The sequence below is a fragment of the Lytechinus pictus genome, chromosome 3 (assembly GCF_037042905.1).
Source record: "Lytechinus pictus isolate F3 Inbred chromosome 3, Lp3.0, whole genome shotgun sequence".
NCBI lineage: Eukaryota > Metazoa > Echinodermata > Echinoidea > Temnopleuroida > Toxopneustidae > Lytechinus > Lytechinus pictus.
Window position 1 is genome coordinate 69,623,732 of NC_087247.1, and position 72,089 is coordinate 69,695,820.

At 36.2% G+C, this 72,089-nt stretch overlaps 2 protein-coding genes and 1 long non-coding RNA gene across 3 annotated transcripts in view; 1 reads left to right on the plus strand and 2 right to left on the minus strand.

The window, feature by feature from the left end:
- LOC129255373 (complex I assembly factor TIMMDC1, mitochondrial-like) overlaps positions 1 to 2,760 on the plus strand; it is a 19,581-nt gene extending 16,821 nt beyond the window's left edge. Inside the window, exon 5 of the mRNA XM_064097647.1 lies at positions 1 to 2,760. This exon is cut by the window's left edge and continues 733 nt beyond it. The gene's annotated coding sequence lies outside the window, so the exon portion shown is untranslated.
- A 3,408-nt stretch (positions 2,761 to 6,168) lies between these two features.
- LOC129255372 (twinfilin-1-like) lies at positions 6,169 to 47,513 on the minus strand. Its single transcript, XM_054893732.2, has 9 exons — positions 47,293 to 47,513; positions 34,293 to 34,376; positions 29,697 to 29,747; positions 25,795 to 25,922; positions 24,960 to 25,058; positions 22,746 to 22,976; positions 19,845 to 19,995; positions 16,864 to 16,982; positions 6,169 to 8,538 (listed from the first exon to the last, which is right to left on the minus strand). The coding sequence occupies exons 1-9, from the start codon at positions 47,432 to 47,434 to the stop codon at positions 8,389 to 8,391; spliced, it is 1,155 nt and encodes a 384-aa protein (XP_054749707.2). The 5' UTR covers positions 47,435 to 47,513; the 3' UTR covers positions 6,169 to 8,388.
- Positions 47,514 to 54,778: 7,265 nt separating this feature from the next.
- LOC129260212 (uncharacterized) lies at positions 54,779 to 59,055 on the minus strand. Its single transcript, XR_010293163.1, has 5 exons — positions 58,875 to 59,055; positions 58,123 to 58,305; positions 57,350 to 57,467; positions 56,820 to 56,934; positions 54,779 to 55,130 (listed from the first exon to the last, which is right to left on the minus strand). It is a non-coding gene; the product is annotated as an uncharacterized LOC129260212 (long non-coding RNA).
- Positions 59,056 to 72,089: the final 13,034 nt, after the last annotated feature.

The window sequence follows — 72,089 nt, forward strand, 5'->3', positions numbered from 1 at the left end:
CATAGCTTAGCCGGGGGGGGGGGGGGATGGGGGGAGGCACTCACATATACCGGTATTGGTGGTACGGGGATGTGCCGCTTTGATGACTCCCTTTTTCAGACCTAATTTTCAGTTCTCTTGATACTCTGAATGACAAAAGTTCCTTTCAGAAGCCACCTTGTCCCGCTCGCAAGACCCCCTTTATGAAACATTTCAATTCCATGGCCCTGCCAAAATTGTCCATCGTGGGCACCGCATGCGAGAACTGCACACACGGCTTCACGACTTCCTCCGAAAGCAGCTCCTTGCACCGCTAGGGCCCACACATACATGCACAGTGCTAGCGTGCACCGTACCGCGATCCTGTTTTTCACACCACCTGGTATATATTTAGTTCCCAAGACCCTGTATTTTACCCTTGTGATCAGTTCTTTAGACCCTCATTTCAGGGTTTCGTGAGGCACATCCCCATCAAAATATAATTTGAGTGCCCCTCCCCCCCCCCCCCTCTCCCCGGGAGCTTAGCACCATCATGGGGTACAGGCAACCTTGTAAACCAATATGATGGCGTACAGTGACAGGGAATGATATGGTAACATTTTAGGCCAATGGATTAAAGACGGAGCAACAAATCTTGCTCTCAAATCGTTTATTTCTAATAGTTCAATTATGTTTATTGAAAGTTACAAATTAAAGGGGAATCAAGCCTTGGTAATAAATTGTTGTATTGGAAAGGAGAAAAATAAATAAAACAAAATGGTGAAAGTTTGAAAGAAATCGGACAAGCAATAAGAAAGTTATGGCTGCTTTAAAATTGAGATCCCAAAGACTATGTACATGTAGATTTCAGATTGGCAACTGAGTAAGTATATTATGATAAGAGGCAAGGACACCTTTCCATAGGCTTAATTATCAGGGATTTGTGGTTTCCTCCCAAGTACCCATTCCTCTGGGGCAGTAATCTAGATATAACACGGGTATTATATTTTTGTGTGTCCTCATAAAAGAAAAAAATAATTTAAGTAAAACTTAAAAAAAATTACATTTCAGCCATTTTATGTATTGGAGTACATGGAAGAGTAGTCCTTGCCCAAAGAGATATATACTAATAACGCTAGAGGGCATACTTCGTCAAATCTCTGTGATTACGCGGAGACCGGCCGCCATTACTCGATAGGTCTTCGCAGCCTGCCATGCACGTACAGTACCTATGGGGCATGTACAGTGATAGCACAGAAACGGAACAAAATGATGACATATGAGCTCGAAAGCAAATGGAAAAGCAAAATTGTAAATCGCACTCGATTAAAGTTCAAATTAACAAAGAATCTATCAAAACTGAGGACAAAACTGCCTATAATAGACTTATCTATAGGGCATAATATACTTATGAGTCCAACGATATACATCGATCCCAATCGTTTTTGCTTTGGTCATAACATTTCGATGTATCATAATGACTTCTATTTTCTGATGATTTGGAAGGGATGAATATTAAAACTAACATGCAGGCCTAGGCATATCGTTCTAGGTCCTGCAAATTTAACATGATCTGGTGTTCAAGTTGACCTTAGAAATTTCATAGGCCCTTTCACAGTGTCTGATGCATCCGAGACACAATTAAGGTATCGAAAAAAACACGATTGCATTTTTTTTTCAAGTATATATTTTCTTAATTACTATGATGCTGATTGCTGATGATTCATTTCTTTACTTTTGATAATTTTTTAAATTTATTTTACATATAGATCTACACATAGAAATCATATATTGAATAGGGCCTAACTCCTTTCCCCATGGTTTTAAACGTCGATGTAACCAACATCACAATAACTCGTGAGTCATAAAATGACTTTTATTGATAATATTTGAAAATGATTTATGCATTGGTCCAGTTAATTGATATGTTTATGATTTAAATTTTCCAATGCTGTCAACCATCCGGTCATATTGATTACTTAATATATACGTGCGAGCAATTTAGAAATGTTTGTTGACAGCAAAATTTGCATATCAAATGCGCGCATGCAGTAGTACAATTTTGCAATGTACAGGAGGCCATGGGGTAAAGTGTAGGATGTATACAGTGTATTATTGACTTGCAAACATTTCAATATTTCGGAGAGTAAACAAATTACAATGCGTGTTTAACGCAACATAGAACAATTTCACTTTGATTTTCTGAAAAGTCTAAACTTGATTCACTCCGGCTGAAATACTATGCAGATCGGCAAACCGGCTGAAATATTCTGTTGATATAATTATGGCCGGCGTTTGTGATCCTATAATGATTAGACCAATATTATGTGAACAAATCAAGGATAGAATAATAAGAAGGAGAGGAATAAGGAGGAGAAGAGAAGAAAAAGGGCGGGAAGACTGAGGATATTTGTATTATACTACAAAGATTATTATTACTAAAACTGAGTGTATAAAACCAGTTGATAACAATATCATGAAAGAGATTCATAAATGCAAACTTAATAAACTTATCATATAAAAACGGTTGCAAAATTGTGAGTACTGAAACCAAACATATTGCAAAACTGAAAATACTTGGAATAAGATGTTGTACAAATTGTCAGCTGTTGAGTAATCATCAAAATTACTTGTCTTGAAATTGTGTTAATTAAGTGTGTCTGTGTTAACTTTATGGCAAAGATTTCCAAACACTGGCACCGGCCTATGTCATAAACCGGTAAACACGCGTTTTGCATATTCAGTTTTGTTTGTCATTTTAAAAGTATAACTAATTTGATCTTCTAATTTTCTTCTTTTAATTTCATTGGCTAGCCTATGGACCTGAGTTTGATTATTCAGGTTTGTTTTATAATAAGGTTTTCACGGATGAACAAAATTATCATATCATTTACATACGGGGCTGCAGAATGATTTTGAAACAGGGGGTGCATAAAATCACAATCATTTATTATGTCATGTTCATTTTCACTTTAGGGAGGGATCCATGCAGTCGCGCCCCTTGTATTTTATTTTGATCATGCAGTGTCAAAGTAACTTTGATTGGGTGCGTATGACATTTTAATTACACCCACCCCTTAAAAAGCGAATAAAAAATTGATTCTAACTTAAAGTGAAGGGAATTAAAAAGCAAATAGTTATTGGGAAAAGTCATTCTCTACATTTTTTAATCCATATTTCATTTTCGGTGCCATATAGGCCTGCAGATTTCGGGAATTTATTATGTTCCTATGAGAAAAAAAATCAACACGTACACTCTGAATTCCATGGATTTAAAATAAAACCAGATCGGCTGTGAATCAGTAACCAGCCAATTTTTAAAATATTTTTCTGAGTCTGTAGGATTAACTTTTAAATCTCAAATGATTTAAATTCAAATCTTTTAAATTTATATGTTTAAATCCTATATGGTTTAAATCTTAATCTAATATTCGGCTGGTCACTATTCACAGCCGATCTGGATTTATTGTAAAACCTCGGAATTTAGAATGTACACTGGTGTAACGCCGAGAACAGTAATGAGATACCCTTTATACTACTTGCTATTATAATAGCGCATAATCAAAGATCAAAACACTAACTTATACAAATTATTGTTAATGATATATTTTTTACAAATTAAAGCAAGTTACATATAGTAGGCCTATATAGAAATTAAAATATTGTATCCAACAGAAACAAATTGGTCATGAGAACATGAGTCAGGACGTGAATGAAGGAAATAAAGGACGATGCAGTTAAAGGTAGGGATATCCAGCGGAGAAGATGGGCTAATTCACTGTCTTTTGAATTAATTGTCAATCTTTCCATTAATGTACGTTGTATATTTTTATTTTTATCTGATATAATAAATATTGTTATCTATTATTATCTAAAATAGGCCTATAAACAGAGAGGTAAATGCAAAGATTATATAAGAGAATTTCATCCCGAGAAGTCAAGTATCAATGCCAAATTCACAGCATAATCCCCATGTAATCACACTAATAGTTTATCGAGATGCGATTTGTCATTAATATTTTTGATTTATGAGGTTGGATTCTTTTCTTCAAGAAAAAAAGGCCGGAGACGGCATCCCTTTTTCACAGCGTTACAACGTACGAGCTACGTGTACATCTGGGTACTTCTGCAAATCAAGACCTATCGAGCAATGGCCGACCACGCTCCGCGCAATCACAGACGTTAAGTACGCGCGCCTATGGCGACTCCGCACTCTAGCGTAATTAGTATACATCTGTATGTCCTTGCCTTACATCACTATGACATCACATGTGTGGCCAATTTTAAGTCTCCATGGGTATAGTGATTACCAATATTTACAACTTTTAAAAATTCATAACTTTTGTGTGGTCTGTCCAATATTTTTCAAACTTTCTCTTATCCACTTGTCTGAGTTTTAGCTCATCCAACCTGAAGGGCCAGATGAGCTTATGTCGTGGTGTGGCATGGCGTCCGTCCACTATTTCAAAATGCTTCTTCTTCGCCATTTCAAGTCCGATTTCAATTCTGTTTGCTTTATATGATAGCACTACGTGGAGGATTCAAAACTTCTACACAGAATTTTAAAACTCATTAAATATGCTAATTTATGCTCATTTTTCAAAATTCACAAAAAGTCTTCTTCTTGAATTGACTGATTTTGATTTTATTTCTTCATCTGGTAGAACTTCACGAGGTTCACCAAACTTCTACACAGAATTTTGAAATTTTCAGTAGAAAATGATTTATGATATTTGTTGACTGATTTTGAATTTTTTCCTTCCATCTGGTAGAGTTTCATGAGGGTCACCAAACTCCACAGAATTTTGAAATTATGCTAATTTATGCAAAATTCATAAATCACAGAAAATGCCTCTTTATTTGTTGACTGAATTTCAAAATGTTTCTTCTTCGTCATTTCAAGTCTGATTTCAATTCTGTTTGCTTTACAAGATAGCCTTAGGTGGGGGATTCAAAACTTGTACATAGAATTTTGAAACTCATTAAATATGCTAATTTATCCGTATTTTTAAAAATTCACATAAAATGTTTCTTCTTTAATTGTTGACTGATTTTGATTTTTTTCTTCCATCTGGTAGAACTTCATGAGGTTCATCAAACTTCTACACAGAATTTTGAATTTTTCAGTAGAAAATTATTTATGCTAATTTATGCAAAATTTATTCATAAATCACAGAAAATGCCTCTTCATTTGTTGACCGATTTTGATTTTGTTTTCTTCCATCTGGTGGAGCTGCTTGAGGTTCACCAAACTTGTACACAAAATTTTGAAATTTTGTCTAGAAAATTCTTTATGCTAATTTATTCATAAATCACAAAAAATGTTTTTTCTGCTTCATTTGTTGATCAATTTCAATTTTGTTTGCTTTATATAATAGCTCAAGGTGGTGATACAAAATTTCAACACAGAATTTTTAAACTCATTAAATATGCTAATTTATTCATATATTTTCAAAACTCACAAAAAATACATGTATTTATTTGTTGATTGATTTTGATTATTTTATTCCATCTGAGAGCTACATGAGGTTCACCAAGGTTCTACACAGAGTTTAGAAATTTTGACTAGAAAATTATTTATGCTTAATTTATATGAAATATGTTCATAGATCACAAAAAAATGCTTCTACATGTATGTCATTTCTTCATCAATTTCAATTCTATATCCTCAATTTATGTCACCAATATAATTAACTAGTGTCGACTGGGCTGAAATTAAAATTGTGTTAAATTTTGTTGCGAGATGCCGGATGAGCTCAACATAATTGATGTGCTAGTTCTCTTTCCTCTAAAAACAAGTTCTTATTTGGGTTGGATTACCCTTTAAATACCAATTAAAATTTTACAAGTAATGACATTAATTGGATCTAAATTAGACTAGTTTTTTTTTTAGATTGATGCATATTACAGCTACCATTATTTGGTCTGGTGACTGTACTTGGTTAACTACCTTTGATGTTTTATGCATACTATTTTCCTCAATGGTTCTCAATGAGATATTTAATTTTTCCCCAAACAAAACAAAATGATTGATCATGGCAATAATCAAATCGTTGGTGTAGATCAGATTGTATATCAAATGAATGACTGAGATGGTAATCCAGTTTTAGACCAATTAAATGGTAAAATTGAAATCTGAGAATGGCTGGTCTATTTGCAGTGGTGGTTGTGACATGCACAATTAAATGAATAAAAAAAAGTAAATTAAAGTTGTTTTCTGTGCTTTTATTCATTGTTAACAATAATCATAATAAAAGTTATACAAAAATGCTGTATTATAAACCTTCTCTTGAATATTTATTGACTTTTTTCAAAAAGAATCTGAAGACAAATCTTCATGTCATACATTTACATCGCTTTTCAATTCAGTCTCACCCCCCCCCCCCCCCCTCATGCTCAGGAGGTATGTGTTCTTGAAATCAATGATGTACCATAAAAGCCCATTACATTTATTAGCACTTTTTGAGTAAGGCATTCATTGCCTTCAAATTAATTATCTGTGGAACAACCATCCTGGCACTAGTGTAGGGAATGGGAGAATGGACAAAAAAGAAGAAAAGAGGGAGCAGAGAAGGGGGGGGGGGGTGTGATCAAAAGAAAGAAGGAAGAAAGTGAATGAGGGATTGAGAAAGATTTGGAGAGATAGTCAAAATTTTATATATATTTTTGCTTTGGGTACATTTTCTACAAAGAAATAGATCAGATTTCCAATTTTCTTTGACATCCTCCATTTTCAATGTTTACATAATTAGTGGCTGCACATATCATGTAAAATATCTAATGGAAGTCTAGAGGGCCTGTCTCCTTGCACTGCATAATCGGGTGGCAGTTCAAGTCTCTAATGGTTACTGAAGATCTCCCTATGTCTAGCTCCTGGACATCAACATTTTTGTCTGGCAAGTTGACAGATCCAATAAACTTCCTTTATTTTGATCGACTAAGAAGCACATATAAATCTTATTATGGTAACTTAAATATTACACACAAGACATTTCATGAAATGCTATTCTGAAGAGTCACAAGTGATGGGTCATGAAAGCCACATGGTGATCTGTCAGCCAGAAGACAAGCCCTTGAGAAAACAATTACATTTACAAATTACAGACATAGATATATCTTGATATTGTATTTTCAATGGGAACATAGATTTGATTGGATGCAGAATTACCACTAATTCTAAGTATGAAACAGGGCCCAAGTATCTAATTGTAACAATTTAACTAATAAAAGATGCAAGATACATGCATTTACCAATATTCAGTTTCAACTATTTAAAGTGCAATACAACTATAAAACCAATGATCTCTACTCTAAGATAGAGCTGCAAAATTAGAGTTGACCTGTTGCCAAGCTTTTCTCTCATGTGTTGTAATTTTCTCAAATTAAATAGCATTTGGTTTTATTCCCATTTGCCCACTATACAAATAAATTGAATATACACATAGATGGATTACCCTTCAAACATGAATTATAGCATCTTATTTAACAGTCCTTGCATTCAAGCTCCTTCATAAACATCAATTTTGTATCATATCTTTTCTTTCTTTGATATTCACTAATATCACCTCCAAAATGGTTAATGTATATCAGAGATTTTTTTTCAAAGGTGAGAACACATGTACAGTTTACCATGTACTATCCTGTCAAATTGCTAGGATGTCAACCAGCCATATTATAATTATATTATATTATAATTCATGTTAGACTGTATAAAATTGTTTTAAATTGATTACCCGACTGCTTTAATTGCTTGAAAGTAATCAACCAATGGACAGACATCTTCTCCAAGGGATGTGGTAATGAATATTCATTTTATCACAGGACACAAGCACATCAACTGGTTTTAAATTAATAGACTGGATTATAAGACTACCACTCAACCAACTAAGTTTTTGCAATCCTTCAATTTATGTAGTATTGATACCGAAAAATATATTGTTTGAACTACAAATAAGCGGATCTCCTAACCCACAACGTATTAACAAATTTGAATTTTTTAGTAACATGCCCAATGACATGTGTGATATTATTTTTTTCTAAGGTTACTTTTTACACTGGCAATGGAACAGATTCTGAGATATGCCTCAAGGAAGTGTACTTTGACTACATGTATAACAATAAAGGATTTCTACAAATGAATTATTCACAGACATAACATAGTGAAATGAGAATATGAAGGACTAGATTCTTTAAGGCAATTTCACGAACATATAATATAAAGATGTAAATTAATGGTTGGGAAGAAAGATTTATAGACATGATTCAATCTCTTTTGGAACAGAGAGGTCATGGGGGATTGTTATACGATATAAGGATAAAATGAGCTATGGTTGACCTCTAGTTTCTATTTTCAATATATATATTAATCCCAATCACTTTCCTATTCTTAGCTCAATATTCTATGCATTAAAAAAATTCTCCATAGCTTATTTATTTTTTAGTATTTGTGACCCTTGATTGACCTCTCCTTCCTGCCGGTCCCTGAGGTTTGCTGAACTTTGGCTTATGAACAATTCTTATAGGATGAATTTCACTCATGAGGAAGTCTTCCGTCAGTTCCTTGCGGTCTTCAATTTCAATCTGCATAAACAAGTAATATAATATTTTAGACATGAATAAATAATAAATATACTACACTGGCTTTTTTATTTGTCATGTTTTCATTCGTTCCCTTCCAAATGTGAATAAAATTTATTAAAATCTACAACTCTGCAGTCAGAGCCCTATTGGGCAAATATTTTGTTATCAAATATCCAGAAAGCAAAGAACAAACACAACTTGAATTTCAACCAATCAGAAGCGTACAGTTTGGTTTGCATTTGAGTTCCACTCTATTGGTAACGAGACCTGTGACTCGTGGTTTCATGAATGAAATGATGCAACCATATGAATATGAGCCAAATAATGCCCTTATAACTAGACTCCAGATACTAAATACTAGCTGCTTCATGATATCATTACAGCAACCAGCTTAAAAGGATGTTTAATTATGCTTATGGTGCTTAGTTATAGATTTGGAACATCGATACATTAAAATATAACAATCTAGAAAAGGAAAACAGTGGTGCCAAAAGTGTTTTAGAAGACAAGAAATATGGGGGGGGGGGTGAGGCCAAAATTTTAACCATTGCTTGCCCTTCCAATCAAATGTCTGCTCAAATCTTTCAAGGGGGTGTTCCACTAAGATTTAAGTGTGATTTAGAGTCGCACTTCAATTTCACTTGCGTGCAGTATATCATGTATTGCTGTACTGGTCAGATCATGCACACGGGGTGCGCACATCTGCATGTCCATCAATGAGATTATGAGTTGAATAATATACACATAATGGTGTTTAAACATGACTCTAAGTCATGTTTAACTCTAAGTCACACTTAACTCTTATGAAACACCCCCTAAATGTCACTGGAAAGAAAAGAGCTGTGATCTAGAAAACAATTTGGTATAAAGTACAATCCAAGTCCATATCTAGGATAAAGTGATTTAAAATATGTTAATACTTGCTTACACACAAGCCTATCTGTGTTTAAGTTACATGTATATCCTAAAATTCCACCTACATGTATGACTACCCAAAATGAATGAAAACCGACCAAAATCCTGGACTATTATAAATCAAGAATAGTTTTCTTTTTCTTGATTCACTCAAGGTGAATTATCATGCACTTAGGTCAGTCTCATATTCATATGTATATATACTCAATTATGTATGGTGGCTCTGAAGAAAAATAGATCACAAACGACTTCAGTCGTGAAGTTCATGGTTTTCGTTGCAAACTTTGCAGTTTTTGTTAAAAAGTTTTGAAATTGTTGGTTGTGAAGTTTATAATTTTCGTTCCAAACTGCAATTTCAGTCATGAAGTTTGCGACTTTGGTTGCAAAGTTTGCAATAATAGTTGAGAAGTTTGCGATTTTCATTGCAAACTTTGAAATTTTAGTTGTGAAGTTCGCGACTAACAATTTTAAACCTTACAATGAAAATCGCAAACTTCACGATTAAATTTGCAAGGTTTCCAACAATAAATTTCGAACTTCACAACTGAAGTCGTGTCTCATGTGTGTGACCAACCGTACTTCAGAGCCACCCAAAGACCTTATAATATATTACTAGACCGAAAGCTGCGTGCGCGTTCAGCACAAAACAAATGAGATTAGGCTCCGCCTACCGCGATCATTTGAAGACAAAAATAAGCCCTCATTGACATTCATGAGCATGAAGATATTCATAATCCGGCCTTTTCATTGGCTAAGAGCGTCATTAATACGCGATTTCCCCGATTCTTTGTCATCGATACTAGTGGTATCGTCACTATCGTGTTACAGAATTAATTATTCATTTGACCTCATTACGTCATCTAATTTATTCATTCTGAAACTTTTCTTTCCACACACAAAATGGACCTACGAACACTCCGGTGAGTACGTATAAATTGATATAACCACATGAATTCAGTGGACTATTTACACATTTCACACTGTATTTTGTGATCTTAGGTTATTTCTTTAACAAATTAGAGAGTTTGCTATCATTCTTCTGTTAAAGGAAAGCAGAATTTGGTCTTTGAAATTGAAGTTAGATTGTCATCGTCGCCCAGTGCAGCCTGTAATATGTTGCTTGCAGTGTTGTGGTTATGCCGTTATGCCGCTGTGTTAACCACATGTATTTTGTACGGGCTCCTATAGCTGGCTGGGAATCGAGAGATAATCGGGCTGGTTTGGTTCACCTCCAACAAGGACCAACCCACGATTGATTAAAACAAGAAGAATGAGGCTTCTTTTTGTACACTATAACGTTAGATCTAGAGGGAGATCTGCATCTATCTTCAGTAGATCGAGACTCAGTCAGGAATAAACTGTGAAGCGGAGTGTGAATGAAGATATGCCTGTCATTGACAGTCCTCACTTTGTTTCACATATCAAATTTATTTTGCATAACTTCAGGCTTCTGCATTTAGCTCCCACCCATTTTAACTCTTAATATTGTTATTTATAAAGATAGTTAGACTCGGTCTTAGAAATAACATGCTGCTCTGCATGTTTGTCTTATTATCAATAGATCTAGGACCTAGATCTTCTTAATCCTAGGCCTTACTTATTATACTTAGATCTAGGCTACTTTACTTTTATTTATTCATCGATGCTATCAAGAGCTAGGCCTACCTAATTCAAATCTAGTCTAACTTATACTTTCCCAACCCTCGACACTTACCCCCAGGGCTTATGATCTAGGTCTGTAATTTAGGCCTAGATCTAGGTCTGGGCCTAAACGACTCCATTTACATGTACGAGTATGACTGTCAGTGGACCAAGGACTAGATCTAGATCTACTCTCGGTCAATAATGGCAATGAAGTCTTAGCCAGGAATAAAAGTCAGAGTCAGACATCAAAAATTTCTAAACCGATATAGGGTCTAGATCTCAGTTTAGAACCGAAGCTTTACTTTCTAGGTCTAGATAGATCGAGAGTCCATCTTTAGTCTAGATCTATACCTAATTTAGATACATGAATGCTGTCACACAGCACTGAGTCTCGTTGGACTAGATCTAGACCTAGTGCATGAGATTAGGAAATTATGTTAAAATCAAATGAAATAAGATTCAGAAATAAAAAGATCCAGATTTTTTTTTTTTTTTTTTTTTTTGGGGGGGGGGCAGACATGTGAAAAAATTTAGAGAAACCTAAAATTCAGAAAGCGAGGGCCAGAAGCGACAAATATAACCTAGGGCCGTTTTGTGCATTTTCTAAAGTAAAATTGAAGGATGTCATGCAATTCTCTTTTTGATGAAGGTTTTCACATTTCAGCTCTTACCCAAACCCCTCCCCCTATACATACGGCCATGAAAAAGATCACTTCTTATTATTGTTCACATGCATTGAATGTTAACCATGTTTACATTAAATAAAAATAATCCGAGCCACAAAGAGGTAGGATCTGTAATGAATATACACTTCTTAAATATACAGGCTCTCGAGTCTAAAATAGAACCAATGCCAAACCAATGCCTTGGGCAAATTTATAAAATAAGGTAATGTCCTTGATCTACTAGTAATTAAATCGCCTTTTTATTTCCTATTTGTTTATAAACAAAGCAATATTTATTTTTCATATTTTAAAAAATTCATTTTATTCATTCTTTAGTGAAATATTCATATTTCATATTTGTAGATTTACGATTTTTTTTAATCTTGTTATTTTACATTTTGTCCAATAGGATGATGCAGTTTTACAATTTCTATGGAGGTGATTGATGATGATAAATAATTGGTGAAGTAGGCCTAATAGAACAGTGACTGGACCACAAAGAGAAATACAACCTACAGCAGTTATATGAGTGAGTTAATTAGTGAATATTTTTAATAATGGAGGCTGTTCACATTTTTTAAAGCAAAAAATAGACCTGCCTTTGAAAAACCCATTTCAATTTTGTTTTTAGATTATAGTTAGTGTCGTTTTTAATCACAGATCAAAATATTCTGTGCAACAAAACATCAACTTTAATTCTGACTATTTATATAATTTACATATGTTGATTCATATATTCATATTTATGAGAAATCTCTGACATTTTTTCATAGAGTACATGTAGTTATAATGGAGAGTGGTATGTAAACTGCATAGAACAGGTTTAAGTGATATGCTTTATAAAAGTTTATAATTAGTAGAAGTAAGATTTCCTGTTATGTGTTGAAGAAACATATATATGTATAGTCTCACTTTTCTTAAAACATTTATGTTTAATAAATCACGACAATTTTAATTTCAATTCATTGATTTTCTTTCTCTATTTTTTCAATCTGCAGGACTGGTGTAACAAATGTTTTCATTCAAGAAATCCAACAATTCAACATTGAAGAGTCTGACTTAGGAACCACTTGATGAAGATGGAAAAGGTTTTTTTTTCCAAGTCCAATTTTTCAACCAAAAAAAAAATTATTATCACAACCCCAAATTCATGACGTATGAAATTTCTTGTTGATTTTCATTAAAACTGGTTGCAATAGGAGAAGCTATAAACATACAAATAGGAGCGGCAAAGTAAAGTTGAAAGTGGGTGGGGGTGGGCATAGGGAAAATGCTGTATTACGTGAAATTTTTAAGAAGTTGCGAGCGAGCAAAATTTTGACATTTTTAAAAAGAAAATCAAAAATATTCAGAATGATATATTTCACCCTTTTCTTTCCTTTTCTCTTTTTTTTTCTTGGTCCTGATTTTTTTTTTTTTTTTTTTTGGGGGGGGCAAGAGTCCTTCAAGCCCCCCCCCCTCCATCTGTACGAAACTGCTTATATACCCCCACTCATGAATTATTAAACTGAATGCACAAAGGATTTCCTTCATAAGTATATTATCGAAATGAGAATATTGTTTTCTTGTTTCAAAGGGCAATCGTCATGGTGACCATAAAACGGGTCCTTCTCAGGTGAAAGGGGCACAGAACAAGTTCTTTAGGAGCACTTTTCTTGGGTAAAAGTGATTCGAGAAAGGGCACTTACAAGAAGGCGAGGGGGCACTCTTTAACACATGAAACGGGCCCTCAGATGAAAGGGCACAGAACACGTTCCGGGGGGGGGGGGGGGCATTTTTGGGTAAAAAATTGCATACAAGGAAGAGCACTTGGTAACACCCAAAACAGGTTCTCGTCAGGTGAAAGGGACACACTACACGTTCGTGAGGGGGCATTTTTCTTGCATAAAAAGGCACTTTTCAGTGCTTCAAGTAGGGGGAACTGTGCCCCCCCCCCCCTCCCCAGGATCGCTGCCCCAGCATACAAAAAAATTATTTTGGTTCAAAGTATTTACATACACTTAAGAAAAAGGTCAAGCTTAATCCTCTGATAATGTGATATTTTTTTATGGCTAATTAATAAAATTCACCACTAACCAGAAAATTCCTTTATGTCTTTCATTTGTGTTCATATAGTATTTGTACAGAGCTAAAATGAAAGGGATTTGGAATTGGCAAAATTCAAAATGAGATGAAGATCGAGAGAGGGAAAGAGTGATGAGAAGTGGGTTGAAAAGAGATGAGAAAGAAATGGAGGGGCACATATGAAGAGATAATTTAGAGGGGGGTGGTAAGAGAGCTAGAATGTGGGAAGTAGGAACAAAAGGGGTGGAAGAGAAATAAGACGAGATTTATGGAAACCAGGAGACAGATAACAAGTGGGAAAAGAAGAAGGAAATATATGAAGAGTTTAGCTGCAAAAGGGGTTAGGGCCGAGAAAAACCATGTTTTTATTCTCACTTATTGCAATATTCTTATGAGAAACTAAATTGTCATGATGTACTACTCTATCATGTGAACATAAAATTGGGTATAAAAGAAATCTACCTGTCTTCAATTTTTTGCTATATACTTTAAAAAATATATAATTGTGTACCTAACCCCTTTTGCAAGTAAATTGAAGTGAATCCAAACTTTTTTGATTTAAAAAGTGATTTTTTTTTGCCACTTCCATTCACGTTTTCATTTGAATTTCAAATTTTCTTTGGTATCATCAGAGTGACTGAAAATTTAGAGGTTTAGAGAAAGAAAACAATAAAATATATGAAAAATGGACCTAAGCCCTTTTGACAAATGAGTTCTTCAGAAGAGTTTAGTTGCAAAAGGGGTTAGGTCCACTCCAAGAAAATAATTTTTATTTTATTCTCCCATATTGCAATATTCTTATGCGAAACTGAATTTTCATGATACCCTACCATGAGAACATAAAATTGGGTATAAAAGATATCTACTTGTCTTCATATTTTTTAAGATATTATTTTCCAAAAAAAGTATGTGTGGACCTAACCCCTTTTGAAAAAAAGGTGATTTTTCTTTGCCATATTAGTTCACTTTTTAATAGGAATTTCAACTTTTCTATGGTATCATCTTATATAGCTACTAAAAATCTATACATTAAGACATAAAAATCAAGTTTGATGAAAAATGGACCTAACCCCTTTTGAAAATGAGCTCTACATAATATGTAGGAGAAAGGCGGCACAAAAGAATTTTGAGTGGGAAAATGATTAAATGGAAGAAAAAAAACAGAGTAAGAAATGCTGGAGAATAAAGGGGACAGGAAACGTACTAAACATGATAAATTGGGGCCCGTTTCATCATGAGTTATAAGTATGGTAACTACGATTTAGGGATGGCAAAAGCTGCACTAGAGACCTCTTTACCAAATCACGACTTGATCTACTCTTTTCATCTTCCCTTTTGGAATTAGCAAAGGCCTATAAGACGCAATACAAACAATGCTTTGTTTTTAAGTGATATCGCTTGTGATATCGATACTTTATAGAGCGCAACGTATCGTCTCAGATTTGCGGTTGCTTGATTCGCTGAATCCTTCGCGTCACGAGCGCGGAACAAAATGAATACATTAATGAATTTGCCAAGTTGACCTTTGTCATTGCGCTGATGTGCGTATTGTCTAATACACGTACAAAACCACAGTTGACGAGGGAGCATCGTACGAAATTAATATTAATGAGGGCTTATTTTAGCTTCTAATGGATTCAACAAAATGGCGGTAGCTTCGGGGGCTTGGAGCCACCATACTAATGAGCTGTGAAACTGTCTAATATAATGAACACAATGAGCTCATTGACATTTATATCTAGAGCTGTAGCCTGATGTTGACATATATGCTTGTAAAAGAGCATGAGATTTTAAATTGGATAATAAGGAAAGAGTTAAAGCTTAAAACATCATGAAGGGCTGCAGTAAGGATATCATGAATAAGGAGAATACAAAGGATATGAAATTCCTGTCATGATAAAAGAGTTAGAAATAAAATGCTGCATCAATTAAATACCGTAAGTAACGGTCTATTAACCGCACCTTTTTCTCGGCGGGATAGAAGCAAAAGTCAGGGGTGCGGTTTATCCACGGTGACGGGTCTGAGCCAGCCCGTCGTAACCCCTCCCAAACATGTAAGACGTCTGCCAGTTCACAACACATCGAGTGGCCGGGCGTAGCCGCCCAGGGCAATGTCGTTTAGAGGGGTATGAGCCACGGGTAATGAGAAGTGATTATTACGATCTTAATAAAATATTGTCCATAACAAACGCACCCACCTTCATGACACTAACTTTGACTTTATTCTCGATTCAAAGCAGCGAAGTTTCCTGGCTAAGTTCAAAGAGACGCCAAGCATACTTGGTAATATTTTGTCACAGCTGAGCAAGAGTTGAGTGAGCTGAGCTAGCTTGCGTTGTATTGTGGTTATACCGTAGTGCGACTTAAGCTGGCGCTATTCATTTTAACCCCTCCCCTCCAAAGTCCCGTTTCTTGCCAGCTTATTTTTTCTTTCCCATTTGCTTTTCATAAGATACCATGTACACCATGCACGAGAGAGACTGCACGAAGCCGTAAAAACAACTGGAAGAAATGCCAATTTCTTTGTTTCTTGAACCTTCCTGTAATCCTGTATCCAAAATTCATGCTAAGACATCGAATGCTAGACAAATTCTGAAAGTGATTGTGAGGTTGTGATGCAAGAAATGTGAATGTTTCTTCCTCCTACGCCGGGAAAGACACAGATCATAATTTGATAGATGTACTGGTACCGTATCGTAGTTTGCAATGTACAAGAACGGCAGTGATGTGTGTGTGTACACTGTGACTGTGAGGTGAGTGAGTGTGTAAGTGGCCAATATTGTCGGGACCTTTCTTTCTTGCTAACATTTGTAGATGAATTGATCAAGAACAGCAGATTTCTGCATACCTGTAATCTCTTTGGATAGTTTGAAATCTTTAACTTATTTTTTGTTTCTTCGTACCTCAAATATGCATGTAAATGTGAGAAGGATTTTTTTTTTGTCCAAAGTTGAGGGTGCGGTTAATCCACGGGTGCGGTTTATAGTCCATTACTTACGGTAAGTATGAGTAAGGACAGTTAACACTGGTTTCTCACCTTAGCTGCTATCTCAAATCCCATTTGCTCCAAGGAAAAAAGCAATGGAGCCTTACAACTAGAGTACAACATCCTCTCTCTTACTGAACACTTGTAGCCAGGCATTGTGTAGATGAACACTAATCAAGAGAGAGAAAAACATAGAAAAATACATTTAAACTTTTTGATGACAAAAATTCATATCATTTAAAATTACATTTATACTATTGAGATTTTTGTGTTTTGTAGGCAAATACATCAACTGACAATCATAACAAAACAGTGTATAAAAATACTTCACAAATGAATCTCTTGGATTTTGATCAAACAGTATGATGTCGGTATACAATGGTTTGACTAGCTATTAATATCCCATTTCCAAGCTTTTCACATTTGTCACTCTTATCATTTATGCTTTGATTTCCAATGACGCACTATGATACAGTGGAACTTAGCAGTCTTAAATAGTGATCTTTAAAAAATAACTTCCTTTTATCTCCTCTGCATAGCAAAGAAAGACCTAAAGCACCACTTTTTTTATGGCAGTGACGGCGACGTCGGTTGCATCGTCAACATTAAAATCTCAACCAATGATAAGTTTAGGAAGTATATACCGGTAGACCTATTTTATGAATCTTGGACACAAGGGTAATCAAGTATCTTTTATCGTCTCGCTTGAGCTCAGGTCACATGATCAAGGTCAGAAATCATTCAAGGTTAATAAACTTTGATCATGTTACGGTTACAACATTAAAATATTAACCGAGGTTAGGTTTTTGAAATGTCATCATAGCCTTCAAGCCTACCTTTAGTTTTGGTTCTCCCCATAAGTGCACGTCACTTTCCTGTTTCATTACTTGATTATATTAATGCATGTGCACCTGATCTACATAGAATCTGGGGGGGGGGGCACGCAATTTATATTTTGATGGGGGTGTGCCTTACAAAACCCTAAAAATGTGGGGTCTAAGGAACTGACTACAATGGTAAATTACAGGGTCCTGGGAACTTAATGCATACTGGGCATTGTAAAAAAAGGTCTTCGTCTTCGGAACAGGATCGCGTTACTGTAGGTACGGTGCATGCTAGCGCTGTGCATGTATTATGTGGGTGATAGGCATGCATAAGCTGCTAGCGGCTACTTATGGAGGGAGTTGTGAAGCCGTGCGTGTCGCCCTCGCAAACTTGGCAATTTTGACAGGGGTGGGGAACTGAGATGTTTTGTAACGGGGGTCTTGAGAGCGGGGTGGAGCGGCTTTTGAACAGAACTTTTGTCATTTGGAGTATCTAGAGAACTGAAAATCAGGTCTGAAAAAGGGGGTCATCAAAGTGGCCCGTACCACCAACGTATTTACATCTCAGTAAATAGATTTTAATTCACAGAGCAAAGTGCAGAAACTAGGACCAAGGAATAACAAAGTTATGGCATTTTAAAGATTTGCATTATTCTGGTGAAACAGTTCTAGCCATGTCTTCATGAATATTCAATGAGCAAACTGATGATGTCATATCCCCACTTGTCTTTTTTATTCTATTACTGTAAACGCTGTTATTTTCGCGGGATTAATTTTTTGCGCTTGGCGGCTTCAAAATATATTCATGGGTTCTTGAATTCGCGCTGCACACTCCATAATCACAAAGTCACTTCCCTTCCCCATCTGTGAATGGTTTTAATTAACATTTCAGCAACAAAATTGTATTTTCTGATTTTAATTCTAGCTCTAAAGCGGCATAATTCAGCATTGTTTTGATCCAATCATGAGCTTTTGTGGCATTTAGCGCAACTTTTCTTTGCGGGGCGGACATCTGGGAAGGCAAAACAGAGGCGCTGCTGGCCTGGTATAGACGGCCGAGCACCGGTTAAGGACCAGGGGGATTACGGCTATTCAAAGTGCATGGGATCAATCAACAAGACATCTTCTTAAAAACAACAGATCTAAACACTCAACAATCAAACAGCAAAAGCAACTTATATTTCAAGCAAAATCATTATTCAAATACCGATCTGCGACTGTTAAAAAAATGATTGCATTGGAACAAATTCTCGCGATGCATATGATTTTGGACTTGGAGCTCAAGCTTGCTTGATTATGCTGATGATAATGCACAGCATTTGTATAGCGCCATATATCTGTCAAAGACATTCAAAGGCGCATTGGAGGAGCCAGCCAATCTGGGTCGCCTAGAAGGGCGCGCACACAGAACTGTGACCCGCAGGTCTCTCCTCCCGATAACTGATTGGGGAATGCAGGTGGACCACTAAACCGGGGTTTCCCCCTACTCTTATTCGAATAGTGCAGTGGGTTCTTAACGTGCAAAGGTGGTGATTCTCCTCTACCCAGGGCCTCCATTTAACGTCCTATCCGAGAGATGGGGTGTTTTCCACTGTAACATAGCCTGCATCTATGAAACAGGGGAGAGACGTTTACACACAACGCACTGGCTTCAGTCATCCGCCCGGGGTGGATTTGAACCCTCGATCTTTAGTTCGACGGGCAGACGCTTTACCGACTGAGCCAACTTCGCTCTCGAAGATTGATTATTTCATTACAAGGGAGACATATTATTCACATATGTATGAAAAAATGAAACAATTATGATTTCACGTAATAACATAAAAAAGGAAAGTAGGGATGTGACATCAACAGCCCACGTAATGAATATTCATGATGATGTACATATAACTGTTTTCACAAACATTAAAATTCCATAACTTCGCTATTTATTATCAGATTTCGATGAAATTTTCAGCACTTTTCTCTGTGAATTTTACTCTTTTTATTTAGATATACGTGTAAATATTTTCAGCCCGGACCATCCCTTTAAACATCCAGAATGAAGGTAAAAGTAAAATTGATAAATAGAAATTATATAAGCTACAAATGACAACAATAAATAATGCAGTTGAGACTGTCAGAGGCCTTCCACTTGTCTGAAAACATTCTCCAAATAAATCCAGTTTTCATTTCTGTTTCAATAAAATTAATTTGTGATTGTCTTACCTATGCTGTTGAGTTTATCTCCTTCATAGACATGGGGAAACACAAATAGATGATATCTGGGACTATCATCAGGCACTCTAGATGGCAAAGTATTCACATCTGTATGTTCACAATTTGCTAACCTGATCGTCTCTGCTTTAACATCAATCAACTGTTGATAAAATCATTCAAAAACATCTTGAAGCAAAACAAATTTTTATTTCACGTGCAGGTAGTAAAACCATAAGGCTACATGCATATCATTTTGTCGGAGGGGGTCAAGAATATACCAAATATTCTAAAACTTGAGTAAGGGAGTGAGCGATGCAAATGAGCAAATGTGACTTTTTGAATGTTAATATTAAAAATAGATGGATACTCAAGTCTCAACTGCTCATTGCCAATATGACTCTGGCATTGTCAGACTAAAAATGTATTACACACACAACCTCAAAAGTATTCTAATGATCACCTCTGACCTTTGACCTAGTGACCCAGAATCTAATTTGATCAATATCCCTCCAATATGTACAAAATGTCCAAAGGATTTTTGGTACACTATAATTCGACAACACAATAAAAGGAAAAAATGAACTATGCAGGAAATAGAAAAATTTCCAACCTGGCTATTGTCAAGTTTTCAAAGAAATCATATATGCTCTCATTTTGATATATATATGCAATTTTAAGTATTTCAACCAGTATTACACATTTCACAAATGATTTTATAAATGAATGTCCAACTGCTGTTGCCTCAATGCCTTTTGTGCATGGGTGCAATTAGATTTTTTTTTTTCATATTTCATTTCCTGTCAAAACTGATGAAACAGAAATAGTGTCAGAATGTTATATCGAGTGAATGCACATCATCTCATCTCTTGGAACAAAAATAAATAAGTCATGACCATTGAGCATTGTGCACTACACTTCAATAATCATAATAAGGTCTGAAAATATGCATTATCGCATATGATGATTCACAATCATTCATGCAAAAAAAAAGGATTTACCTTTCACTTTTATATGATATACAATCTATTAGATTTAATGATAACCAGGTTAGGATGTTTTACTTCCAAGTTCCAGCATAGTTCATCTGTTAAATGTGTAATATACAATAATTCTTAGAAGATGATCCCTCAAATGGTTTAATTATTGCAAGAACTAAATATTTCAAGGTATATGGCCTTTGTGACCGTTTGACTCTGACTCCATGACCCTAAATTCTAAGAAAATTGTGGTGCCTCCCAAATGTAGAAATAAGCCAAGTTTGAAGTTGAATACTCAAATGGTTCTTTTGTTTAAGTAAAAATATCGCAAGAACGATGCACTTTTGAGTATATAATGACCTCTGTGACTATGACCTTGATACACCAAAATTTGACGAGATTATTGTCACTCCCATATGCATACTTGGACTAAATTTGAAGTTGATCCTTCAATATGATCTTTAGTTATCACAAGAACAAAAACATGACAGACAGACAGACGACCCAAAACATGACTCCGGTAGACAGAGGAAAAAAAAACTTTGGTGCACATTTACATTTTTTCTGAAAATTTGCAATTAAAAAATAGGTTTTCAAAATTTCATGGGGGAAGGGGGGGGGGCTGATGCTGAGCACATTAGTATGGCGCTCATTGAACAAGGAGCTTAAGTACCCCTTTTGCACGCTTTAACTAAAAACTCTTTAAAAAGATAGAACTATAGGTTCAATGGACCAAATATATTGTTCTGAGTTTTAATTGGGTGGGAAAGGGCGAATAATGTCCCATTAAGTTAAGGGGAAACCCAACCCTTCATCCAAAGCACCCCAGAATTTGCTGAAAGGATGCATTGGAACTCTTCTTTTTTTTTAAATATGTCATTCTGATTAGTTTTACCAACTTTTGAATTAAATATCTAACCTTCAAAAAGCTGTTTCAAAGAGGGTATCATCCAGATCAGTTTATTACCACTTGGTCCAGCCAGTTGGTCTAATAGACAATTAGTTTAACATCATTTGTCCTAATATCAGTTGGTCTAAGAACCTGTTGGTCTAGTCAACTTTTCCTCCAGTTACTATTTGGTTGAATTGTTATTTGGTGTAATTACTACAAGTATGTAGTCAATTTACCTAATAGCCATTAGCCATATGGTTCATAAATATTTAGTGTAATATAGATATGGTCCTTTATTATTTGGTCTAATTGCCACTAGTCATCAAATGGTCTGACTGCGACATAAAACCAAATTTGTCTAATACCAATGTGGTGTACGCATCATTAATTTTGGTCCAATGCCCAGTTTATTTAAGCTCAGTTGGTCTATCATCATTTAGTCTACATCTGTTTAGTCTTATAACCACTTGATCTAATTGATAATGAAGCCCATTATCAAGAATCACAAATTTTAGTGTTTTATAAAGTAAACTACTAAACTAAACTAGTAAGCAGTGAAAATGCATGAAACTTGCATTGTTGTATTCAGATTCTTCACACTTTTCCAATAATATATAGGTGTTTTGGCTTCCAATATGGTCTTTAACGCAACGTGACATCACCCATCCTTTCAGTACAAGCCCATGTAAAATGTCTACTTAAAAGTAGAAAACAAGACATGAGACAAGTTTTATCAGATGTGAAATCACCCATTATCAGATCAGATTAAATAATTTACATGTACAATAACGAACTAATGATTTCTCTGCGATTCATGGAGATACTTTCAATCAATATACAAAATATATGCCAGGCCCATGAAATCAAACGTTTTAAGAGAGACAACATAAGTGCAGAGTAATGTGTAATATTTGTACATAACAGTCTAGAAGTACTTAATCTGTATTAATTTAATCCTTAAACTTTCAAGGCAATTCAACACCAATCATGGTGCTTAAAATAATTGCAATTTATAAGATGAATATGAGTAGAAATAGTTACCAACTGTACGTAAGTGTTTCGAGAGTCCAAGACTTCCTTTATTCTCTCAAGGGCTGCTTCCTCTACTGGGAAGGCAAGGCCTGGTAAGGTCTGATTCTTGGTGTGCACACCAATATCTGATCTTGTTTCATTTTTCTGTACCAGCAATATCTCTTCTTCTCTTTCTGTCAAAGGACCAGCAACATCTTTGGCTGCCTGATGTTCACGATAACCTTGTAAGGACACCTCAGACTGACAGATTGGATAAAGAGAGCTCTTGATTAATGATATTAAGTCTATTAAAATAATTTTAAAAAAATATTTAGATCATAAATTTAACTTTTGTTTAAAATCATACATGGACAAACAACTGAAGAATCACAAGCATTGGATTTGCACAACAAATAATGTAATAGTTCCTGAATATTTCTATTTGTATTTTACATACTCATATTGTGATGTGATTTAGAAGTTTGGTACCGTAATTTATAGCCTTATAAAACAAACAAAGGGAACGCCTGTGGCAAACTCGCCTGCATTTCGCGATTCCATATAGCAGCAGAGCCGACTTTGAAAACTATTGAATAATTCTTCACAAAAAACACCATTCATATGACTATGTTCATTGACCTTGATCATGTGACCTGAGACTCTTGCAAAGTGATCAGTGATACTCAATTACCCTTACGTCCACATTTCCTGACTAGATCCTTAAACTTTCAAAGTTATGGCAATTCAACAAATACCCCCAACATGGCCAATGTTCATTTACCTTAAATGACCTTTTACCTTGGTCATATGACCTGAAACCCCATGCAGTGTTCAACTTGATTAATCTTATGTCTAGGTTTTAAGAAATAGGTCTACATACTTTTTAAGTTATGATGACATTTTAACCCTAACTAGGCCGGGCTTTTTTGGCTGTTCTGTGGCCAGGGGGGGTTGATTCAACCCACCCTGAGATCTCGGCCGCTGATCGCGCGAGCGCCGCAAAAATTTGCACGCTGGTAGTGTGCGATGTAATCTACAAGACTGTATGGTAAAATTTTCCAAAATAATGAGATTTTATTTCATATGAATTAATTATGCTAATTTATGCATAAATCATACTTTTTGCTCTAATTCACTAAATAAAGCTCCTAGAATGCTAATTTTTTGTAAAAATATTCTTTGTAGCATTCTTAACAATCGCAATTGAAAAAAAACTTCGGTTTGGAAACCAATTTCTTATGTATTTTATTGTTTTATGAATTTCTTATGTATTTCTTTGTTTTTCAACCTTTTGTTTTTCTTTGTTTTTTTTAACCAGATTTATTGCACAACCTATTTGAATCATAATTATGCTAAAATCAATTGATTTTAGCTGTTGAAAGTAAAAATAATCATATCTTTATGAATAAGATGAGAAAACTCTATTTGCATTGACCTTGTACACAAAATCACGTTTTGGAACAATTTTTGGTCTGACATGCACTTACGAAATGTTACGTTATTTCGGAAACGCGTACCCGGGCGTCGTAAATTTGGTCTCAAAAGATGCGCGAGACTTAAAAGTATAAACTCTGCGAGTGGCACGGTAAAAAAATATTGTGCGGTGGAACGATCGCAGAAAATGTTGAGGGGGGTTGATTCAACCCCCCCGGCCTGTTTAGGGTTAAAAACTTCACCCTAGTGAAGATTTCAATGTTGACGCCGCCACCACCGTCAGAAAGCAGCACCTAGAGACAAGTTGAACGCATCTGGCAGTCTCGCCTGCATTATGCTTTCTATTGTTATGATGCCAATTCAATAAATTCCCCCAACACGGCCAAAGTTCATTGATTTTAAATAACCTTTGATCTTGGGGTCGTATGACCTGAAACACGCACAGGATGTTCAGGGATACATGGTTACACTTGTGTCCAAGTTTCATGAACTAGATCCATAAATTTCAAAGTTATGGTGACGATTCCACAAATACTCCAAACATGGCCGAAGTTTGTTGACCCTAAATGACCTTTGACCTTGGTCGTGTGAACTGAAACTCAGGCAGGATGTTCAGTAATACTTGATTACACTTATGTACTAGTTTCATGAACTAGGTCCATATATTTTTCTAAGTTATGATGACATTTAAAAAAACTTAACCTTGGTTAAGATTTCAATGTTGAAGACGATGTCGTCGGAAAAGCGGCGCCTATAGTTCTCGCTCTGCTATGCAGGCGAGACAAAAATGCAATCAATAATAAGTTTTACCTTTTTTGTGCATGCTTGTTCATCATCTATGACAGTAGTTCCTCCAAAAAACGTCTTCATTGATGCCTTTGTACTAGCACTCAACATTTTTTGACGAACCTGGCATTATAATACAGAAATAGCAGTAGCAGTAATGGGTATCATTGGAGTTGCATTAGTAGAAGAGAATACAGCATAACATCAAATGATCTCAATTATTGAATTTTCCATTAGCATTTATACTACATTTGCAATTTTCATGTGACTTATTTTATTCATATAAGGGTGTTTTTCTTGACAAACCTTAATAGGTTTTTATGACCACCCAGTTCCAATAATGTATCTTTTCATTGCCGTTTGTATATCTGTTTATTCTCTTGGTTTATCTTACATTTTCTTGCCTTATTACTGTACATTGTATAACTCTATTCTATACTTTGTATTGATTTTCATTGGAATTGAATAAAACATTGAACATTAATTTACAGGAATCAAGTTTAAATTTGATGTGTTTGGTGCATTTATTTTAATAATTGCTAGAACAAGCCAATTCGGTCTTTGATCCCAAACCTGAGCATATCGTCATCAATCTTGTATAAGCCAAGTTCAAGGTAAGACATGAATCGATTGTTCATCACAAGACTAAGCCATTTTGTGGTACACAACTTTTAAAACCTTTAATTTATTATGTAGCAACCAAAGTCAATTTTACTTTTAATGTACATGTAAATTTTTATCTTAGTTTTGTCTTGTTAAAGTCTCTCTAGTTTCTTTTGTTTTATTTCTCTGGCTTTTTTTTTAAATGGTCGCTTTATAGTATTATCAAGATGGTAATAAGATTATTATTGACACTTACCGCACTGTCATCTGGGACAAATGGGATGAAAATCCACTTATATCCCTGAGCATCCTTAGTGTCCTTCCGGTAAAAGATGTAGCAAGGACTCTTTTCCTCGAGCAATGGTGGTACTAATACATCAAAATGTAACATTATTGTTAAGGAAAATACAAAGACAGTCAACTTTTAATGTTTTGCTTGCTTTTACGTACCAGCACATCTACATGTAAATAGCCCTCAGTAAAATAAGGTAATACTATTACTCTACAAATACCCCTGAGAATAAAGTTAAGAGTAAATTTCACAACAGATGAACAAGTACTTTAAAAACTACTATAACACTAAATAGAAATGAAAATAAATGAAAATTCACCGAGCAAAATGCAAAAAATTTCATTAAATCCTATCACAAATAACAAATTAATGAATTCAAATTCAAGAAATATTTTGTGGAAATGTCAGTTTGTCATGAATATTCATTAAATGAGCTGATGTTATATCCCCACTTTATATCATAATTATTTCACATTTATGTATCTGTCTCCCTGACCCTTATAATAAAATAAGTTGCAGCAATGGATCTAATGCTTTCAATCAGTTGTCAATTCAATTTTCTTACTTTTAGTGGACAAAATATGAATAAACATAATTGCATACTAGAAAAGAACAAGTGGGGATATGACATCAATTTTCTCACTGAATATTCATGAACACATGTATAGAACTGTTTCACCAAAATAATGCAAATCTTTAAATGTCACAACTTTGTTATACCTTGTCCGATTTTGATCAGATTTTCAGTTTTTATTTGATTTTTCTTTATCTGGTCTAATCATATTATTTTCAGCCTGTCGTACCCCTTTGAAATAGACATCATTGGAATAACATTAAAGGGATGGTCCCGGCTGAAAATATTTATATCTTAAGACATAGAGTAGAATTCACTGAGCAAAATGCCGAAAATTTCATCAAAATCGGATAACAAATAAAAATAAATTAATACCCTCTAGCGATTATTTCAGTCCGCAATAATGAACCTATTTAGTAATAACTTTGTTATTTGTTATACGATTTTGATGAGATTTTCGTCATTTTGCTCAGTGAATTCTACTCTATTTATTAAGTTATAAATACTTTCAGCCCGGACCATCCCTTTAAACATCATGAATGAAATTCTGCTGTAATTTTATTTACATCTGTTTATAATCTGTTGATAATTACAATTCTCTTCTTAACAGCGTTTTAGATGAGTTTGCACCTGTGAAAACGAGACTTGTCACAGTTCGTCCCAATACTCAATGGTACTGTCAAGAAATTTCTGGGGCAAAAATCCTTCGAAGAAAATTAGAGCGCAAATGGCTCAAATCAGGTTTAGAGTCTGATCGTGAGAAATATCGTAATCAGCGGCAGGAAGTGCAGTCATGCGTTCGAGCTGCTAAATTATCATATAACTCCCTTCTTATAGAAAACTGCACAGATACGAGACAGCTTTTCAAAGTTGCTAATGTTCTTCTAAATACAAAAAAGCCTACTCCTCTTCCTTCCTCGACAAATCTTGTGATTCGTTTTAGCGACTTTTTCAAAGAAAAAATACAAGATGTTATATCAACACTCCCTAACATTGGCGGGTTTGATATACCTCAAACCACAGATAGTACGTTGGATACACTCTCTCCAACTTATTTCGATGAGATGAGGTCCATCATAATGAGCTCATCTTCTAAATCTAGTGACCTTGATCCAATACCAACATCACTTCTTAAAAAATGTCTCCACACTATCGTACCATCTATTGTGAACATAATAAACACAAGTCTTGTTTCTGGAATAGTGCCAGACTCTATGAAGATTGCTTTAGTTCGTCCCACTCTGAAGAAATTTAACCTTAACAGTGACATTCTACAGAACTATAGACCCATCTCAAATTTGTCATATTTGTCTAAATTGGCAGAACGAGTAGCTTTTTCACGTCTTCGTACTTATCTCATTCAAAACAATCTGATCGATAATCTTCAATCTGCATACCGTCCATATAACAGTGTTGAAACTCTCTTAACCAACCTTGTAGATAATGTCCTTTGTGAAATGGACAAAGGTAACATAACACTTCTGGTGTTACTTGACATGTCCAGTGCCTTTGACACTATTGATCACTCGATACTTGTGAAGAGACTTTACTCTCTCGGGGTATCAGGCACTGCATTACAGTGGTTTACATCGTACATAGAAAATAGAACCCAGTATGTCTCTGTAAATAACTCTAAATCTGACAAGTGTCCCCTCTCTTACGGTGTACCACAAGGCTCTGTTGGTGGTCCACTATTGTTTTCCATTTATCTACAACCAATAAGTATGATAATTAAGAAGTATAATATTAACTACCATTGCTACGCTGATGACATTCAGCTTTTTGTTTCTGTTCCTCCTAAATTAGAAGTGATAGCCGAAGCATTGAAAAATATTGAAGAATGTATTCAAGATATGAAGCTATGGATGAATTCCAACAGTCTGAAGATCAATGAAAATTAAACCGAATTCATAATTTTGGGCTCCAAGAACTCCTTAATGAAAGCAAATCACAATCAGTTGGTTCTGCATGTAGGTGATAAAGTCATTCTCCCTGTCTCAAATGTACGGAACCTTGGTGTTATATTTGATAGCAACATGACCTTTCATCAGCAGGTATCTAGTATTTCCAAGTCAGTGAGATATCAATTGCGTAACCTGGGATTTATACGTAGGTTCTTGACTGACAAAGCATGTGAACAATTACTGCATGCATTAATTTCATCTCGTTTAGATTTTTGTAATTCTGTTCTCTTCGGACTGCCCAAACACCAGCTAAACAAATTACAGTCTCTTCAAAATTCCAGTGCGAGACTTCTTACCTACACACCTAGAATGTCTTCAATCACACCAATTTTACGTTCTCTTCACTGGTTGCCTGTCAACAAAACAGTTATTTTTAAGCTCATGTTACTTGTTCATCTAGCCATTCATGGGATGTCGCCACAATATATTAAAGATACGCTACATCCCTACAATCCAACTCGTACTTTAAGATCTGGCAGTGACAATTTGCTTCTGATTCCTCGTACCCGACATTCTTGGGGGGATAGGTCCTTCTCACATGCTGCGGCCAAGTTGTGGAATCAACTTCCTCAGTCACTTCGCTCCATTAAAGTACATGAAACATTTAAAGTACACCTTAAGACATATATGTTCAACCTTTAATACCTTCACAACTAAATCTATATACACTGAATAATTATGTACATTTTTAAAGAAATAATATTTGTTTTGAATGCATTTAAGGTACACTCTGTGTCATCACACGCTGGTCTGACTAGCTTCCTATGGGGGCTGGTGCCCTTATTTGCTAGAGCTCCTGTGAGTACTGAGCTGACCGGGCTTGCCCCTTAAATTGTCGGTGAACGGGGCAGCAAGCACAAGGGCACCAGGCCCCACCAGGATGTAGCTGGGAATTTCCAGGATGATACTTGTAGTGACTCAAAATTTCTATTTATATCTAAGTAGCTGTTTGTAATGTACGTGTATATAATATTTGCTATCTAAAGGAACTGTTGCTTGCCTAGCGCAATGAGCGTCTCTGGACGGTGTGCGCGCTATATAAAATATCACTATTATTATTATTATTATTATTTCAAGTTCATTCATTTAAAATATCCATCATGTTCATCTATAATATAATGTATGAAGTGGGCAAGTAAGACACTAAACCGATCCCTTGGGGCAACATTAAAGAATAACATTCTTGAAAAAGATATTAATAATAATTCTAAATCGTAACAATTAGTAAATTAGCAAGGAAACACTTTGGTTACATTATCATACAATCCAGAGTGAAGAGATGGCAATTTTATATGCACTGCCTTGCCACTTTACTCTGTAAAGGATATCATCTTCCCATGAGCCAACGACATCATGTTTTGCTGCTACCACCAGTTCCTCTGTTAAAATAAAATAATAAGAATAAACTAAGTAAATTAAAATGACTAAATAAAATGACTCTGAATACAGTACATGTACTGTACATTAATAACTTCCTTTGAATACAAGTACATGTTGAACTTACAATTTACATGTACTTTGCACTTAGGCTATTCAAAATGAATATAGGCACCTTAGACCCTGAACATCTAGAAAATTGCTTACCCGAGGCAGGAACAAGACCAGTTGCAACCTTGCAACCAAGATTTAAGTGGAATAGTTTTGTGAACAGCCCTGGTCTGGATAAATGAGTCTGTTTACAGCACAACACTCATTCCTCCCATATAGGTCACAGAAAGTTGGTCAGTAAGTTTCAAATTCCTGACCACTTTCAAATAGTCTGAAGGCACAGACCCTTAATTAAAATTAATAAATTTTAGTCTGATTGAAAGTAGTCTAGAAAAAGTGCAAAATATATGGCCAGTATTCTGAAGTCAGGTTCAACCTAGACCATGGTTACTCTGTACTTAAATTATGGGGAGCCAAAAAATATGTGTATATTACTTATGTTTACTATTTTGTTTCCTTTTGCTTTCATAATGAAGAAAAATACTTCAAAATACTTCAGTTACCATTCCCAGACAATTTTGGCATCATATGAGTTAATAGATTGAATGTGTACTGTTATGGATTTGTACCCCAATTGACTCTCCATACTTAAACCACAACTTTAAACCAGGGTTTAACCCTAAAATGGCCGGGGGGGGGGGGGTTGAATCAACCCCCCCCCCCTCAACATTTTCTGTGATCATTCCGCCGCGCGAAATTTTTTGACTGCCCCACTCGCAGAGTTTATACTTTTAAGTCTCGCGCATCTTTTGAGACCAAATTTACAACGCCCGGGTACGCGGTTCCGAAATTACGCATGTCAGACCAAAGATTGTTCCAAAACGTGATTTTGTGTACAAAGTCAATGCAAATTGAGTTTTCTCATCTTATTCATAAAGATATGATTTTTACTTCAAACAGCTGAAAGCAATTAATTTTAGCATAATTATGCTTCAAAAAGATTGTGCAATAAATCTGGTGAAAAAAACAAAGAAAAACAAAAGGTTGAAAAACAAGGAAATACAAAAGAAATTCATAAAACAATAAAATACATAAGAAATTGTTTTCCAAACCGAAGTTTTTTTCAATTGCCATTGTTAAGAATGCTACAAAGAATATTTTTACCACAAATTAGCATTCTAGGAGCTTTATTTAGTGAATTAGAGCAAAAAGTATGATTTATGCGTAAATTAGCATAATTAATTCATATAAAATAAAATCTCATTATTTTGGAAAATTTTACCATACAGCCTTGTAGATTACATCGCACACTACCAGCGTGCAAATTTTTGCGGCACTCACGTGATCGGCGGCCGAGATCTCAGGGGGGGTTGAATCAACCCCCCCCCCCCCCCCCTAGCCACAGAACAGCCAAAAAAGCCTGGCCTAGTTTAGGGTTAATGTAAACCTGAGTTCAAAATACAGGCCTATGTATCTGTGTCAATAGTAGAGCTACACTTCATAATCCTAACTCGCCTCTTTCTGACTAACGTTCACACCACCATGTGGGGTTGATGCTGTCAACTACTGCAAGTGGACTGAGATGGGTTCGAGGTATATGTACATGTAGGTTTGGGTTTACATTCATAGATACATATTGGTGGTCCATGGTCACCTTGAGACACCCTGAGACTATCCTTAGAGGTGCTTTTGGGTAGGTTTGCTAAAAGGTGGCCCGAGGATGGTTTGACGTGATTACTTGTGCAGTTATTTCTTTCCTACCCGAGATAGGCCCCAGCCCGCCACGGGTAAGTGATTTTATTGATGCAACAGTGACCTTACACCTTTCCAAAAGATATTACTTAAGCTTACAAAATATAGCCTAAGTCTTTGTTATTCAAACTTTAGAATAGTATGTCGCTGAACAACTGGAAAAGGGTTTGTACAAATATCAACCATTCAATCACATGCAACTATTAATTACATGTACATGTAGTTAAGTTTAAGTTCTATTTGTTGGATGGTATGAGATACCTCTTTCAATGAATATAATATACAATATATATATATATTAATATCATGCTTATTCCAGGGAATTTGAAAACCATAACGCCAAATGACGCCGTTTATCTCAGGAAAGTCTGAGTCAAAATGTTTTTAATGATTGGTACACACCAGTGATTTTTTTGCAGAAATTGGTGGACTGGAGAAATAAAGAAATACTTGAGAAATTCAGTGTCACCAAGAACTGTGAAAAATTACCAGCATAATACCAAATTTTAAATTTAAATATTAAACTTAAATTAATACCAAATATGCATTTTCAATCTAAAATTTAATCAACCAGCTAGAAGTTATGGAAATAGAACTCAATTTTCTTGCTTGAAGTTTTTTTTTTACCTAAGGTCAATTCCTTATTGAATCATGTATCTAGGCAGGGCCATATTTATTCTGTTTGTTTGCAAATCATAATTACTCCACTTGACCGCTGGAGTTAATAGTTTCATATTGTTGTGAGAAACAAAATCAACTCAAAACAAGACAAAAGCGATTTTGTGTCTCGCCCACTTATGAAAATAACCAGAAATATCGTGATTTGCGAGGGCATGCAACAGAATTGTATGGAAACTACATTGTGAAATGACTGGGATGGAATAACACTTGTCATAAGAGCCATGCACGTAAACTTTAATGTTGACCTGAAAATGACCTTTGACCTAACCATGTGACCTCCGACTGCAGCATAACATGCAGGTCGCCTAAGTACATCTACCATCCAAGTTTTGTTGAAAAGTGACTTACGGTTGCGGAGTTAGTCGTCATAAGAGAGTCTTGCATGTAAACTAACATTGACCTGAAAATGACCCTTGACCTAACCATGTGACTTCCGACTGCAGCATCACATGCAGGTCCCCCAAGTCCATCTACCATCTAAGTTTGGTTGAAAAGTGACTTATGGTTGCAGAGTTAGGTGTCATAAGAGAGTCTTGCATGTAAACTTTAATGTTGACCTGAAAATGACCTTTGACCTTACCATGTGACCTCCGACTGCAGCATAACATGCAGGTCCCCCAAGTCCATCTACCATGCAGTATAACATGCAAGTCCCTCAAGTCCATCTACCATCCAAGTTTGGTTGAAAAGCGAAAAGAATATTAATAGCCAAGTATGTCTCAAAGATAATAATAATATACAAAATTTATAGAGCGCTATATACAAAAGTTTCAAAGCGCTAAGAAAGAAGGGGGGAAAATACAAGATATCTCAGAAAAAGAACAACAAAGGAACTGAAAGTGAAAACACCATTACGAAAAAGTAATTATACGTACAAATAAAGAGATAATCGGCGAATACACAACTTAAATATAACAGGTCGATAATCATGTATGTAAATTTAAATAATCCTAATAACTAAGCTTACAATCCGAATTAAAAAATCTGAACACAATATGATAATGCAACTTAACTGAGGGGGATAATTTCATACAGAACACAATATAAGCAAAAAATAGGCAAGTGAAACTTAATAAAAGAGGTGGGTTTTAAGGTTTTAAGATGAACAATTATTTTTAAAAAATAACTCCTTTTCATTCAAACTCTGGCAACATACAGGATAGGGCTACAGAAAACTCCTCCTTAATGCAGGTAGATTCCATTTAACCTTCAGAAATGTAGAAAGAATGAACATAATTGCCAGTATAGTAGTATGTTAATCTTTTCCACTAATGGCTATTCAACTCTTGTGGTAACCCAGGGGCTTACCGTGTATTTGACCATACTCACGGGACTAGGGTGATTTATGGTCTAAATATTTCTCTAAATGAATTGTGAAAACAGAAAGTATACAATTACCACGACTATATGGATGAAGGTCTAACGAGTGGCAGTTTCCTGACATCTGGGCACAGACTGGAACCTCAAAAAAACGAAAAGTTCTCTCCTTCTACCCCCGTCTCGATCGGCCATTTTCCTTCTACCCCCGTCTCGATCGGCCATTTTTGTTAAAAATCGTAACAAAATGGCCGATCGAGACTGGGGTAGAAGGAGAGAACTTTTCGTTTTTTGAGGTTCCAGTCTGTGCCCAGATGTCAGGAAACTGCCACTCGTTAGACCTTCATATAATCGTGGTAATTGTATACTTTCTGTTTTCACAATTCATTTGGAGAAATATTTAGACCATAAATCACCCTAGTCCCGTGAGTATGGTCAAATACACAGTAAGCCCCTGGGCTCCCGCCCGCTGTGCGGGCGGGAGCTCCCTGGGTTACTCTTGTGGATGCAATGTATGTGTTCAATGCCATTTTAGAATTCCTTTTCTACACTATTTCCAAGGACATGAGATAGGGTGTGAAATAGACCTAAACGAAAGACAGCAACACCGAGAACAGGGATATGCACCAATAATCCATCATAAATAATGCTATAAAATCATGGAAAATGCTGAATTGCTGCCTAAATATATATGTAATAATACCATCAGCTTTAACTATCAGTTTTATATTCATAGTCATACTAACCTTTTTCAATTACCACTTTGATTACTCTTATGGTTCCTCCTTCATTTTTGGCTTCTTTTATTACTGTCTCCAATTCATCTGAAGCTGTTGGTAAAATAATAAGAATAGTAAAATCAATGCATTAGGAGTTGATGCCCATTGTTTATAATTGTATGAGATTTGACACTATGGATTCTGGAGCAGATTTTGATTTTTTTTTCTAAAATTGGTCCATATTTTAATTTTACTATAAAGATTGAACAAATTAGAATTAATACTCAATAGGCCCGTTTTGAAAGTCCATTTTTTATGCACGTGTACACGGCGTGTTTTTCGGTCGTGTACACGTTGTAAACACTGAGCGAGTTTTCAGTGTTTCCGACATGTCGACACGGACCCGCATCAACATGTCAATGTAACATAAAAAGGGGTCTATATAGCCTAAGTCACGGTTTTAAAGCTTACCTGAGAAGTTAGAAGTATCAATCCACAAAAATTGGTGCAAATAAAAAGTTTACTCAGCTTAGCAGCGCATTAAATTAATAAAGAATGCAGAAGAAAATCAGTGCAGGGCCCTAGCTAGCGCCGACGTTCGTTGGATGCGCATTTTGCATACTGTACCGTACATGCATGCACAGATCGCTGCAGAATTAAGTGTAACTGAAGTTATCGATTGATTTTCATTATTTTATTGTCAATTTGAGGAGCGTTTGTTCGTAGGCTTGTAGCACATGTGTACGAGCGTATAACACGTAACTGTAGCAATGATCGCTGTCGCAATTGGTGATTCTCAAATTGGCTCTGAGTGTAATTGAGCAACGCTTTCGAGATCGGAGCAGACCCATTTCGTGGTACAAAAACTTGAGTCTCCAGAATGAATGTGGATTAAATCGGCGATTTTGGAAGTACAATCACTCTAGGTTAATTGAAATATATTGACATATTAGTGATTAAAACATGTGCAGTGTCTGAGAATTAAGAATTAATGTGAGGCTGTGAGCTTGTTCACTGACTTATTACAGTCTCATGCAAGCTTTATGCAGATGCTACCGTGTACACGGTGATGGAATTTAGTACACGTGCACTGACCTGACCGTGCGTGTACACGTGTACCCGAAACGGGCCTAATACTCAAAAACAAATAATTTAAAGATAATTACATGTACAGTACATACAGGGTCCTTGTGATGCAAAAGACAATTTTATTATAGGTATACATGTATTATTGTTCTAGTTCATGCTTGTCAAGTGCCTAAATGAAAACTGCCAGTAAAAATCTCTACAAAACTATGTGCAGCTAAAACAAGAGGCTTTAACAACTTCCTCTCCGAAATTTATTATCGCAAATAAAATCAATGTATCCCATTTACATGATTTAGGGCTAGATCTTTCAGAAGGAAAGTAGAAATCTCGGGGGCAAAAATTTCATATTTTTTCACAGTACACGCACATGAATGGGAAGCAATCCCTGGCTCCGTGGAGAGTAAGCACACATTAGGGAATGATTTTTACTCTCTAGGACTATAGGAGCCTCCCGGCTAGTCCCTGTTAAGTGGAGCCGAGTTCAGCGAAACAACCAATAATCCGGGGGGGGGGGGGGCAGTCAAACATATTGCTGTACACATGCGTGACCAAAAACGTGTTTAAAGGTGTTTTTTTTTCAGTTTTGGACGCAGGCCGCATGTGCACTCTTAGAGGGTATCAAAAAAACAGATTATCAAAAATAAGGGTGGTTTTGAAAGACTGGTCAATGGTCAAACGTGGGGTCAAACGTATTTAGGGTATGTTTTTTAAAAAGCTTTTTTAGTCTAAGACTAGCCAAATGTGAAGGGTATGTTTTTTTTTCCCCGGCCGGGGCTTTTTCTTCCTCGTTCTGAAGTGTTCAGGTTCTTCCCAATTGTGGCATTTTAACCCTAACTGCACTGGGGCGTATGCAATACCCATGAATATAGTTTTGTCTATTTAAATATATTGTTAGCAAGAAGACAAAACTTGTTTAGGGGCCAAAATGTGTACATGAAGCTCACAAAAAACTTGTTAAGGGGGTTATTTCGCACACGAGGAAAAACTTGTTTAGAGGGTGTTTGGAAATAATTTGGCCATGCAAGTGTACAGTAACATTTGACTGTCCCCCCCCCCCCCCCCCCCCGGCCAATAGACCTTATCGAAAATAGATTCACACAAAGGATCATGGGATCGAAAAGGGAGCAATAGCGCCACTATTGTCCGGATGCGATCATGCAAACGCAAGCAGCCGACAATATAGTGTACGATGTCCAGTGTATAAAAATATGATCGACGCCCGCAGCCAACATTTTGCTTACTTCCAGTAAACGCCTCGTCTTATTTGTTCCAGAGTCTAACATCACTTTTCTTCTTAATCATACTGTAGGTGGCAGAGATAGATGTGCTGTCAATAGCTGGAAAGATTATTGAAGATTTAATGAAGAAAAGTGCAATTTTGTATAATTTTTGGGCACTGTCTGTGTGTACAGTGCGTCCCAGAAAAAACGAAACCGAGATTAAGCGATGATTTATCATAACTTAATCACAAATACAATAGACAAATGACCTACCATTGTAAAGCTTAGAATCTCCTCTTTCATCTGATATTACTTAGATTATTCCTCATTCACGCATGAGTGAGCAAAAACAATTTGAAGAAAGGATACCAAAAACTCATTTGGCGGGGAGTATCTGAATTTCAAAAAGAAAATCACATGCCTAAAAAGTTCAATATCTGCTCTTTTATTTGATACCTTAATCACAAAAAATGGTCAAGAAGTAAAAAAGTTATGTTCCCTGGAAACAATGCTTGTATTTCCATAATTTCATAAATTAAACGTGTTTTCACCGGTTTCCCACAGAAGCTATCGCATGGTTAACAAAAGACTTAATGCATGGCTGATCGTCAACAAAACGGAGTATCGAGTGAGTTTGAACGCTAGCCTGTAAAACCTCCTCATTTTATGAAATTATTGAAATTCAAGCCTTATTTCAAATAACCAGAACTTTGTTATTTCTTGACCATTTTCTGTAATTGAGGTATCAAATCAAAGAGCAGATATTGAACTTTTTAAAAATGTGGTTTTCTTATTGAAACCCAGATACAGCCAGCCAAATGACTTTTTGGTATCCCCTCTTCAAATTGTTTTTGCTCACTCATGCGTGAATGAGAAATAATCTAAGTAATATCAGATGAAAGAGGAGATTCTAAGCTTTACAATGGTAGGTCATTTGTCTATTGTATTTGTGATTAAGTTATGATAAATCGATAAATCTTGGTTTCGTTTTTTGTGGGACGCACTGTATTGTGAGCTGTCAGTGCAGCTGTGAAAAGTGCGCTTGTGTGCACTCTCAGTCCAGGGAAAATGTACATCGGCGAAATGGAGGGAAGTCCCGGAATTCCAACGAAAATAATATAATGATGATAATTAAAGACACAAACTTTGCAGTATTTTATTACTTTATTGTAGTTATACATTTTAGTAATATGTATCAATCGATTGTCAAGAATACATGTTTTATGAATAATTATCTCAATCCTGATTTTGTTTTATTTTTCTCTCTACAGATACATATTGAGGATCATGGCCGGACATTATGAAGTTTCATTATAGTGGCCTGGGGGCCCCGGGGGGGCCACTTACATTGACGAGTGGATACCATGCGCGACCAAAAAAACACGTAAAAAGGATGTCTTTTTCACGACAGGGCACGTTACGTACGTAACGTGATAAGGGTGTCAAAAACACAAAAATAATGAAAAAAGGGTATCTATTTCGCTATGAAAATTACGTGTTTAGGGTAGAATTCGCGGGGATGATAAAACAAAATTAAAATGTTTTATAAAGGATGTCCTTTTTGCCCCAACACTTCGTGTTTAGAGTCCGATTTGCGCGAGGTGTAGAAGGTGGGGTCGTACTAAACCAATAAGGTAAAGCCGACGACCGAAGGACCCGTAACAATCAAACATTCCTGTACTTGTTTAGGGGTTCATTTCAGGGAACATTTGCCAAGAGTATCGTTTTGTTTCCAATACTTGTTAAGGGTAGGGTTTCACACGCCAATACTTGTTAAGGGGTGCATTTTCAGAATATGGAAATTACGTGTTTAGGGTGCTTTTCGAGACACCATGGTCGCGCATGGTATCCACTCGTGAATGGAAGTGGCCCCCCCGGGCCTGGGGCGGTATTCTGAACATTGTCTTTTCTCCATATTTTCTCTTTTCTCAGAGATATGACAAAATTGGTATTCTGGTGGATTTTCCTAACTTTTGTCACAAAAATTGTCATAAATTTTGTCTCTTCTCTTTAGCGCGCACCAATGCACGTAATCCATTCATACCAGCAAAGTTATGACAGGGGGGTAGCAGTCATAAATTTTGTCATATCTTATAGTACCAAATATCCTGATACCCTGCCGACTGAATGTCAAGTATATAATGATATTTAGATTAAATTGTGATATTAGTTTCACTCATTATCCATGACAATTTTCAAAATTATTTTTTCATGCTACAATTACACTACCAGTCACCATTCTTTGACTCACTATTACCTGTATCGGCCAGAGAACAATAGAATCAGTGGACCAAATCTATTGTTCTCTGGTTGAAACAGGGAATAGTGATTCAAAGAATGGTGACTGTACCCACTTAATTAATTCCTCCCTTTTTTCTTCTTCTCCACTAAAATCCTTCACAGCTCCCTGTCTCTCTTTGTAATTAAGTGCATCAATAAACATGTACATGTAGTTGCGCGATGCCAGCAACTGTATTGGGGATACGCCCTACCTGCCACGGGGGCCTTCCAATTGGCTAGAAAAGCTACCACTGGGAACTAACAATGATTTTGATTGGTTTGCTTCCGAAAAGATGGGCTTGAACTTTCAGAGATATGACATGGAAAAGACAAATGTTCAGAATACCGATTTGTGACAATCATAGCGGTGTCACATCTCGGAGAGAAATCACAAAATTTATGACGAAAGTTGACAGTGTTAAAGAATACCACCCCTGGTCGCAAGATTTCATAATACTGCAAAGACAAACTAATGAATTAAATTTGAAACAAATATGAGAATAGATGAAAGTATGATGAAAGAAAAATAAATAAAAAAAAAAAATTAAATGAGGAAGACGGTGATCTGTGAGAGACATGAATGATATGAAGTTTATTGAAGATGCAACTTTTGAAATAATGTTTGTTTCATAAATAAAATTGTATATGTAAAAATGGAATATATATCTGTATATCTATGAATTAAATATCCATCATTATGGTGAGGTTGTATAGAAGGGAGACCATGAAGAATATTAGATCAAGTAGGGCCTACATCATTCTTGTAAATTGTTCTAAATTAATGGATTTATTTGATTTGATATACTGCATGACATATTTTATATATATATATATATATATATAAGCATCTTGGTTTTCCACGTATTGGCAATAATAAGACATCAGAAATGCGAAACAAATGATATTCACGAGTAATGTAAGTTTGCAATGCCAACAAGTTCTTTATTCACGATTCACGAATCTTCCCCGAAGAAGGTAGATGACTACCGAAAATTTGGAAAGTGAATAAAGAACTTGTTGGCATTGCAAACTTGCATGACTCGTGATTATCATATGTTTTGCATTATATATATATATATATTTATCTACATCTGTGTTTAAGGCGATTTTTTTTGTCTTCTTTCAATGTTCGTAATGCGCCTTAACGCCCTCTACCTTCGTCTTTACGTTTATATGTGTATTATGACGGAATAAACCCATTCATAGACTTTGCCCTTACGTAGGATGTAGGCATATATATATATATATATATATATATATATATATATATTCTTATCAATATATATATATTTACTAGCTTGTTTTTTTATATAAATTTTAGATTTGCTCTCTTGATCCTCGAGTTTGCCCCCTCTCTAAAATTTATTGGTGTAATCATGATCAAACTCAAAAGCCTGATTTGGACTATGTCCCCAAACTAAAGGACTATGTCCCCCTATACCTTCAAAATTTAAAAAAAAAAACTAAATTTACTAGCTTTATTCAAAAATAAGATATAGGCCTATAAATATAATAATGGTCTATGATTCACATCAAAATTATTTTAAAATAGCCCCAGGTTCTCTCTTTGTTCGGATCGCTGACATGTTCTTTTCTTCAATTACTGTAAGTCGATCGGCATTGACCTGGAGATTCAGTGACCGTGCATGCTCACTTTTCCTACAAAACTGCACAAATTCAGCCCTAGAAAACTATGAAAATATTGTGAGCATTGAGTTCATACTTTCACTGTGCAATCATGATACAAAGATTGTTCTATAAATTCACATTCAAGTATCCAAAATAATTTCAATATGAAGAAATTAGACTTAAAAAAAAGCCTGGAATTTGAGTGACAGTACCGTACACAAAACATATGGCGTTGTATGGCTTCCCGAAAGCCGTTTTCGCGTTTGCTCCCTTTTCATTCCAGTGATCCTTTGCAGTGACATACGCCCTCATGCGACAAACGCTATTTGCAATTAGGTCCATCTTGATCTACATCGGGATGAACTGCTCCTTGAGGGTTTTTCATGTCTTGTTTATTCATTTATTTATTTAATATCAATTCGGCAATTACAATATACAATGAAATTTCAACAAAATATGAATAAAAGCAGAGCCGTAGATGGGTACATGTAGCTTAGCTGCCTGGGTATGGAAAAAGCTAACTTGATAACTGTGACCCGAGGGTCTCCCTCCCCGACCAAGCTACATGGACCCAAAATTGGTCTGTAATAATAATAATTGATAGAACATTAAAAGGAAGATAAATACACAGATAAACAACTAATAAATTTAAAGCAGAGAAAATAAAAATAGACATGATTGATAATGTGGGTTGTGTAAATTGGTGGTATACTTGAGAGAACATGAAACCGTGTGTAATAGATATCATCTCAATAATCGAAATTGACAATTAAATCATAAATCTTGAAATGAGAGTGTATATATTGTTTTAAAGGAAATAACTAATTGACTGCACGAGAAGTTGAAAGTTGGAGATAAAAATAGATTACGAATATGAGCATCTGTGCAAGTATGACTATGATGGTGGTCCACAAGTCTGCGCACCTCACTCATCCTAACAACGAGGTTATAATATAACCTCGTTCTCGTGTGTATACACTAGCATGGCCAAAAAAAGCATCGACTATTTTCCTCCTCTTCCCTCACCCAAACATCTTGACCTTATCGAACTAGATCAAGTGTGATACTTGACATAAATTTATATAACAAATATGATCTTATTGATGAAAATAATATGAAAAATGACTAAAAACTCACCGATTTTTTCACCTCCGGTGACCGTCACTACTCTTGGTTCGTTCAATGGTGTTTGATCGTGACAAATCGAAAAAGAAAAAAATATCACGAAGCCATAGAGGTTCATCCACCCGGATGGATGAAACACTACTCGTGATGCATTCTGGTAAACATGTCTCGATAGCCTCGACAGATTGGCAATTTCGTTTCGTCTAGATAAACATGTTTAAAGAATCAAAAAGTCCCAAAACTCCAAATGGCTATTTTGGGGGGCTTATCTATACTATAGTATTTCTAGTAGTAGTACTGTATCCAGAGCATCATTTGTCTGTTTTCCTCTTCCCTTACCCTTTCTTTCTTTTTCTTTTGAGCATAAATTAATTCTTTTGATTTTTTTATTTCTTACTTTTTTCTCAGTCTTTGTTCTTTGTTTTTTTCTTTTTCTTTATTTCTTAAGGGGAACTCTCCCCTCCTCCTGAAATTTAAGGGGTATTGAATGTGTACCCCCCCCCCTCCGCCGCCTGTGACAACAATAATTCTTGTGTAAAAAAAAAAATAGTGAACAAAATATTGAGTGTCAGGCAGTGGCGTACCCAGGATTTTCCAAAGGGGGGGGGGGGGCAAATTCGTCCGCCAAAAAATTTGAAGAAAAAAAAAAAAAAAAAAAAAAGGTCTTCAAGTTCAAAAGAGGGTGCCACTTGTGGCTCGTCACAGGGATCAGTTGTGACTCGTCAGGGGGGCAGGGGTAAGCTTGTAACCGATTTTGCAATCGGCAACCGATTCCATTCGATTTCACCACAATCGGCAATCACTTGCCGATCTTCGATCATGCCCCTTGAAGGAAAAAATCGAAAATAAAAAATCGGCGTAGATCTGGTTACAGTGCGTGATTGTTTTTGAGGTGCTAGCTATTTAGATGTCGCATTATTCAGGGAGAAAGACGCGGTATTATCTATGGCGATGTTTAAGAGGATAGATATCTTCTCTTCCGCTTCTCTTCCAACTCATGGTGATAGCGGATGCCGCCGTGAACTTTGAAAGGTCGTATCACCGATGGAGCTCACTGCGTTACTCTCTTACATCGTTTATGATTATATACATTTTATTTTCAACCTCGTGGTGATAGCGGATGCCGCCGTGAACTTCGAAAGGTCGTATTACCGACGGAGCTCACTGCGCTACTCTCTTACCCCCTTTATAATGATATAAATCTTCTCTTCAACCTCGTGGTGATAGCGGACCCCGCCATAAACTTTTAAAGACTGTACTATTGACGGAGCTTATTGCGTTACTCTCTTACATCGTTTATGATGATATACATTTTATTTTCAACCTCGTGGTGATAGCGGACCCCGCCGTGAACTTTTAAAGATCGTGCTACTGACGGAGCTCATTGCGTTACTCTCTTACATCGTTTATAATGATATAAATCTTCTCTTCAACCTCGTGGTGATAGCGGACCCCGCCATAAACTTTTAAAGACTGTACTATTGACGGAGCTTATTGCGTTGCTCTCTTACATCGTTTATGATGATATTAATTTTATTTTCAACCTCGTGGTGATGGCGGAAGCCGCCGTGAACTTTGAAAGGTCGTATTACCGACGGAGCTCACTGCGCTACTCTCTAACCCCGTTTATAATGATATAAATCTTCTCTTCAACCTCGTGGTGATAGCGGACCCCGCCATAAACTTTTAAAGACTGTACTATTGACGGAGCTTATTGCGTTACTCTCTTACATCGTTTATGATGATATACATTTTATTTTCAACCTCGTGGTGATAGCGGATGCTGCCGTGAACTTTGAAAGGTCGTACTATTGACGGAGCTCGTTGCGTTACTCTCTTACATCGTTTATGATGATTTACATTTTATTTTCAACCTCGTGGTGATAGCGGACCCCGCCGTGAACTTTTAAAGATCGTGCTACTGACGGAGCTTATTGCGTTACTCTCTTACATCGTTTATGATGATATACATTTTATTTTCAACCTCGTGGTGATAGCGGATGCCGCCGTGAACTTTGAAAGGTCGTATTACCGACGGAGCTCACTGCGTTACTCTCTTACATCGTTTATGATGATATACATTTTATTTTCAACCTCGTGGTGATAGCGGATGCCGCTGTGAACTTTGAAAGGCCGTATTACCGACGGAGCTCACTGCGCTACTCTCTTACCCCCTTTATAATGATATAAATCTTCTCGTCAACCTCGTGGTGATAGCGGACCCCGCCATAAACTTTTAAAGACTGTACTATTGACGGAGCTTATTGCGTTACTCTCTTACATCGTTTATGATGATATACATTTTATTTTCATCCTCGTGGTGATAGCGGATGCCGCCGTGAACTTTGAAAGGTCGTACTATTGACGGAGCTCATTGCGTTACTCTCTTACATCGTTTATGATGATTTACATTTTATTTTCAACCTCATGGTGATAGCGGACCCCGCCGTGAACTTTTAAAGATCGTGCTACTGACGGAGCTTATTGCGTTACTCTCTTACATCGTTTATGATGATATACATTTTATTTTCAACCTCGTGGTGATAGCGGATGCCGCCGTGAACTTTGAAAGGTCGTATTACCGACGGAGCTAACTGCGTTACTCTCTTACATCGTTTATGATGATATACATTTTATTTTCAACCTCGTGGTGATAGCGGATGCCGCCGTGAACTTTGAAAGGTCGTACTATTGACGGAGCTCATTGCGTTACTCTCTTACATCGTTTATGATGATTTACATTTTATTTTCAACCTCGTGGTGATTGCGGACATCCGCCGTGAACTTTTAAAGATCGTGCTACTGACGGAGCTTATTGCGTTACTCTCTTACATCGTTTATGATGATATACATTTTATTTTCAACCTCGTGGTGATAGCGGATGCCGCCGTGAACTTTGAAAGGTCGTATTACCGACGGAGCTTACTGCGTTACTCTCTTACCCCCTTTATAATGATATAAATCTTCTCTTCAACCTCGTGGTGATAGCGGATGCCGCCGTGAACTTTGAAAGGTCGTATTACCGACGGAGCTCACTGCGCTACTCTCTTACCCCCTTTATAATGATATAAATCTTCTCTTCAACCTCGTGGTGATAGCGGATGCCGCCGTGAACTTTGAAAGGTCGTATTACCGACGGAGCTCACTGCGCTACTCTCTTACCCCCTTTATAATGATATAAATCTTCTCTTCAACCTCGTGGTGATAGCGGACCCCGCCGTGAACTTCAAATTGATTTGAAAACGCTAGCTACCCAAAACATTTTAATAGCATATTTCAAATCATCGTGCGTGCTTGCGTCTTCTACTTCATTTTAATTGCACTTGCGACTTTAAGATGATGCGTCGTAAGAGATCATTCCAATAATTCTAAATCGCTAGCACCTAAAAATACTTCTAAAAGATGTCCCGCCGATCGTTCATTAACCTGTGATCTATGAGAAATATTTTCATTTTATTTTCCTTTGCGCCTTTGCTCGGAAGATGCGTCTTTCGTTTATCTTTCTAATAAAAATCACTCGGTTTATTTTAAAGCTATAAGTATAACACCTCAAAACCCCTGGCTTTAAAACATGTTCCAAACGATCGCGCATGTTGGCGACTTCCATTCCAATGCATTCGTCTTTGTGACTTTGTCAGGAAGATGCGCGCGACCGCGAACAACATTTTGATGTATTCCTTTGTTTTTAAACATCGCCGATTCGATTTTCGATTCGATTTCGATTTTAGAAGCTTAACTGCCGATCCGATTTTCGATCTGATTTTTGATCCGATTTACAACATTAGGCAGGGGTACGTCCCTTGCATGAGTTGTGACTCGTCAGGGGGTGCAGTGTGCCCTCCCTGCCCCTTAGGTACGTTAGTGGTGTCAGGTGAGAAAAAGACTACAGTCCCCGGATCGCGGAGCTTCCTATTATTATGCTTCACCGGAAACAGGTAGGAGCTTATTGCCCGGGGGGGCCACTTACATTGACGAGTGGATACCATGCGCGACCAAAAAAACACGTAAAAAGGATGTCCTTTTCACGATAGGGCACGTTACGTACGTAACGTGATAAGGGTGTCAAAAACACAAAAATAATGAAAAAAGGGTGTCTATTTCGCTAGGAAAATTACGTGTTTAGAGACAAATTTGCGGGAATGATAAAACAAAATTAAAATGTTTTATAAAGGATGTCCATTTTGCCCCAACACTTCGTGTTTAGAGTCCGATTTGCGCGAGGTGTAGAAAGTGGGGTCGTACTAAACCAAATAAGGTAAAGCCGATGACCGAAGGACCCGTAACAATAAAACATTCCTGTACTTGTTTAGGGGTTCATTTCAGGGAATATTTGCCAAGAGTATCGTTTTGTTTCCAATACTTGTTAAGGGTAGGGTTTCACGCGCCAATACTTGTTAAGGGGTGCATTTTCAGAATATGGAAATTACGTGTTTAGGGTGCTTTTCGAGACCCCATGGTCGCGCATGGTATCCACTCGTGAATGGAAGTGGCCCCCCCGGGGCTTATTGCAACCAGCTCTGTGGTTGCCACTGTTCAGTGGCTAGCTTTCTTTCATTCAGCACAAGAGGGTGTGCTGAAATACTTACGTAGGAGACTATGGACCAGACGAGAATAAGGAAAAATTTCCTTATGATTTTACCCGATTTAGAAAGAAATCTTCAATTGAAGGACGATATTTGACTCATTGGGCATTGGAATCCTGTTTAAGTAGAACCAAAATCTGCATTTGGGTCAACACAAGAATTGGTAAGTCAGACTCTTTTACTTCGCGCGTTCCTACATAGAAATGACAGTGTTAGCGGCACTGGTCTCAGATCAGTCCCACCCCGTACATTTTTCTGTATGGCGAATGGTCGGGGTGAACCAGTGGCGCACCTTAACGATTTGAGTTAAAATTTAACATGAACTTCTTTTTATTTCACAAAATCTTTCTGTTAATAATGTTCCTTATATTATCATAAGTGTACCAAATATCTCCTTAAAATTTGAAAGAAATATAGGATTTTCTTTTGAAAAAACCTCGGGCAGTCATTTTCAGATTGAAAAAGATTCAAAAAAGGTACCCCATGTCTGCGCACCCATTCACTTTGCACACGATTCGGGTATTTTGATGAGAAAGGCTGCATTTTGAGGCCGTCACATAAAATGCCCAAAATTCATTATTTTTCCACCATTTTGATTCGGATTTTTTAATGAATATCTGTCTATGTGTTCCATGTGTAAAGTTTGTGTTCGTTGCGTATCTTCTTTTACTAGAAATGTAGAATCGTGCAGATACACGTGTGCGCAGACAAGGGGGAACTTGCCATACATTCACTGTTTACTGTCTTCCTGTTGTTGCCCACAATCATAAAATCGATTATCATGGGCGTGGCATTAAATTATGTCTTCCTCGGCCCGGGAAACGCCTACCAATGCAAATGACTGAGCATCGCACTCGCCTCCTCTCTCTGAGACTCCCTAGGCTAGCAAAATGGGGCCATGCACGGCCCGGCGAGGGATCGCGCCGTGTAGTTTTACCACTGCCACTATACCGGCCGGTACTTGTCGGGGGTGGTCTGTATTGGCCGCTCCGCACTCTCTCAGCGCCAGTGGTGCCCTAACGAGTAACGTTAAGTTGTTAAAATTAATATACCGGTACATAAATTCTTATATTTTGAACTCTCATTTATTAATGAACTTACTTTGTATACCAGTTTGGTGAGACATGATGCAAATATGTTCAAACCCACAAGCTTGACTGGATTTGTGAATTTTCAACACTTCCGGATTAATTCTGTACAGACTGTAGACTAGACTGTATACTGTCGAAATAAGGAGTAACATACAGAGAGAGACTGTACGTACGCGGTACTTACTGAAGAACAGTGCGTGGCACAATTCGTTTCATTGGCTGTGTATCGTCTTCGATCGTATATGCCTTTGCATTTTATAGATTATATAGGAGACGTTATATAGTCTCCTAATCTATATATATATAAATATATATATATATATATGTATATATATGTATATATATATATATATACATATATATATATATATATATATATATATATATATATATATATATTGTAAAGAAATTGATGAAGAGAACAATGGTAGGCGTAGCTTAAATCAAGGTTCCCCAGAGCTATCTACCCTTTGGAAAAATTGGTAATGCCGAAAAAATGTCCCTGCCGGGAATCGAACCCGGGCCCCCAGCTTTGAACGCCGGTGCCTTAACCACTAGACCACAGAGACGGGTTAGTGGCTAGGGCGACCCCGATCCGATTGACCGTCAGATAGACAAATTTTCGACACTATACCAATTATAATTTCCTTTGTCGGGTGAAGGTGGGTTTCGAACAATGACAAGCCGCCATGCTTCAGCTGGATCAAAGCTATTGCTTTGATACAGTACACGTTCCAAAGGGTAGATAGCTCTGGGGAACCTTGATTTAAGCTACGCCTACCATTGTTCTCTTCATCAATTTCTTTACAATATTTAAATAAAAAGAGTTGCCAAAGTTGTTGTACATGTATAACTTTACACATTTATATATATATATATATATATATATATATATATATATATATATACAGTGCGTCCCAGAAAAAACGAAACCGAGATTAAGCGATGATTTATCATAAATTAATCACAATTAAATACAATATAGACAAATTAATGACCAATAAAAAGCTTAGAATCTCCCCTTTCAGTGGCGTAACTACGGGGGGGCATGGGGGGCACGTGCCCCCCCAATCGGCTGGCAAAAAAAAAAAAAAAAAAAAAAAAAAACGAGAGAAAAGGGAGAAAAAGAGGGAGAAGAAAGAAACGTAGTGGGAAAGAAGAATTTATTGTACATTATAATGTTATATTATATTATATGTTGTGTTATATTACATAAGAATTTTTTTTTTCTATAACTTTATGAAACATAATGTGCTCAGGGCCTATTTGTTTATTATTCCTGGTACTAGCATTGTCTGTTTAACGAGATATACATGTACAATCATGTTGTACCAAAACGTCCTGTTTTCAAGTCAATATGCACCAAATATATATCATCGCACTTCGAGTTATTATTGTTTTATGTAGTGACATATGCTTCTTTTCATGACTACTTAAAGTGATAGCCCCATTTGAAGGTCTGTATATAAAAAAAATCCTTGTTCGTGTTCGCGCTTACGTTCGAATTAGTGGATTGATGAGATTTGTCTGCTCTTCATGAATTCCTGAAATCGGTCCTTAAATGTCTCTTTTTCTAATGTAAATATCAAAAATTTTCAGCTCGCGCTTCGCGCTCGCATCATTTGTTTAGTGAAATACGTATGGTCATAGCAGATTCCTACAAACAAGCCTTAGAATGCCCCTCTTCAGATCTGAATTTCCTATATTTTCAGCTCGCACTTTGCGCTACTGCGTATGATAATCATGATTACTATGACTACAAAAAGCTCTTCATGTGTTTGAATGTGATTCTAACAAAATCAGCAATCGCTTGGCACTCGCATTGGATGACTATGGTGAGATATGTATACTCTTAATGGATAAAAAAAAGAAATAGTCCTTAAAATGTCCCTGTTTGGGGTCAATATATACAAAATTTTCAGCTCGCGTTTCGCGCTCGCATCATTTTGTACGTGAAGTACGTATGGTCTTCGTAAATTCCTACAAACAAGCCTTAGAATGCTTCTCTTCATGTCTGAATTTCCTAAATTTTTAGCTCTCGCTTCGCGCTCGCAATATTTGATTAGTGAGATGCGTATTTCAATCATGATTACAATGACTACAAAAGGTGTTTCATGTTTTCTAACAAAATCAGCAAGCGCTTGGCACTCAAATTAGATGAGTATGGTGAGATATGTATTCTCTTATTTGATTTCTAAAAAATAATCCTTAAACTGTCTCTGTTTGGGGTCAATAAATACAAAAATTTCAGCTCGCGCTTCGCGCTCGCATTGTTTGTTTAGCGAGACAGATACGTATTTTTTTTTTTTATTTAATAGCTTATTTTGACCCTTTTTAGGTATGAATTTCAAAAATGTTCAGCTCGCGCTTCGCGCTCGCATCATTTGATCAGTGAGATACATTACATATCCGTTTAATGGCACAGTCCTTAAAATGTCTCTATTACCGTGTTTACACTTAATCGGCATTTGGTTCAGAACCAAAAGCCGATGCAGAATCGGCTTTTGGTTTGCGTTTACACGTTGTTACAGCTCGCGGTTCAGAACCGCAAGCCGATTCAAATGCCGATTAAGTGTAAACACGGTATATATAAGGTCAATTGGCCTATGTCTGGTAATTGAGCGCGCTTTGCGCGCTCACTGAGCGACTCAAAAATTTTGCTGGTGCCCCCCCAATGCCGTGACCCACGGTACGCCACTGTCCCCTTTCATCTGATATTACTTAGATTATTCCTCATTCACGCATGAGTGAGCAAAAACAATTTGAAGAAAGGATACCAAAAACTCATTCGGCGGGGGGTATCTGAATTTCAAAAAGAAAATCACATGACTAAAAAGTTCAATATCTGCTCTTTTATTTGATACCTTAATCACAAAAAATGGTCAAGAAGTAAAAGTTATGTTCCCTCGAAACAATGCTTGTATTTCCATAATTTCATAAAATAAACGTGTTTTCACCGGTTTCCCACAGAAGCTATCGCATGGTTAAGTGATCGTCAACAAAACGGAGAGTCGAGTGAGTTTGAACGCTAGCTTGTAAAACCTCTTCATTTTATGAAATTATTAAAATTCAAGCCTTATTTCAAATAACCAGAACTTTGTCATTTCTTGACCATTTTCTGTTATTGAGGTAGCAAATTAAAGAGCAGATATTGAACTTTTTAAAAATGTGGTTTTCATTTTGAAACCCAGATACAGGCCCGCCAAATGACTTTTTGGTATCCCCTCTTCAAATTGTTTTTGCTCATTCATGCGTGAATGAGAAATAATCTAAGTAATTTCAGATTCTAAGCTTACATTGGTCATTTGTCTATTGTATTTGTGATTAAGTTATGGTAAATCATCGCTTAATCTCTTTTTCGTTTTAATTATGGGACGCGCTGTATATATATATATATATATATATATATATATATATATATATATATATATATATATAATATATATCACTGGCGTAAATCCGTGTTGATGGGTGGGGGATGACTGAAATATTTTAGCATTTTTTTGCAATCATGTTTTTAGATATGCAAGGAATTGTCATTGATATGTCCACAGTGGCGTACAGTGGCGTACCGTTTACATTGATGAATTGGAAGAAACAGGGGTTTCTCTTCAATGTTATAATAAGGACATAAGTATTTCGTTTGGAAATGGTGAAATGGCTCTTTATTTGCATTTTATGATTCAATAATATTGTTTTATTTGTTAAGCGGTATTTTAGGAAGAATTTTCACCAATAAGACAATTATCTCTTGTGATTTTTTTCTTCATTTCTTTCGTAAAAAGTGGGGGGGGGGGTGTTTGTACAGGTCATCCCCCCTCCTCGAAAAGTGGGGGATATATCCCCCCCCCCATCCCCCCGGGATTTACGCCAGTGATATATATATATATGGTTACACCTGTCCAAAACTGTGTAATAGCTTGCCGTCATCGTACGGGAAACTGAACGTCGTCTTTTAATACATTTAAAATCTTTAAAAAAAAACATCTCAGTACGTCGATTAAAGGTTTTACGCTGGCACTTGATACTTTGTTAAATTTGTGTTTATGAATGTTTGAATACCGTTGAAATATATCTCTCTAATTTTGCAATGTTTATTATTGATGTCTTCGCAATACAGCTTTTATTGCATTGTTTGCATATGTTGTGTTATTTTGAATGTTTTTATCTGTAAATATTATCTGTTATTGCATTCTTGTGTATAGGGGCCCCATGGGAGATCAACTGTTGAATGGGCTACCCCTTATTGAATAAACAATTCATACATTTATATGTATATATATATATATATATATATATATACATATATTCTCTTCATCCATTTCTTTCACACAATATTTAAATAAAAAGAGTTGCCAAAGCTGTAGTACATGTATAACTTCACACACACATATATATATATATATATATATATATATATATATATATATATATATATATATATATATATATATTAGTCTCCAGGGCCCATGCACATGAGGCACGTCATACCCTGATTGACGCTTTGATCAACAAATTTCCTTGGGGGTGCTGCGTGTATTATTCTCCAAAGGCAGGCGGCGTATCCCGGGAGGGCCCGACCAATTATTTTGGAAAATGGTGCGACCCCCCCCCCCCCCTAGAAGGAAAAACCAGTAAGACCAGTAAGAATTTTTACTGGTTTCCAGTAGAATTTTACTGGTTTCCAGCATATTTTTACTGGGCCAGTTGATTTTTAACTGGACCAGTAAAAATCAACTGGAGACCAGTTCAAACAATTGCATTCCAGTTGAAGCAAAGTAGTAATACCAGTTAAATTGTTTTTCATTAAACTGGTGTTACTGGTCCAATAGATAATGACCTTATTCCAAGTCAGATCATTTGACGAATTATGGAAAATTAATCTTGCAATTCAGAGAAAGTTATATTATCGTTATCATTTATCATTGTTATCATCATTCTTCTTATAATTATCATAATTATTATTATTATGATTATTATGATCATTGTTGTTATCATTCTTATTACTGTATGTTATAATTGTTATTGATATTGTAATTAATTATCATTATTAATATTATCATAATTATCAGGTATTAACCTAATTATTTCCTTTAATTATGATTAAGATCAAAGCAAGATATTCCTCTGATATAGTCAACTGGTCTAAAATAATTCATTTTTTGAAATTGAACTGGTCAAGACCAGAAATACCAGTAATTCTGATGATGCTGATCACGTGGTTTACCTCATTTGCATATTTCCTGTTTTTAAAAGAAAAATCAGGATTTAGAATGGAATATCCTTGCAATGGCACTCATTGTTGTTTAAAAACGTTCTAAATAAGTGTGTGAACTAATTCACAATGAAAATGTGTAATTTCATATATCACATTTAAAACAACAGCAAAAAGATTAATTTACTTACCATCTTTTCCATCACATTTCACTGACCATGGTATATAACAAACCAAATGCATGTGAGAAATTGATCCAGTAACACCAGTACGAGGACCAGTTCGAGGACCAGTAAAGACCAGTTTAAATTGGATACCATGTATGAAGACCAGTGAGACCAGTAACAACCACCAGAAACGAGAACAGTATAAAATTCCAGTACTTCAAGACCAGTTTAATTGATTTTTAACTGGACCAGTAAAATTTTAACGGGACCAGTATGACCAGTTACACCAGTAAACCGATGTTCCAATTTCCAGAGTTACCAGTTAAAATTATACTGGTCTAACTGGTCCAGTCGAACTGGTTTTTCCTTCTGCCCCCCCCCCCTCCCGCCAGGCAAACATACTAGGTGCCTTAAATGCATGTTGAATTGTGTTATTTCGTTCACGTGAAAAACCGCAATCGAAGACCACTTTAAATAATGAATTCATGAAAAAAAGTATCCAACCACTTTCTCAACACCTTCATAAGTCTAACTTCTTGACTAAATCGAAGATAGTGATCGAGCTACTTGTCCGCTAACCGTTTCACGAAGCCCTCTTTGCCAAGATCGGGGACAACAACCTGACCAAATATTTATGACACCTCCGAACCTGTCATAACTTCTTTCTTGATGACGTAGTGGCATCACGTGGGTAGACTATGACATGCAAAATTGCCTCGAAATTTGAAAATTGTAATCATTCATAGAAGTTGAAATTACATTGCAAAACAGGTGTGATAGATCATTCAATAATAATTTTAATGCACAGAAACTATAAAAACTGTTGGTAAAACGCAACAAAACCACTCATTTTGAAATAAAAACAATTGAATTGATAAAGATTCTACCACGGCAGGTCATCCATAACTGGACTCGTATTCGTCCTTTTCAAACACTTATCAACATTTTTGATAAATTCTTTCTCTAATTTATGCAAAGAATTTGTCAAATCGTGTGTTTCGGTATGTAAACATTTAAACATTTATGTTAAACTATATTTTGATGATGTTAGGAACCACCCAGGTCAAAAAACCAGTTAAGGACCAGTTCATCCAACTGGTACTGGTACCAGTTGATTCCAGTTAGCGAACTGGATTCAATATGGAAATTGGAATACTGGAATCAACTGGATTCAACTGGAATCCAGTTGACAAATTGTAACTGGTACCAGTTGGAAATACCAGTTGGCAACTGGTCCTAACTGGTACCAGTTAGCAACTGGTACCAGTTGACAACTGGTCCTAACTGGTACCAGTTAGGACCAGTTGGAAACATGAGTTGTCAACTGGTGCCAGTTAAAACCAGTTGGAAACACCAATTGTAAACTGGTGCCAGTTAGGACCAGTTGGAAACATGAGTTGTCAACTGGTGCCAGTTAAAACCAGTTGGAAACACAAATTGTCAACTGGTGCCAGTTAGGACCAGTTGGAAACATGAGGTGTCAACTGGTGCCAGTTAAAACCAGTTGGAAACACCAATTGTCAACTGGTGCCAGTTAGGACCAGTTGGAAACATGAGTTGTCAACTGGTGCCAGTTAAAACCAGTTGGAAACACCAGTTGTCAACTGGTGCCAGTTAGAACAAGTTGGAAGCACCAGTTAGGACCAGTTGGAAACATAAATTGTCAAGTGGTACCAGTTAGAAACACCCTGCAATGTATAGCATAAACAAAAATGAATCATGTGGATATGTACATTCCCGATCTTTTACTCTTCTCATATAATCACTCCTTCGTTTTCCTTGCGCACACACACATTATAATATTGGTACCAACACACCCCCCCCCCCCCTCTCAGGCGGTTATTTCAATTATAAATTATCTTCAATAATCTTTACATTGAATGTCCACTCCTGTTATAACAATGTGCATGGACAAGTGAAATAATTATCCTTGCACATAGGACTGATGAAATGAATCAAGGTAAATTTGTAGCATTGTATTGAAACCTTGTTAATTTCCACATGCACAATATAACAGGATTGGACTGTAAACTTGCTCTGGTAAATCAATCCCTCAGTCTCTTGAAATCTGTACCAAAAAACATCAGAGAATGACAAAAGTAAAAAAAAACATCTATATGGTATTTAAACTAGGAATTTAATGAAAGAAAATTATGTTACAAACTGTAACATGCTGTGTATAATTCTTGTATTATGTGTCAACAAAGATCATTAACTTACACAGTAAATATGTAGTCAATCCAATTTTTACATGCTAGCTTGGAGACAAAATTTGAATATAATGCATCTAAGCATTTACCTTCAATAAATAATATGTACTATTTTTAAAGGAATGATAAAGGAGTCTTTTTTTAATTATTATTTATTGAGATCTTGGGGCCCTCACTGGCTCTGAAGAGGAAACGTGAAACAGGTACCTTCCTTTCCTGTAGTGGCACTTGATCTTTGCTGGTAGATGCGATGTATCTGAAGATTAGAAAAAAAACCAATGGAATGAAAAATAATAAGTACAGTGAATACCGTAATACAAAATTTCAGTGGTGTAAAATTATATCTGCACATAAAGAAAATACATGGGATAGTGAAACTTCTCTAAGTTCCATATTTCAATGATTCAATTATAAATGATAGACAGCACATCATCATTTTTATTACAACATGTATAGTAAGTTCACATGGTCTTGGGAATACTTCTGAAATTGACATCGCAGAGATAAAATTGCCTCGACCTTATACCTATACATTTATTTTAATAATAAAGACTTAGACTATGTATGTTTGCATATATGTATCTAGGAGTCTATGTTGCACATTATCTGCTAACATCTGATGGGTATTTCATGATTGTCAGTGCCGACTATTTCAGTGAAATCATTGCTTTTGATTGGCTGAGAAGCACTGGCCTCTGACTGTTACTATGGTAACTGTCGGAAAAAGACAACTTGTTAATGCTGACAACTTTCAAAAAGCAGTTCCCAGAACATGTTTAAAAACGCAAGACAAAGCAAAAAAAAAAATGAAATACAAAATTTTATCAGAGGATTAAAGGGATGGTCCGGGCCGAAAATATTTACATCTAAATAATACTTGAGTAAAATTCACAGAGCAAAATGATGAAAATTTCATCAAAATAGGATAACAAGAAGTTATTGAATTTTAAAGTTTATCAATATTTTGTGAAAACAGTTGTATGCACTTCGTCATGAATATTCATTAGGTGGGCTGATGTCACATCTCCACTTTCCTTTTTTTTATGTTACTAGATGAAATCATAAATGTTTGATTTTTTCATACATGTGTAAATGATGCGTCTCCATTGTAATGAAATAAGTTGCGTCAATAACTAATGCACCTAATCAGTTGTCAATCCAATTGTCAATAGTTCTTGGTTAAAAATATCTTAATAAACCTAATCTCATATAATAAAATACAAAAGGGCAATTGGGATATGACATCATCAGCCAACCTAATGAATATTCATAAAGACATGCCTAGAACTATTTCACCGGAATAATGCAAATCTTTAAAATTCAAAACCTTAATTAATTATCAAATTTTGATCAAGTTTTCAGCATTTTGCTCTGTGAATTTTACTCTATTTATTGAGATATGTTTCCAGCCTGGACCATCCCTTTAATTCTACTTCTACGGTACCCCCACACATACTGGTAAGTCAGAGGTAAAAAACAACGAGAACCAATTTAATTTCAAAGATAAAAAAATACTTCAGCCTCCAGATTTAAGAAAAAATTCAGGAAATGTTATTTTAGTTCAGACTAATTGTGCACGTTTCATTTCGGAGGTCAATCTGAAATTATACTTCCAGTTCCAAATTCACGCCATTTGGTTATGCAAAAGCATGAATTAAAATTGATGGGCCTGGGCCCATGTCACTGGCTAGCCTAGAGGACTCCATGAAGATAATTTTATCATTTTTACATTGTATTTTCATCACGGAGCCTAGACAAGCCTCCTATAAGGTTGCTCGTACAACTGTGTAAACAAAGATAGATTTCCCTCGGAAATCCACCTTTCCCATAATGATTTTTGGGCAAACATTAATTTTTTACATTTTGTAAGCCTTGATACTCTAAATGTGTACAAAGGCTTAAAAAAAGATTAATTGTAAAATGTACAAATTGGAAATTTTCTTACAAAAAGGATCACTTGCTTGCAGATCTTGTCCTCACTGCCTCTGAAGAGTTCACGTGCGACAGGTACATTCCTTTCCTCTACTGGCACACATTCTTTGCTGGTAGATGCGATGTATCTGAAGAATTTTTTTCAAAAACAATGGAGAAAAATAATCAGTACAGTGAACAACAGCGAATAACAAATACGTATATATTACAGTGAATAGCAATACATGTCTACACCTAAGGCGGGCAAGGGTTACTACAGAGTGTTGTAAAATTCCATTTGCACTTTAAGAAAAATACATGGGATTGTGAATCAATTTTTACATTGTATTTTCATCACGGAGCCTAGACAAGCCTCCTATAAGGTTGCTCGTACAACTGTGTAAACAAAGATAGATTTGATTTTTCCTTGGAAATCCACCTTTCCCATAATGATTTTTGGGCAAACATTTAATTTTTACATATTGTAAGCCTTGATACTCTAAATGTGTACAAAGGCTTAAAAAAAAATTAATTGTGAAATGTACAAATTGGAAATTTTCTTACAAAAAGGATCACTTGCTTGCAGATCTTGTTGTCCTCACTGCCTCTGAAGAGTTCACGTGCGACAGGTACATTCCTTCCCTGTACTGGCACACGTTCTTTGCTGGTAGATGCGATGTATCTGAATAATTTTTTTAAAACAATGGAGAGAAAAATAATCAGTACAGTGAACAGTGAATAAAAATACGTCTATATTACAGTGAATAGCAATACATGTCTACACCTAAGGCGGGCAAGGGTTACTACAGAGTGTTGTAAAATTCCATTTGCACATTAAGAAAAATACATGGGATTGTGAATCAATGATTCAACTATAATGATAAACAGCACATCATCATATTTATTTAAAAAATGAGTAAGTTCACTTGGTCTTGGGAATACTTCTGAAATCGATGTCGCAGAGATCAGTCCTTCATGTTTATAATTCCATGGAGCTCAATAAATGGCTCTCCTTATGCCTCCGAATTTGCTTTCCTAGACACACTCAATTTTATAAAATGCTCAATTGTTGTAGATTGTTATTAAAATTGTAAATGCAACAGCTGTGTAGCTATTAATTAATCTGTGGTGAAACTAGGCTTGGGTCATGTACAAAAATATCGCGCTCCTCAAAAAAAAATTATAAGTAGGGTGTCCGAACTCATATTAGGCCTAAAAAAAGTGCTAGAATTTCATATTTTACATCTTTAAAACCATTAAATCACCATCTCTTTTCCATAATTCTCATAATAGAGGATACACAAAGACCCCAAAAGAAAACTTGACATCTGAATTACCTAACTTACAGCCTCCTCATATGGAGGGCAGCAACGAAGTATTCGGATCTCCACTCCCGAGTCCTGGCGGTTTTGAGCTGGGCCTTCTTCTGGAAACTACCGGTACCCCAGGTCATGTTCACTGACTTCATCTCCTCCTCGAGGCTCAGTATGACTCCAGGTGGTTTTGGGTCTCCCTCTCTCCTGAAATACACAGTCAAAAAGTGATAAACAGCTAGGCCTATTCATGAAAAAATCAGACTCTTAAAATGGTGGAAAAAATAATGAATTTCGATTTTCGGCATTTCAAAATCTCATCAAAATCCTCAAATCGTGTGTATAGTGATTGGTGCGCAGACACGAGGCGCTGGCCACTATCATAATGTTAAATCTGAAATTGAAAATCATAACTGGCTGAGTCTCAGATTTTTTCCAAGACCAAGAAAATCGGTTTCACATTCGATCACATATCTCTCTCATTTACTTATAACAATATATGGAACAATATCAACTGAAAGATTTTGTGAAATAAAAAGAAATTCATGTTAAATCTTAACACAAATCGTAAGGTCAATATGATGTATGTGCGCAGACTTGCACCGGCATGGCAGCCACACATCCACGCCCGGCTAGTCGCGGCCGGCAGGCAGCGCTGAGGGGCAGTAACAGGATGTCCTGACGAACTCTAACGTTACAGCTAGCCCCGCAGCTAGCTGCGAGCCGCGCCATTTAACAAACTACGAAAAGAAAATCATAGAAAATTGTTAACTTACCTGTAGAGCCTACTGCGAATGTCTTAGCTTTCAAGTCATTGTCCAAATCTGGTCCGTGTGATTTCAGTGGTTAAATTATTATTAAAACGGCCTTCTTTACCCTTCTTTATCGCACTAGCACTCGATAAAAGTGCGGTGCAAATTAACGGCGAGGCGAAGATGGCTCTTTCAAATTCAAATTAGATTGGCGGTTTGCGTTTGGCGGCGCTGGTTAATTTGCATTTATACGGACGATAGCGATCAGTGGCACTCAGTGCGCATGCGCAGGCCCGCCCGCGCCCGGTGATTGAAGGAAGATCTGCTGAGTCAGGAATAACGAAGGGGGGGGGGGGGTCTAAAGCAAGAAAGAAGTTTTAAAATAGAAATACGAACTTCTTAATTAACATACAAATTTCTTCTTGTTTGGTTTTGGTTGGCAACCAGTCAAGAAATGACGATTTTTGCCTCTGCTTTTGGAGCTTTTTTTTTTCTTTGAAAGTTTAAGAATGAATTAGCTTAATATTTGTTCTTTATTTCTATTTTATTTATTTTCTTTTTATTTGAAAGATAAAGATAGCCTTGCTTAACATGGCAAGGTTGTAAACTAGCAATAAATATGCGCGTTATAAATAGAAAAAAATAGCAATTCTATTCACCTTCAAAAATATTTTTAAAATATCAGTGAGTTAAAAAAAGAAAAATACATTAATTTTTATGTGATTTGTAAAAATAGTGTAAAATAGTCCTCTTTAACTTAAATTAGAAAAAAGGGATTAAATAGGAAGAAATTTTTTTCTCGCAACAAATATCTAGGATAACAATTTTTTTAATGTAAACTAGAAAATTTCACTGAGAATAACATGTTTCGATTTAAGTTATATGGTAATATCGAACCACATACTTTAATGAAACTTTTCAAGGTGGAAATATTAAAATTAACATAAAGAATAATTAAGTTAGTTATTATGTAGATATTTTTTTCCTCTTATCCTCAATCGAGCTGTGTATAGGATGGATAAATGCATGGCATTTATTGTGGTAAAAGGCTGAATTACATGAATTTGTACAGAGCAAAATTTCAGTAAACAAATAAGCAACAAAAAAATAACAAAGTATACTAATGTATAATATTGGAAAGGGGATACAAAAAGAAAAGTATACAGGGAGGGGGGGGGGAGTAATGTCAAAAGCAGGAACGGGCAAAGGTTGGGAGTAGGCTAAATGTATATACCTTTAACATAATGAACATTTTCACATAAATATATATTTAACCAATATTGAATGAATAACAATACATGTAGATTAAAGAGTGGATTGTATGAAATAATACTTGCTTTTTTTTAAGAAAAGTAACGCTTTGTTGATGGTAACAATAATAATAGTTATAGGAAACACATTCATGAATGATAATCATAAAGAATTATCTCAAAAGGAATTAAAAACAAAGATAAGAGGACTTTGAAGTAATATGATCTGTACAAAAAATATAAATATTAATGTAAAGTGGGTTACAGCTATATTGAGCCAGTGACTTGTCGGATAAGAAATTTGAATTACTGCAGATATCAACAATTACAAAAATATTTCAAAAGTCAGTTTAAGAGAAGCGACAAATAAAACAACAAAGGTATGAAAACATAGTTCTTATATAATATATATATATATATATAAACTCTGTTGGAAATAAGTACAATGCATTACCACTATGCCTCTAATATACATATATATATATGTATATATTATATATGTATATACGGGTTCTTACTAGAATCAACTGGTAAGTCCTATTGGTTCTAACTGGTATCATTTGGTTTGATATTCCAGTATGGTTAATGGGTTTCAAGTGGGTTATGGGTGGCCTATGGGTTCCAACTGGTATAATCTGTTCCAGTTTGGTTTATGGGTTTTAACTGAAATCAGCTGGTAGATATATACTGGTAATGCCTATTGGTTCTAACTGGTATCAATTGGTTTGATATTCCAGTATGGTAAATGGGTTTCAAGTGGGTTATGGGAGGTCTATGGGTTCCAACTGGTAAAATATGTCCCAGTTTAATTGATTTATGGGTTTTAACTGGAATCAACTGGTAGTATACCAGTAATGTATGCTGGTTTAACTGGTATCAATTGGTTTGAAATTCCAGTATGGTTAATGGGTTTCAAGTGGGTTATGGGAGGTCTATGGGTTCCAACTGGTATAATCTGCTCCAGTATGGTTTATGGCTTTTAACTGGAATCAGCTGGTAGATATGCCAGTAATGCCTATATTGGTTCTAACTGGTATCCATTGGTTTGATATTCCAGTATGGTTAATGGGTTTCAAGTGGGGTTATGGGAGGTCTATGGGTTCCAACTGGAACACTCTGATCCAGTTTGGTTTATGGGTTTTAACTGGAATCAACTGGTAGGTATACCAGTAATGCATGTTGGTTCTAACTGGTATCAATAATAGCAGGGCCCGCTGGGAGAACAGTTTTCGGAACTGAAGCGGCTACCCTTGGTAAATATACCGCTATTATTATTATTATTATTATTATCAATTGGTTTAATGATATACCAGTATGGTTTATGGGTTTAAGGTGGCATTAACTGGTATATACACCCATTGGGTTTCTATGGGTTCCAACTGGCATCAAATGGTCCAGTTTGGCTAATGGGTTTTAAACTGGAATCTATTGGTAGATAAACCAGAAAGGCCTATTGGTTTTAACTGGTATTAACTGGTGTACTAATTTATACCAGTATAGTTAATTGGTTTCAACTGGAATAAACTTGTATGTTTTCAGCATGTCCAGTTGAGACAATGGGTTTCAACTGGAATATACTGGCATGGTGGGAGTTTACCAGTTGTGCCAATTGGTTTCAACTGGTACCAGTTGACTCCAGTTGAAACCAGTTAAAATTTCAACTGGTTTCAACTGGTTTTTTTACCTGGGCATAGATAAACGTATAATTATCATTATTTTACAAAGATAACAATTGTGGTTCACTTTCGTAAACTATCAAAATTTACTATCCCGGGGTTACCCATCTCATTGTCCCCATGTGATTTTTTAGTCATGAAATGATATATTCATAATTTGATTTACTCAGCAATTGAATGCTCAAGTCTTCATGGTTTAAGTATGCATGGTTCATAGTTTGCCTCTGCTATTATTTTTATTAGATGACTTTGGCCGTGTTTATGCTTCCACTTTTCAGGCCAGAATCAACGTTTCCAAACGTGATTAATCCAAAACACGGTTGCGTCCATGCTTACTTTAATTTAAACGCTGTTTCAAAACGCCGATCGTAAACTCACAAAAAGGTGCGTTTGTAAACGTCGTTTGACCAGAATCAGGCTTTCTGGGGAAGTATAAACAGAACCACGATCGTAAACGTGTTTAAATGACGTCATTTGGTACATGCTTTCGGTGAGATGAAAATCCGCGGGCAAATACAGTCGTATTATATTGCTCCATGGTCGCATGTTACCTCCACGGAATTACCTCTCATCTCCCTTGTTTTGCATGTGTAGTACTATTAATTACTAGTATTACTCTTCCAATTTGTCATCGCGATGAACGTTGAGGGATTTACACACAAAAAAACCTGGAACATGAGTTATAATGAGGAGACATCGCCAGCTGCCCCAGTAGCCTAAACAAATAGGTATTTTATTATTTTGTATACTTAAAGACCCTGACCGGTGTAAAAACAATCATATATCAAAGTAAAGGTAATGATTCATACAATACGAATATACCAAAAATATTACATATATCTCCTTCCAATAGTTAAAAATATTAAATAAAAATCAAAGAAACTGCTCCTCCAAAGTACGCTTCGATTGAGCACCCCCACGTCGCCTGGAAATGATGACGTCACGTTGTGTCAGGAGGGTTGTGATTCCATAGGTTTGTGTACAAAAGCATTGGGTATTTTCTTCCATTTCCATGTTATGAATCCATTTTTTTTTTTCGTTTTCAGATGAAAATGGCACTCAAAATTATTCACTGTTCAAATTGTTGTAAACCTACAACTATTCACTACCTTTTTTGTGATTTCTTTGTTTGGCTCTTATTGGGCCTAAATTGCTATGTCAGGAAAAGTTGTTATACATAATCTAAATGCAGATAGAATTGAAATCTGCGCCAAATAAGCAGGAAATAAAATATTGCAAAAACTAGTTCAAAACTGCAGATTTCATAAATTCAAGCTTGTGGGTAAAAATATATGTGATATCCCTCTGTGATAGAAGTGAAGAGAATGAAATGCGTTATCTGGAAAGCAAAAAAATCACCCAGTTTTTCTGTGTACAAACCTATGGAATCACGACGCTTCTTACACAACGTGACGTCACGGTCTCGAGGCAGGTGAAAAGCACAATAAAGCCTATTTTCTAAGCGGGGTTCGAAACCCGATAATTGGAATATTCTTAAGCAAAATACTCAGCTGGGAAGCGGTGAAAATGCATAAAGCATACCTTGGTGTATTTAGTAGCTTATAAGCTTTCGATTGGTATATAATTTATCAATTTCATTTTCGGGTCCGGTCTGGATCTTTAATATTCTTTATTTTTTTCTTACTATTATCCTCACCAACTGGGCGTTGTGGCGTGCGCCTGTAATCCAAGCTATGCGGGGAAGTTACAAATTGATGTAGAGGTTCGAGGTTCGAGCCCTGGTCACGTACGTCTTTCGGATGGTGACGTTAAAGGTCGGTCCCAGACGTAAATAATCATATCTGATTGATACACGTCTGACAAAACTCAAATACACACACACACACACACATGGTGGAAATTATATGGCTATGTCACCGGGCTATATCAAGAACCTCCATGCAGTGACTAAAATATCGGAATTGCTCGATGTTTATATAACAGCCGACGTACCTTCCCCATAACAATACTCGGAAGAAAAAAAACTTTCGAAAAAGGGCGCGCCCAATTTGACCTCGCTTTCCTGCTCAACGAAAATTACGATGCGAAGCCAGCTGGAGATCGTGATTTCGCCTCTGAAAAGTTAAGCATAAACTGCACTCCCAGAACCACGTTTACGATCGGCGTTTTGAATCGACGTTTGAAAACGCTGATTTTGTCCTCGCAATGGAAGCATAAACACACCCTTTGTATTTCCAAATTAATCACAATAATTGCAGTTTTATCACGTTATTGCTTTTAAAAAATTATGCTATTTTGTGACTAAGGCTACGTCTCGTCTGCTCTTTCTACCGATAGTATCGATATCAAGGGATTCTATAGTTAGGAAGCCCTAATTCGTGAAACGGGTTTAGTATAAGATTGGAACTAACTCCGTGGTTGGTGGATAAGGGGTTTATAAAGCTAGCTGTTCGTAAGTTAAGAGGGGCTTTAAGAACGAGTGGTGAACCTTTCTTATGCTCTACAAAGAAAGGATCACCAGTCGTTCTTAAAGTTGCCGGTAACTTAATTACGATCAGCTTTAAATGAAACGGCCACCTGAAAGCATACAATTTTAAGCACTTTCTTGGGGTTTCAATTAACTTCTCATCAGAGTAGGCCCTTATAGTCCAGGATAGGCCCTATAGAAAATTGACCTAACCTTGTTTTTTCATAATTATATACAATATTTTATGGTTTCTTGTCAATTCGAGGGTGCTGATTACGAATCTGGATGATGCCACTCATGTAACCTTGAGCATTTTCCGCAAATTGGCAAAAGCCAATATGGCCGCCAAAATATGCAAATTACCCGGCATGAAAATCATAAAACTGCCAGCTGATTGGCTATAAAAATGTATGTAATTGTGTTCCAGGAGAGAAATTTACTCTCTGAAAAAAACATTTTTGAAAAAAATATTTATTTCTTGATATTCAAAATGGCCGCCATAGACCGCTGTATTCAACATTATGTACAATATGAATGGGGAAAAAGAATTTTCACAAAAGTGAGCATTAAATGCAAGTAATTGTGATTTTTTGTGTGATCCATTAATGGATGAAAACACGATTGCTAATGAAATGCATCGTTTGTTATGTCATGTATGTAATAAATGAAGCATTTTAGTACATAAAAAGCCACCTAACGACCTGACAGTATTATGTATAATGTTAATGGGGACAAAAGAAAATCACAAGAGTGCGTACTAAAATGCATATCATTAAGATAAGCGAGTGGAATACTGGCTAACCCAATTTTAACGAAAAATAATATTCAAGAAACAATTTATGTGATAAATGCTGTATTTTGAAATTCAAAATGGCCGCCATAGGCCCATTATACATTATGTACAATGCAAATGGAGAAACTAATTTTCACAAGAATAAGAACATAAAATGCAAAAGGGTAAAATATTGTCTGAAAACATGTTTTCTAGCTAAACATATCATTTCTTTTGTCATGCATGAGATAATTAAATGCTGTATTGTTAATTTCAAAATGGCCCCTATAGGCCCTAACAGTATTATCTACAATGTAAATGGGGACAAAAGTTTGTAAGAATTTGGATTTGCTTGACTATATCCATATGATCCTTTTGTATGAATAAAATATTATTTGAAAGCATGATTTTTATGAAGTATAGCATTTATTCTGCCATGTAAGTGATAAATACTGTATTTTGACATTCAAAATAGCCGCTACAAGCCCTAACTACATGTGTTTGGGGAAACTTATTTTCAGAGGGAATGCATCATAATATGCATGTAACTGTGATGTACGACTAGTAAAAATATTGCCTTAAATATGATTTCTAAATAAAAACATCACATGTTGGTCATGGAGGTATCAAATGCAGTACTTTGATATTCAAAATGGCTGCCATAGGCCCTAAAAGTATTATGTACATTGTAATTTGGTACATATAATTTTGACAGAATTTGGCTTTGCTTGTCTATAAGTATTGCATAATTGTGATGCAAGAGTGAAGTATTGTCTAAAACCATGGTTTCTAACGAGATATATCATATCTGGGCCCCGTTGCAGAGTTACGATTGATCCGATCAATCGTAACTCTATGGAAATCCATCAGTGTCATAATTTTATCTCATAATGGTTAGTCGCGTGTATTTGAGTGTCCGAAAGTCCACACACACAGCTTCAACACAGAGAACAGTGTTTTCATTAACGTATATAATATTGCAGAAATCCGGGTATGATCTTTATGATTATTAATAATCTCACACCAGATTGATAATTGTGTGAAAATTTTATCAAAATCCATTAATTTGATGTAAATATTATTACAATTGATTTACTATTTACGTCTTGCTGTTCATTTGAAAGTGTCCATGTGCACAACTCTTGCTATGGCAAACGGTCTGAAATCACCCATATTTTCGAGACCCTGGCACCTTTGTTTTCCCAGTGGAATATCCCTAAGGGTCAAAGAGGTTAAGATTGATTGTCATCTCAATGCTAAATAGATTACCTACAGTTTGATGTATAATACTTTATGACTGGTATAATGGTTACATCTCATTCCCCCCCCCCCCCCAAACTTTGAGATCGAGCAGGCAGAACATGGCATATTTCTGTGTACAACGTCACGTGACTAACGTATGATAGTTTTTGTTTCTAGGCCCTTTTTATATGAAACAATTAATGCAGTCCAAATAAACTGAATTAAATCATTTAATGTTGAAAGTAAAAATGTTCTTCTACTATAAAACTTTGCCTACTGATATTTATAATATAGCTACAGTTTGAGGAAGCAAATATCGAGTCCGGAATTGAGTTTGATTTGCAATAGGGTCTGCGTAAGTGTACTATATACTAGCAGGCTAGCATCGTCTGCTACGTAAACCAAATGAGCGATAATGACCGAAACTAACCATTATGACAGGAAATTTGCAAATTGTCCTTTGTAATCAAAGGAGAACACCCCAAATTGTCAAGAAATCAATGAATTTATGGATATGCATTCATATCTAGGATTTTTTTTTAAACAAACATGTATTTCGTATGTTGACTTTGCTGGCTTGCCATCATATCGAAAACTTGCATACAGTGTACCGCCGGACGCGAATATTTTTTCCGTGCATGGAAACGCTATGGGACATGAATTATTCATAAATTGAGCTACAAATCTGAAGTGCGCAGGCGCATGGACTTGATTCTATAGCTTTATAATTTGTACATGAACAAATGGACGAGCACACTCTCGTACATAAATGAATGGACTCCATCCCCCTCTCCCTGCTTCCTCAAGTTTCGATTTCTCTCTTCCCCTCTCTCTTGCAATCTCTCTCTTCCTCTCCCTCGCAATGAATGTCCTCGCCACCCCTCCATCTAAATTTATGTTTCGTTCCCGGGGGGGGGGGGGCACTTACATTGACGAGTGGATACCATATGCGCGACCCAAAAAACATGTAAAAAGGATGTCTTATTCAAGATTGGGCACGTTACGTACGTAACGTGATAAGGGTGTCAAAAACACAAAAATAATGGAAAAAGGGTATCTATTTCGCTAGGAAAGTTACGTGTTTAGGGTCAAATTTGCGGGGATGATGAAACAAAATTAAAATGTTTTATAAAGGATGTCCTCTTTGCCCCAACACTACGTGTTTAGAGTCCGATTTGCGCGAGGTGTGGAAGGTGCATGGGGCCGAGCACCAAATGGTGTGTAAAGGTAAAACCGACGACCGACGGACCCGTGAGATAACAAATATCGCTGTACTTGTTTTTCGGGGGGGCCACTTCCATTCACGAGTGGATACCATGCGCGACCATGGGGTCTCGAAAAGCACCCTAAACACGTAATTTCCATATTCTGAAAATGCACCCCTTAATAAGTATTGGCGTGAAACAAAACGATACTCTTGGCAAATATTCCCTGAAATGAACCCCTAAACAAGTACAGCCTACAGGAATGTTTTATTGTTACGGGTCCTTCGGTCGTCGGCTTTACCTTATTTGGTTAAACTTAACATTAGGTTAAGATTTTGATGTTGATTCCCCCAACATGGTCTAAGTTCATTGACCCTAAATGACCTTTGACCTTGGTCATGTGACATGAAACTCAGGCAGGATGTTCAGTAATACTTGATTAACCTTATGGCCAAGTTTCATGAACTAGGTCCATATACTTTCTAAGTTATGCTGTCATTTCAAAAACTTAACCTCAGGTTAAGATTTGGTGTTGACGCCGCCGCCGCCGCCGTCGCCGCCGCCATCGCCGTCGCCGTCGGAAAAGCGGCGCCTATAGTCTCACTCTGCTATGCAGGTGAGACAAAAATTATTATTAAAAAACAAAAACAAACAAAGAAAGGAGAGGAACGATTATAAAGGACACGTCAAAGAAAAGAAAGAATAATAGTTGACCAAACGAGTTGGCGGTAATAGTCAAATATGACTGGTCGCCATTAATTTCCAACAAACAACAAACAACAACGTTTCACTTTTTTCATACATGTGTAGATGATGTGTCTCCATTATGATGAAATAAGTTGCGGCAATAACTAACTAATACACTTAATCAGTTGTCAATGCAATTGTTTCAGTTCTTGATAGACAAATTTTGAATAAACTTAATTTCATATAATAAAATACAAAAGAACTCATGCAAGTGGGGATATGACATCATCAGCCCACCTAATGAATATTCATAAAGACATGCCTAGAACAGCTGTTTCGCCGGAATGATGCAAATTTTTAAAATTCAATAACTTTGTTATTTGTTATCCGATTTTGATCAAATTTGCAGCATTTTGCTTTGTAAATTTTACTCTATTTATTGAGATATAAATATCTCCAGCATGGACCAGCATCCCTTTAATTAGTCAAGAGTAGATCGACAAATTTGAGCGCGGGAGCGAGGATGGCCGGATGAAGGGGGAAAAGGCGAGATGGGATATAGAAGGGGAGAGAAGCAAGAGGGAGGTTGAGAGAAACATATAATGAGTGCAAGAGAGAGAGAGGGGAAGAGAGAAATCGAAACTTGAGGAAGCAGGGAGAGGGGGATGGAGTCCATTCATTTATGTACAAGAGTGTGCTCGTCCATTCGTTCATGTACAAATTGATAAAGCTATAGAACAAGTCCATGCGCCTGCGCACTTCAGATTTTTAGCTCAATTTATGAATAATTCATGTTCCATAGCGTTTCCATGTACGGAAAAAATATTCGCGCGCGCGCGCCACAGCACACAAATAACGTATGCGCTATGCGATGCTGGCTGGCTGGTTCGCTCTAAAATTTTAGTTTGGGTCAACGAACGTAGAGGGCAGCAACACTTTGCAGTATTGCTTTTAGGAAGGTCCACTCCGCTCAGATTTTGTGACCATTTTCTCCCAGAGCACTTTTTTGGAAGATTGTAGAGTTGATTTTTTTTCGTTTGTTCAATTTTACTATTTTTTATTGATAATAAAATCTCCAAGAAAATATGTTAAATAATATTATTTTAGCATATTTGTATTTTTTAAAAATTGTAAGACAAAAGGTAATCATGATTCTTGTAGTTTACATAGCAATAAAAATACAAAGACTGATGACATTTGTGTTACCGTTCTTCTGCTTCATTTCGCTGCCCCTACCAAATCTACACAAGCTAACGCCAGAGCCAAGACCGTGATGTACCGGTCTGGCCGCGCCGAAACTTCCCCGGTGTACCTCGGTGCGCGTACTGCGCTGTGTGAATGATAATGCTCACTGCACTGGCATAATAATCTCGACGCGACTCGACTTAGCTAGATATGGACTTGAAAGATATAGACTTGGTCTGTCATTGATGTGGCACTATGGCGGATGAGTGACGATAAATATTCAAGGTTAGAATTTAAATTTTCACTTACAGTGTAGATTGTAGTCTGAAAATCTAAAATAATTATGCTATATCCACAAATCCAACCCACATTTTGCAATCCATCAGGCAGGATCGAATACGACCACTAAACAGCAAAGCCAAGTCCCAGTCGAACGTTAGACATAATATTAGACAGAAATTATCTGGTTCAGTATCGAGCTATGTATATTCCGACGGGTCTTGACTTGAGACGAACTATCAAGGGGCGAAGGTCTATGTCACATCTACTATTTTAATTCTATAATTTTACAAAAATTTGTGTTAGCATATGCATGCAGCCCACCGTACCCTACCTCAGCACCGACCGGCCCGTGGCGCTTGTATACTCAAGAGGCGGTGCTGGATTGTGTAGGCGCATTATGGTGCAGCGAAATTTAGATGAAGACGTATCAACCTCACGTATACTTGTTATCATATTGATATGCAAAGTCATAAAACTGTTGTCACCACCATGTAATATTCTATGAAAAATACAGGAAAAAGTATTTCATATTTTTAAGCATGATATTTGATGTAAAAACATTTCAAGCAAAAATAATGATAAAGAGGAAATGAAAATAAATCAACTCTACAATCTACTAAAAAAGTGCTCTGAGAGGTTTTCGGTGGTCACAAAATGACTTGGCTAAATCCGGGTGAAATTAGCAGACTGGTTTATTTATGACAGAATTTAATCCTGTTTTACTGAAGATGTACAAACAAATTATGACAATAATTTAGTGATATATTATTTTAAGAATTTGGTACATTATTATTTAATTTTTTATATATTTTTTGTTTTCATTGTTTTAATCTACTATTGTCATAATCTATCAGTTTACCTCTATTTTGCTGTCACTCCGTGAGTGTATTGTATCGGATCATGGTTTCGTTGGCATGACTACCAAATTGTTCGCGCACTTCATTTGTATGCGCGTAACAAGTGGACCTTCCTAATAGCAACACGCTTGTGTGTTGCTGCCCTCTACGTTCGTTGGTTTGGGTCCTCTTTGAACGAAACTAAGGTTTTAGTAGATGTCCTCTAAATTACTTATTTAAAAAGCATTTGTCGTTGCGCTTCAGTCAAGATGCAGGCAAACTCTAAAGGAACAAGAGCTCCAATTAATGTAAGAAGAACAGCTCATGCGATCAATGAAAGAGAGAGGACCAGTGATGTTTTGACTGAAGAGAACAGCAATGTTGACTTTTCGTCCATGTTTCTTTCTGAACCAGTGGCGGCTGGGTTATTGAAGGTGGGCTTTGAGAAACCTTCACCCATTCAGTTGAAGGCGATACCACTTGGAAGATGCGGTTTAGGTGAGATGAGGGTTGGTGATTTTTTTTTTTTAGTCTGGCTATAGTAATTTTTTAGTAGGCCTATAGCCTAGGCTATAGGGATCTAGTATAAACCCAGGCCCAGGGGGGGGGGGGGGGGGGGCACGTATGTTCACGGCCTCAACTCAGTGGAGCGCGCCATTGAATTTGAAAGGCCTTCTCGCCAAGCAGTATTGTTAGCGACGTTCGTGAGCATCACTTTGCTCACTCTCTAAAATGTCTGCGACATTAAAATCATAAAAACAATGGAATCGTTAAATTTCAGTGAGGCTATGAAGTATGAACTATGATTGTTTATCATTTACGTTGACTATCAGTGACACTGACAGTGTACCAACATATGGTAGTGGATCGTATTACCGAACACTTTTCATGAATTCAATCATATCCAACACACTTTTCTCATAAAATTCACCAAACTTTCACCATAAATACACAATTACCTACAAAATATAAATATGTAAAAATTTTGCCGAAATTGTATTTCCTTTTTAAGATATTAGCTTCCAATCGGACCCCTCTTCGCATGTGAAATAATTTGGTCACTTGAAAAAGGTATCGTATTACCGAACGTGTGTTTTCTATGCCTATGGGAAAAGTTGAGAAAACAACAAAATCACTGATGAGCTATTTTGACCATATTTTATTATTTTTAGAATATTAAGACTTTGAAAATGTGTTTTTTACCATTTTTCATCATCTTTCTATTCAAGTTCTCTTTGGAAGGATTCTGCAAAATTTTGAGCGTATGAAATTATTTCTGATGCGTATGATGCGCGCGTTCGGTAATACAAGGCCAGTCGGTAATACAAGCACTCACTATACCAAATTTAAAAGCAAGTGTTGGTAAGACGTCGAATTATCAGTCATTTCGATGCAATCCCAAAATTGATGAAAATATAACAGAAATTTGATATAGCATTGCAAAATCCATATTTTCGAATCCCCTTAAATTTTGATTTTCTTCAAAAGCATCTTAGTACATTTCCTAGAATTTTTCATAACTGATAACGGTGGTGGATTATTTATTCCAGTTTTTTTAAGGAAATGACAGGCATTTGAAATCAGGTAAATTTTTGTTATATTTTTAAAAGAAAATCGTTAGATTCGAACAACTTACTAATAGTTCTCAGAAAGAAGGGTTATATTCTATTTTGTGT

Bases quoted from the DNA above. Each gene is read 5' to 3' on its own strand.
- LOC129255372 (XM_054893732.2), bottom strand. From the start codon at position 47,434: ATGTTACTCCTTATTTCGACAGTATACAGTCTAGTCTACAGTCTGTAC. The intron at 34,377-47,292 runs GTAAGTTCATTA...TTTTACCAACAG, and splicing joins TCACCAAACTGGTATACAAA to CTTCAGATGAATTGGAGACA. The intron at 29,748-34,292 runs GTTAGTATGACT...TTATTTTAACAG, and splicing joins CAAAGTGGTAATTGAAAAAG to AGGAACTGGTGGTAGCAGCA.